The 71,844-nt window shown below is 45.7% G+C and overlaps 1 protein-coding gene across 7 annotated transcripts; it reads right to left on the reverse strand.

The window, feature by feature from the left end:
- Positions 1 to 2,609: 2,609 nt before the first annotated feature.
- On the reverse strand, positions 2,610 to 50,728 carry MAB21L3 (mab-21 like 3). 7 transcript variants are annotated; one of them, XR_007135560.1, is made up of 9 exons: positions 49,813 to 50,724; positions 48,722 to 48,969; positions 38,870 to 39,010; positions 35,997 to 36,288; positions 31,495 to 31,676; positions 30,800 to 30,994; positions 5,935 to 6,010; positions 5,379 to 5,504; positions 2,610 to 3,242 (listed from the first exon to the last, which is right to left on the reverse strand). XR_007135560.1 is itself a non-coding variant. In XM_047784922.1 (7 exons), exons 2-7 carry the CDS (start codon positions 48,896 to 48,898, stop codon positions 25,456 to 25,458), a joined length of 1,221 nt encoding a protein of 406 aa, XP_047640878.1. In that variant the 5' UTR covers positions 48,899 to 48,969; positions 50,148 to 50,728; the 3' UTR covers positions 23,702 to 25,455. The 7 variants fall into 7 exon arrangements, 2 of the variants coding, with proteins under 2 accessions (XP_047640878.1, XP_047640877.1); XR_007135558.1 differs by having other exon boundaries at positions 3,923 to 5,504; XR_007135557.1 differs by having other exon boundaries at positions 3,793 to 5,504.
- Between the last annotated feature and the right edge of the window lie 21,116 nt (positions 50,729 to 71,844).

A 71,844-nucleotide genomic window follows, 5' to 3' on the forward strand; every position in this document is an offset into this window, starting at 1 on the left:
CCCGATCACGCCCTCCCCGCCGGGCGTCCATAAAACCCTCCCGGGCCCCGGCGCTGTGCCCTGGTCCCTTGGTTTTTCTTCCGGGCGCCTGTCTTCTTCTCTCACCCACACCCCGCCTGCGGCTCCTGCAGCCCCTTTCCAGGTGCCCTAGAGGGGACCGCGGGTCGGCTGCAGAGCGGGCGCATCAAAGCGCAGGAGCGCCAGCCGCAGCCCGGCCTTTGTCGCCCTCTCCCCGCCCCTTCCCTGGCTCCGCCTTCCCTTCCTTTCTCTTTCCCTCCTTTCTCTCCTCCCTCCCACTAATTCTCCCTTTCCTCCCCGCCTTCTTCCTTCCTTTCTTTCCACCCGGTGCAGCACCACCGCCCCCGCGCCACCACCCTACCCCCCGCCACGCCCGGCGTCTAGAATGCCCCAAGAGAGCTGAAGCCAGGACAACGATCCCGGGCGGGCCTCGTTGACTTTTTCTCGCTTTGCAATGAGAGGGAGTTGGAAAGCCATCCTCATGGCAGCGGGCCCCGGCCGGCTTGTCCCAGTCGGCTTGCGGTGCTGCTGAGAGATCCAGAGCCGGATCCTTTCCTCGGGCATTTCACAGCCCCCGCATTGTCCTGTGTGCCCTGTCTAGGTGGCCCCAGCCCCAGTAAACTAGTCAGCCTCTGTGGTCCCCAGACACCACCTCTGAGAGCCCCATTCTGGGGGCGGGGGGGAGAGTGAAATGTAACAAAGCAAAGACACCTGCCCCTCGCCCTGCTGGCTTCTGGGTACAGAAGCGCTGCCACAGAGCTCAAGGGGTTCGCTGGGCTCAGATGAGGAAGAGGCGGCAGGTGGGAGCACCAGGCCCACCGCTACGGTGGGACAGGAAGGGAGCCTCTCAACACTAAGTCCTTCTAGCAAGGCTGGGCCCCAGAGCAGAGTGGCGCTCTATCCGAATGCGGTCCCACGTGCAAAGCCTCTGACACTTCCTCCTCTGCCGGAATGGTTTCTACTCTAGGTCACATTCTCCAGGAAAGAAAAAAGAATCGTGATCTGAATTGTTGTGGAAAATGTACTTAACATCTTAAAGTTTATTTTTAGAGCTCAGGTCTGCTGCCCTTCTCACCAGAGATGAATTCTGGAGGGGCTCTCAGCTTTACTGACCTTGAAGAAAAGATTTCAGAGATGAGAGAAAAGCAGGGAGAAGCAAGTCCTGTCCTGTGAGAATAAGTTTTTGGCTACGCTTGCGGCCCTTACCTGCCTTGACAGGGAGGCAGCCCTGGGCTGGGTCCACCAGGCATCCTGCATGCATCCAATAATGCCAGGACTGACCATGGGAATCCTTTCCAGGGGTGCAGGGCATCACCCCTCCCTTCTTCCAAGCCTAGACACCTCAAAAGAGAGGTCTTCCCTACCCACTCCCATCCCACCCCCCTCATGCCCCCGCTTTCCATAGTCCCTCACTTAATTCTCACCATAACACTGTTGCCACCCCCATTTTACAGATTAGAAGACAGCCATAGAGGGCTTAAGCAATTTGTCTGATGTCATGGAGCTTTCTGATTATTTCCCTCATCCTAAGAGAGCCCCCACCCGTGGGCACCCTGTCTAAGCCAAAGAGCACGTGGACAGAGGTCACACCCTGGGCACAGGCTGCTGAGGAGGGGGAGGGAAGCCAGGGGCTGAGGAGGAGAGAGCTCGAGGTAGCGCAGAACTGCTGCAGTGGGAGTGACTTTGCATCAGCCCTCTGGCAGCCGGTGCCAAGAGCTGCCTCTCCCTGCCAGGCTGCAGAATCCATCTCCTACATCCACCTCTTGAACTGGTACTTCTCTCCTAGCAGCCCGTCAACAGCCTAGGATCTGACTCTCTCTCCATCAGAATCCAAATAGTCACAGGTTGTAACAGCTCCCCCCCTGCCCCCCGGTCCCCAGGTCTCCCAGCTTTGAGGGCAGTGTGGAGGCTAGGAGTGCAGTCTCCAGACACCTAGAGAGGAGCCTGGAGGCATCTCAGAGGGTGATGCTGCTCCCCACTGGGACCAGTCAGAGGCAGAATGACTACAGAGGGGAGAGCCCCTCCTGGGTAGGGGGAGGGGCTCTGATCAGAAGGGGATGGAGAGTGGGACATGGTCCTGCGACAGCTCAGGGGACTCTTGGGTCCTGAGCTTTCTTTGACTCAAAAGCTACCTGTGAACCAAATGTCTGCCAGCTCCCTTCTGATAAGAACAGGAGATGCACTGCCATGGATGGACAGAGCGGGACAGGGGAGCAGAAAGCAGGGGGTGTAGGGGGAAGGTTGGAGGGGCTGTTCCTATGGGAACAGCATCAAGCCAACAAAGAACCAAGCCGCCTCCCTCCTCCAAGCAGGGTCTGTATCACCCTGGAGCCTTGCAGGGGCCCCTGGAGCAGCACAGGAAGGATGCCAAGGCTGCTATAAGCCACTAGGGGCATGTTGAGACCTCATCACACTCACATGGAAGCACAGCTGTCTTCTTCCACACACAGACCTTGACACACTTTATGCTCATGTTGGTGCATACCCACATTTGCATAAGACACACACCCACACCCACCCACACCCATCCACACACACACACACACACACACACACACACGGGCAAAATAAAGACATAAAGGGACAACCAGTAAAGCGCACCCTTGTGAGATATAATTTTGTCCGTTTCTACAGACAGACCCAGGCCCACAGGTACCCCGTGACAGGCTCCAAGATGTGTCCACTAGGTGTTCCTGGGGAGAGGTCCGGTGGCCCACCACAGGCCCCAGAGGCCAGGTGTCCAGTAACTGGATGTCTGAAAGCTCGGCTGCTCAAACCAAGGCTGGTTCTAGGACGCTCTGAGAATCCCAGGTATTGCTCTGGAGGTGCTGGGCTTCCCACAGGGATTTCAGACACTCAAACTGGGGTTACCTGAGAAGCTCTGGCAACAACCAGGAAACATCCCGGGGAGAAAGGAGAGCTTTGTCCACCTGGATGGGCTCAAGCCTCCCCGGGGGCTCCTCTTCTCACATGGATGGTGGTCAGCACTGATCCACATGCTTCTCGGCTTCAGAGTGTCCACTGGCCTGGATGCCACGTATCACGTGGTGGCTTATTCTCTATGAAGATCCGCACAGAAAGAGCACCAGAACCGGAGGCTAAATAGCGCAGGGCTAAAAGTGCCAACAATGGAGTCAGACAGCCTGGGCTCGAATCTGTCCTCTATCACAGACTGTGTGTCCCCAGGCAAGTTCCTTAACCTCTCTGGGCCTCAGTTTTCTCACCTGTGAAATGAGAACAATACCTATTTCTTAGGGCTATTGTAAGAAGTACATGGATACTTTTTGGGGTGTTTTTGTCTTTTTAGGGCTGCACCCACAGCTAATGGAAGTTCCCAGGCTAAGGGCTGAATGGGAGCTGTAGCTGCTGGCCTACCCTCTAGTGGGGTTCATTACCACTGAGCCACAGTGGGAACTCCTAAATGGATATATCTGAGCAAAGTTCGTAGCGCTATATATTTCCAGGGCTCTAAAGAGGTGGGTAGATGGGTGGGAGGGCCAGAAGCCCAGGGGCAGGTGACAGGGTGGCTGATGAGGAGAGGAGGGTGGGGAGGGGAGAGGTTAATGGTCTGAAAATGACCACAGCCCCACGTCTCCGTGCTGTCAGCTTCGATGTTTCGGAGGGAAAATAAAGAGCATGTTTCTTCCCAGAGTGCAGCGTGCTCGGCCAGAAAGCCACAGAGGACAGGGACATTGTCTTGTTATTGTATGATAATATCAAAGATAATGCCGCCTTCTCAAAGGAACTAGAAGGATTGCACAGTCAGAGCCCAACCTGCTCGGAGGGGAGCTGTGCTAGGGTGGCCCTGAGGCTCCCAGCTGCCGGCCTTGGTGGCTCCTGCAGTGGGGAAAGGAGAACGTGGGCCAAGGGCATCCTGGGGACCCTCCACCCACAGCACCACCACCTTCAGCCTCAGCGCCGCATCCTCAGAACTCCCGCAGCAGATCCCATGCCACGTAGCTGAGCCGCACCAGGAAGCCGCTGACCCTGGAGGTCACCAAGCAGCTTAGAAGCCTTGGAAAGGCAGCCCAGGAGAGGCGCCCTCTCTGCTCACTCCGTTGTCAGCAGGAGGTGGGGTTGTGAGCCTGCGAGCAGACTGGCACTTCCTCCCTGCCTCTTCTGCAGCCTATGTTTAGGTCCGAGAAGGTCTCCTGCGCAGAGCAGCTAGAGGGACGCTCCACAAGGCAGGGCAGACGTGAGTCCCCTCTGTCCAGCACAAGCCCGGGTGGCATTGTGGACTCCACTTCTGGATGCAGAAAGCCAGGTGGGCACAACTCAGGGGTGAGGGCCTCCCCTCTCTTGTCCAAGCTCTGGGTTCAGTGACACGCAGGGAGAGAGGTTTTCTGCTTTGTGTGAAGAAGCAGAGACCCACAGAAAAAGTCCATGAGGCCAAAGAAACTTTGGAGAGTTGCTGACGTATGGGGCAAAGAAAAGCTGCCCAGGATGGCATGCGGGTCTGGGAGGACAAAGAGCCGTGACTCCCCCCCATCAAGCATACTTGGTATTTTCCTTTTAGGGGGACTTCCCTGCCTTCCTGGGCTCTTGGATGTACACCCTCGTGCCTGTAGCCCATCTGTGTATCTCGGATGTATCTCATGCCTGTAGCCCATCCTATAGGCACCTTCAGCAAAGGATGGATAGACCGTTACCATTCCCTGAACACTGCAACTGGCACCAGGGAACGCCACAGTCACAACCCTTTTTGCTTGGATTTCTGCAAGGTTGAGGTCTCATACAGGCATCACAAGACATGTAAGAGCACTGTATTCCTGGTGCTGCATGTGGAGGCAGGCGCATAGGAGGTGCTCACAGCTTTTCCACGCCTTCCTGTCCCTGATGGCATAAGAGCAATAACCCCAGCAGCAACAATGATTGGCGCCATTTGCAAGGGCTTGTCATGGGCTGGCACCCTGCTGCCTGCTTTGTATGTACTGTCTCGCCTAATGCTCTCAGCAACCCTCTGGGACAGGGACTCTTCCTAACCACATGTTGCAGGTGAGGGAGTTGAGGCACAGAAAAGTTAAGTACTTTACTTAAAGCTGCACAGCTCCTAAGTGACAGAGCCAGCATCTGAACCCGGGTAAAGCCCAAGCATCTACTTGCCCCTCCCGCTTCAGCTTTTGACATTCACTACCTTGCAGGCACTCGCAGCTTTGCACCCCTCTGACTCTCTCTAGGCTCTTTTCCTGCCTCACCACCCTCCACCCAATTTCTCCTGGCTTCTTCTCTTTCCAGATTCGCTTTAACTGCACCCCCCCTTCCCCAAAAGCTCTCCTATCTGCATGCTCTAAGTCCCCAAGGCTGACCGGAGCGACCCTCGTTTGTGCTTCCCTGGCAACATGTGTATGACCCCACTGCACCTGCGAGGAAGGCGCATGGATTGTCTCCCACACAGATCGACAACGATGCCTTATCCATCACGGTATCACCGGTGCCTGGCAGCATGCTTGGTACCTGGTCATTGCTTGTTGAGTTGTGAACATTCCCTGCAAAGGGCCGGAGAGTAAATACCGACTTTGTGAATCAAATGCAGACTCTACAGCTGCCCTCCTCCTCCTAGCTCTTTAAAAATACGAAAGCCATTCCTAGCTTGAGGGTCACACGAGAACAGGCCATGGGACAAATTGTTCCTGCGGTTTATAGTCTGCCAGATGCCCTGTCATTGGGTAAGATGTTTCTAAATGTCTGCTGCCAAAATATCTATTACCAAGGAAATTACTGGTCAAACGAATTCAGTGATTTTCATGTGAGGGCAATATGGGCATTTCAAAATGGCAGGTGGGGGTGGGGCAGATGTGTTTGGTTGTCACAGTGAGGTGGGGGGAGGGAGGGAGCAACACTGGGTGCCCAGGCACCTGGGATACTAAGCATCTGGCAATGCTCAGGGCAGTCCCCCACAACGTGACAGCGACTCACCGAGGAGCACGGCTGGCTGTTTGATGCTTCTTTCTCACTGCTTCCAGGGGCAGCGTGAAACCATGCTGGGAGCTCACTGCAAAAAAAGGCATTAGAGAACCAGTTCCTTCTCAGATCCAGTTGTTTAGGTAGCACAAATAGGAGAAATAAGTACGCCTTGGAGTTCCTGCTGTGGCGCAACGGGATTGGCAGCATCTCTGCAGCACCAGGATGCAGGTTCAATATCACAGGTTCAATATCACAGGTTCAATCCTCAGCCCGGTACAGTGGGTTAAAGGATCCCGGATTGTGGCAGCTTCGGTGTAGGTCAGATCTGATCCCTGGCTCAGGAACTCCATATGCCCCAGAGCAGCCAAAAAAGGAAAAGGGGAAAAAAAGAATGTATGCCTTGGGGCAAGGAGCCTCATAGGTTCTTTCTTCATGGGATCCCCAGCACAGGCTTTAGACTGGCTAGAGGCTTTAGACTGTGTTTCCTGAGGTCTGCCCAGAGCCCAGTTGGCCCGGAAGAGCTGGAAGATTTCCTGGGGAGTCTGAACAGAAGCAGGGATTCCTCAAAGTGGGTCACAATCTGTCACAAACAGGCCAGATCCATCCGCTCCCCTGTTGAATTTTGGGAGGCACAAAGCTGCGAGTTGGCAGGCTTCATTGAAATGTACAACTGAGCCAGAGAACCATGCAGTGGAGAGGCTTGTTAGCGGTCCATCCAGAAAGAAAGCCCGAGGCAGCCTGCAGAATAGCCCACTTGACTCCCTCTCCCCCCTCCACTTCATCCCTTTGTGTGTCTGGAGTTTAAGCGCATGTTGCGTCTTAAGTACCGATGGTAAAATCTCATATACTGTCATCATGAAAGGGAAACAAACATTAGTTTAACTATTACTCAGATGCTTGCAGGCACTTTAGAAAAATGCACCAATAAGCACCAAAGGGTTCGATCTTCTTTTGAACAGCTTTAACTGTAGTCCCCTATGCCACAGAGACAAAACTGGGTACAAGAGGCTGGGTCTGAGACTACTTCAAGCCTCTATTGGCCATCGAGGAGTTCCTTCCTCTCCATTTGTAAAGCCAGAGTGACTGATCCCTTCCCAGCCTTTTCTCTGGCAGTGATTTTGGAAACGCTAAAGAGATGAGGCACGTTGAAGTCGTTTATGAACTATAAAGCACCGTAAAAATATAAAATCCCCCAGGATATCTTGTTTTTGTATAAATTAAAATCTGGTTCTTTGTATGGCGTTCCCACTGTTCCCACTGAGGATGCGAGTTCCACCCCTGGCCTTTCTCAGTGGGTCAAGGAAGCATAGGTCGTGGATGTGGATTGGATCTGGTATTGTGGTGGCTGGGGCATTGGCTAGCAGCTGCAGCTCTGATTCGACCCCTAGCCTGGAAATTTCCATATGCTGTGGCTGCAGCCCTAAACAGAAAAAAAAAAAAAAAATCTGTTTTTTTGTAACCATTCCTTCTGCCTTAGAATTACATCTTTTTTAGAACAAACTAGCTATTTTTACATGAAAACAGGTCATATCGACCTTTCATCTTGGGGGCCAGATACCAAAGTACCAAGATTACTTCCAATTTTATAGCATTATATATAAGTTCCATGATAGGATCTCATAAAGCATTCAGTGATTTACTCTGTCATTGATTAATTCTCTCAGTTCACGTCCATCCCAAGTCCTACACGTGCCCACCTGTGCGATTGCTATCTCATCTTCCCCACGTCATGGCAACCCCGCAAGGTAGGTTTTCTTATCTCTGTTTTACAGATAAGGAAACTGAGACTTACAGAGTTCCAATAACTTGCCCATGGAAATTCAATGAGAAATTAACCATTTTCTTTAAAAACACTTTTTTCTATAAAGTGAAATCTAGTTATTTTAATCTTTGCTAGAAGGCGTAAAACAATATTTCCTTCTTGTTAAATCACCAACACATGCACAACCAGTCTTCAGTAAAAACAAAATGCGCAAGTGCAAAATAAATTGATGGAGAAAACGCAAATTCTAAAATTTCAAAACATGGGTTGGTCTTTCTTTCCTGTCTTTTTAGGGCCACACAAGCGGCATCTGTGACCTACACCACAGCTCACGGCAACCCTGGATCCTTAACCCACTGAGCGAGGCCAGGGATCAAACCCACGTGCTTGGATGCTAGTCGGGTTCGTTAACCACTGAGCCACCATGGGAACGCCACTTTCTTTTTTTAATGTGCTGAAAGCAGACCCTGGAAATCCATTTTTGAAGAAAAATGAGAAAGGAAGTGACATACGACTAGAAACGTGAGAAAGAATGAAAAAAGATGTGGTTATGAGGACTCTGAGCTGTTCACCCTCCCCTTCTCCAGAAGTCTTTCTTGTTGGTGGATCTCTCATGTGTCTTGAAGGTATGGGAGCTATTTCCACCTCACATTTTCCCCTCCATTCCTTTAGGCAATGAGCCAGACCCCTCAGGCCTGAAGCACCAATTTTCGGTCCCACCCCGTGTCAATGAACTTTCCTCTGGCTTCAGCGCCTCCAGTATTTCCCTGGCTTCTGTGGGCCAGAGAGACCCACGTCCCAAAGCTAATTTGACTCGTGAACAATACGGCAGCACGTCCCAGAGTCTGCTGGGGAGTCACTTTCTTGTCTCCAAGTCCTTGACTTTCTCGTTCTTAGCTCAGTTTCTGACAAAGCACAAGGACCAATGCTACCTGTGAGTTGCAGAATGTGAGGGAGGCAGAATACTCTTCTGATCTTCATTTCATTTTTGTCACCCCACCTTCACCTCTGCTGGCCGGGAAAACACGGAATATTATCATTTCCCTAAAGGCCTTAGGAGCTGCCCCTAACTTTTCAAAGCGCCTCAGTCTAGTGAGGCTGATGCATTGACTCCCCGGACATGTATGAATTGAACAGGCCAAATGTGCAACGTGGAAGCAGGCTCAGCTGGGCACGGGACGTGCCCACAGAGCAGGAGCTATTGCCACTGCCAAGCAAAGATTCCGTCCAACTAGAAACGCCTTTCCCAAGACCTTTGCTATAGAAACCCTACCCAGTTTCAAGATCCACCTCACACTCTTGACCTTGACCGCCTCAGCTGAAGAGCCCCCCTCCCCATTGCAGTGCTGCTCTGTACCACCCAGAAGCATGCGCCACCCACCACCACTCATCCCACTTATTGGTCAGAGCCTCTTGGCTTCCCTCCTGGACAGTCAGTTCCTTGAAGGCTGGAACTAAATATCATGCAGGCTTGGGCACAACACAGTGCCTAGCCTAGTGCCTTTCACACCGGAGGTGTTCAATACATGATTGAGTTTTGAAAATAATGCCTTTTTTTAAAACATTTCTGCAGTCTTCCTAGGTCAAAAAAGCATATGTGGGAAAATCTCTAAACTCTTGGAAATGAAACAAAACACTTGAAAATAATCCTTTAGTCAGAGAGGACATCTCAAAGAAAATGGGAAGATATTTGGAACCAAACGAAAATGAAAATATATCAAAATTCTTGGGGTGTGCTTACAGGATTAGATGCTTATATTAGAAAAGAAGAGTGGTATCAAATCAAATCGATCATCTAGTCTTTTACCTTAAGAAACTGGAACAAGAGGAGCAAAATCAACCCAAAGCAAAAGCAGAAGGAAGGAAATAACAAAGCAAGAGCAACTACCAATCAAGTCGAAGACAGAAAAAAAATAGAGAAAAATCATTGAAACCAAAATTGAAAAGATCAATAAAGCTGATAAACATCTAATTTTAAAAGGAGAGAAAACACAAACTGCTAACATCAGGAATGAAAGTGAGCTATCACTATGGCCCCTGTAGACATTAAAAAGATAATGAGGGGAGTTCCCATCATGGCGCAGCGGAAATGAATCTGACTAGGAACCATGAGGTTGTGGGTTCAATCCCTGGCCTCGCTCAGTGGGTTAAGGATCCGGCGTTGCCCTGAGCTGTGGTGTAGGTCGCAGATGTGGCTCAGATCCCACTTTGCTGTTGCTGTGGCTGTGGTATAGGTCGGCAGCTATAGCTCTGATTAGATTCCCCAGCCTGGGAACCTCCATGTGCCGCAGGTGTGGCCCTAAAAAGAAAAACAAACAAACAAACAAAACATGAGGGAATCACCACAAACAACTTTACATTCACAAATCTGATTATTTATTTGTCTCTTTTAGGGCCGCACCACCAGCATCTGGAAGTTCCCAGGTTAGGGGTCGAATCCGAGCTGTAGCTGCCAGCCTACACCACAGCCACAGCAACTTGGGATGCAAGCTGTGTCTGCAACCTACATCACAGCTGGCAGCAATGCCAAATCCTTAACCCACTGAGCAAGGCCAGGGATCAAACACGCAACCTCATGGGACCAACCAAGAGTTCAATTCACCTGTAAAAGAGAAGACTTCCAAGCTTTAAATGCTTGCTCTCCGTGTCTTTTCATCTCATTATTTTCTTTTCTACTGTGAGAGTAAGGTCTTTCACCACGATCCGAGGAAACCCGCGGGGGTGCGAGTAGAAGAGCAAGAAGGAAGACGACCACAGTATTCCAAGCTGTTTTCTCTAATTCTCTGCAACTTCACTAAACCCCTTGTCTGAGAGACCCTCGACTCCCCATCCCTGCCCTTCCCATGGAAGCATGTCTGCTCATGGAGGGGGAGGGTGCACCGGGAGGGGGCCCGCTGGGGTGCTGCCGATTGACGTGTTTGGGAGGGGTGGTGATATGCCAGGAACACACCAACAAAAAGTGTGCTACTGAAAGACTGTATCTTTTGGTGTATCTCTCCCCTTCTTTCAATTCAGTTAAGATTTATCAAATATCCAGAGGCATATTTGATAGCCAGCAATTGCTTATATCCCTTCTTCATCAGAGAAGTAGATCTTAACGGCCAGAAGGCATTTTTAGAGAACGTGCTTTAAAATGGAATCACAGCTCAAGATGCTGTGGGAATTTCTGCCAGAATGCTAGAAACCACCAGGAAACCCTAGTTTATTTCCCCTTGGTCACCCTACTGAAACCACATCTCGCTGGGGTGATGGTGGGCTCAGGCTTGACTCTGGCTGCTGTCTCCGAGGCTGAGTCATCCCACACCAGCCTCACAGGGATAATAAGCTGGCAAGAGGGCTGCAGGGGCGAGAGAATTCTGGAAGGCACAGAAGATGGCAAACTGAGTCCGAGACTGTGATGGAAGGGGCAGGCGGCTAAGGAGGAAGATTACAGGGTCTTCACAACTTGTGCTGAGTGAGCAGGCGAACAGACAGGCCACGTTTCACACATTTCATGCACCGGCACCAGCAAATCACAGCAAAGGGCAAGGCAAGAGATGACTCCATCTGGATTTTTCTGGGAGCATGAGGAGGCACAGGGCATGCTTTTGAGGGATGTCACTTTTTTTTTTTTTTGCTTTTTAGGGCCATGCCCTCAGCATATGTGGCTCCAATTTTACCCCAGGCCAGGGGTCAAATTGGAGCCACAGCCACAGCAATGTGGGATCTGAGCCACCTCTGCAACCTACACCACAGCTCATGGCAATGCCAGATCCTTAACCCACTGAGCGAGGCCAGGGATCGAACCCGTATCCTCATGGATACTACTCAGGCTCATTACCACTGAGCCACAATGGAAACTTCCTAGCAAAGTCAATTGTGTGGCTCCTGGGCTTGAAGCAACAAATCCTAATGGTTGGAAGAGGCATGACCCTGGGGGACAAATTTTAAGAAAGAGTAAGAAAGAACCCAATTGCTTCTCAGGCAGCCTAAGGTTACCCTGAGAGCTCAAGACTCTCTTCCTCAAGAATCATGAATGATAGATTCAGAAATAATATTTTAAAATATCCCTCTATGCAGAAGCTTTCTTCTTTGCCGGCGGGGGGGGGGGGGGGGGGGGAACCTTAGCCTGCCTTAGTGTTCCCCAAACAAATCCAGTATGAGGGTCTAGAATAGTCCTGAACTGATTTCAAGATTATGGGGGACTTTAGGGAGTTCCTTGGCGGCCTAACAGGTTAAGGATCACTTAGCTTGCTAGTCGCTGCTGTGCTGAGGGTTTGATCCCTAGCCTGGAGGTCATCTTTATAGGCAGGTATGGGAGTTGTCATGTTCCAGACACAACAGGAGTGTGGGGACCAAGAGGGGCCGGCTGGGTGAGGGACCATGGGTTCGGCTGAAGTGCAGGGGGAGTGTGCAGGGGCTGGGTTAGATTAGGTGAGATTAGGTTAGGTTAGGTTAGATTAGGTTAGGCCTGCCTCAGGGAGGCCCTGGATGGCTGTGTTTGTTCACTCGGTCACAGGAACCCATTCAAGTGTCTGTAGTGCAAGAGGCTGGCCAGAGATGGGGGTTAGTGCTGTGACCCAGTCGTGACACTTTATCTGGGGAGAGTGGAGAGTGAAAGCAGGGTGTTAGTAAAGGCAGCAGCAGGTGCTCCTGTGAGAGGTGACAAGGGCCTGAGCTGGGGAGAAGTGCTGGGACTATGCAGGGAGGGCACTTCCTGTAAGACCAGCCTGCTCAAGTAGCAGCAGGCGAAGGACTATGGCAGCTGAAGGACAGCAAGGCCACAGAGGCCCTGGCTCCTGGGCCAGAAAGAGAAAAGGGCAACGAGTTAGGCTGAGAAGAGGGCACCAAGTGTGTGCTTGGGGCATCTGAAGGTTGAAGGCCCAGGGGGATGTGTAGTGACAATGGCCAGCCAGCTGTCAGAATGTAGAGATACGGGTGTGGCTGACAAGCCCTCTAATCACTGAGCCAAAAATAGTCCATGGAGCAGAGCTGGGGAGCCTTTTAAGGCAGCCTGCAGGATTATGGTCCCTCTGACGGGACCCTAGAGCTCACTCCTCTCTACAGAAGGGGAATCTGAGGCCTAGACGGTTTGGGTGACTGCCCAAGGTCACACAGCCAGTTTGTCCTCCCTAATTCTTAGAGGAGGTCAATGAACTTTTAGGTGATTGAAAGATTAAAATACAACAGTTCAGAGCTCCCTGGTGGCTCAGTGGGTTAGGGATCTGGCACTGTCACTGCTGTGGCCTGAGTCACTGCTGTGGTACAGGTTCGATCCCTAGCCTTGAAACTTTTGCATGCTGTAGGTGTGGCACCCTCCCCAGTAAACTAGCCCCTGGCCTGCTTTTAAGTACAAAGCTGATGAGGGTACTGTTGTAAGGAAATAAAATGGTCTCTGTTGCCACCCAGATAAGAGCAAGCTTCTAAGGAAATTGGGTGCAGGACGGGTGGTGGCTTGGATTTTATTTGCGTTTTGGTTTCTGCGTGTTTTGTCTCTTACAGCAACCCTCTCCACCTCCACCCCAAGGGCCACAAATAATGATCAACTTGTTCTGAGTCCTGAATTCATAACCTCTCACTGAGAAAATGTTTCCAGACTCCTGGGAAAGGGAGGGCAGGGAAAAAAAACAAGCTTCGTCCTGGACCCCACATTCCTTTCTTTCTCATCGAAAGGCCATCGGTCCAATTACAAACTCCAGGACTTTTAAGAAAAGCAAACAAAAGCTGAACCACATGGCAAAGGTCACCTGGCCTGTGAGGGAGTGAATGATTAACTCCCTGGAAAGTGAGTTTTGAGGATTTTTTTAACAGCGTTCAAAGGTGCCACTTAGAAAAATTTAGCTCCGGGCAAATTCTAAGCGTGGCTTTCACTCCCATCAGTGTCCCATGTGCCCCCCCTTCCCCCCCCTCCCCTGGAGACCTTGACCCCTGTCCACGTGAGGAGTGTCCTATGCCCAGAGCCCTTCCTTCCAGGCCCTGCTCCCTTCGTTACTGTGGGCTCTTCAGGCAGCAGAGCCAGCAGGAAGGGCCCAGGCTTCTGCTAGGAGCCCAGGTCCCCGTCTGCGTTGCCTCCGCCTGTCTCTGCTGCCATCGGCACGGGCACCGTGAGAACTTAATTAGGGTAAATGCACAAAACAGCGGCTTGGTTTGCTTCCAGAGGGGTGGCCTTGGGGGAGTTTCGCTTTCTCCTTCAGCCTCCACGGGGTCATCAGCAAAATGGGTTGATAAAGGTTATCTACCCCAAAGGGATGCTGAGGGGGATTAAATGAGATAAAGCACAAAGCCCTCCCCACATGTGCCCGGCACAGTGGAAGTTCACATCTTGGCATCCTGTCCTTTCCCGTCCTGGTACATTCCCCAACCCTCTCCTCAAGCCTCCTACCAGGACGCCTCCGGGTTTCTACTTTGCCCTCTCCTTTTCCTGCAGGCATCCTCTAAGGAAAAGGGGTCCGTGGGAGCACGGCAGCTTTCCTCCCTCTCCCACCGCCTCGCCAATCTTGCAGGGAAGGCAGCTGAACGGGCCCCGGGCCCCGGGAGCACGGCCCGCCCCGTGTCTCAGAACAGCCTTTCTGGGCACTGGGTGAGCTGTGGATGCAGTGCCCGGGCGGGGCTGCGGGGACCGGGTGCTGCGTCAGCCGGCGAGGGCGGAGCGGCGCCAAGGTCCGCAGTGTCCCGACCTGGCCCCCGCGGCTGCTGGCTCCCGGCAGGCGGAATTTCCCCAGGGTCCGAGCTGCGGCGGCCCGGGTCCGCGTGAGGGAGCCGCGGGCGCCCCCTGCTGCCCAGAAGCGCAGCGCCACGGCCGCCGCGCCGCAGATCCGGTCCTTTCCACCGCCCCTCACCCCAGCCCAGCAGGTGGAGGACTTTACCGTGCCTGCCCAGCCCAGAGTACCTCACCCTCTCTTGCTCCTTCTCACTCCTTCAAGAGTCCAAGTCCTGATCACAGGGCCACCAGTCCCTAATGGTAGCCCGTGGACAGAGAGAGTCAAGGGCAGAGAGGGTCTTGATTCCTCCTGGGCATCTCAGCATGTGGGCAAAGAACAGCCTGGAAGGAGGCAGGAGAGGAGAAGAAAGAACAAGAGGAGAGGAGGGTCCCCGCCTGAGCGACTGTGATGATGGGGAGAAGCCTGGAGGCCAGAGCTCGGCGCCCTTTGACCCCCCTCCCCCCGCCCCCACCCTTCAAATGTCCCCAGCTCAGCCTGGCTTGCTGGCTGGTCTCCCAGGTCTGAAACAACACCCTGGGGGCATTTCCCAGCAAGCACACCTTGTGTTGGATGCTGGACCTAATATCCTAATATTCCTCTGCGCCCTGAAAGTGGAGGTGACATTTCGCAGGGTCATCAAGAGTCCTGCATTAGGCTATCCAGACGCTTTGTTCACTGACAACGATGTTCTCTCTCACAGGAGCCCTCTCCTTGGTCTTCTGTCCAGGGGACAGGTCCCCGACAAGAGATCTCTGAGCACAGATGATAAGCTCACAAAAGAAAGTCACACAGACAAAAATAAAGCTGGTTGAATGAGCGGAAATGAATGGTCTAGACTCAAGGACTCTCTGCCAAGCCCACTACTGTTCTTCTCCCTCCTTGGCAGGAAGGGCGGGTGAGGGCCTGTTTAAATGCAAAGTATGTGAGTGTTGCTCACATTCCACAAAACGCTTGTGTTGCATCCCGGTTGAGTAGCTGTCTCAGGGGCAAACACCCATACAAGGAATATGCGTCTGCAGTGGCGGTGGCAGGAGGCTGAGATGCGCCTGGCTTCTCTGAGCAGTGAGCGAGCATCCTGACTCTGCTGCCTCAAGCTGTGCTCCGTCCACACTGAAAGAGGAGCCAGGCCCTTCCTGGAAAAAAAAAGGGCTTCCAGAGCCAGAGGTAATTTCTCTTTCTCTAATGCAAAAGATGGGCTCCCTCAACCCCTCGACATGTTACCTTGTGAGAGAAGGAGCCTGGCCTGAGTGTCAGAAGACCAGGGTTCAGGTCTGGGCCCTGCCATGAAGCGGTTGCCTGTCATGGAGCAAAACCATTCGTTCCTTCATCCATTTCACAATATGCACTGAGCACTTGCAATGCACTGGCCTTGTTCTAGGTGCTGAGATTACAGCCGAGAGCAAGACAACTAACTCTGTGGGCACAGAGCTTACATTCGAACAGGGAACCAGGCAGCCCACTCCGGGGAAAGTAAAGCAGGGCGAGGGCAGAGAGATGGGGCACTCACTGTTAGACGGGTCAGGGAGGAGTGGGCCGTGCCAGCAGATGGGGCAAGGGATTTCTGAGCAGAGGGGCAAACAGGTGCAAAGGCCCTGGGGCAGGAGGGAACTTGGTGTGTTTGAAACAAAACAAGGGAGCCAGTGTCCCGTCCCCTCCCCCCGCACCCTCCCTGCTACATGGAGTGAAGAAGAGGGGTACAGGGTAGTGGGTGAGGGCAGGGAGGGGCGGGTGGGGGGCAGATCACATGGTCTCGTGAGCCACGGTAGGGAGTTTGATCACTAAGAGCGATGGGAAGCTGTTGGAAGGATTAGATCAAGGGAAACATCTAATTAGATGTGCCTGTGGAAAAGGCCACTCTGGTGTGGAGAAAGGCTCTGGTGGGATGCGGTGGCGCGGTGAGAGTGGGTATAAAGAGACCGCGTAGGACGTCCCTGCGGAGTCTAGAAAGGGGAGGAGGCGGATGACTTGACCTAGAGGCGGTGGCAGCTTGGAGGGTGTGGGGACTCTTCCTTGGACTACACTTAGAAAGCAGAGCCCAGAGGATCTGCTGGTGGGTTGAAGGTACTGGGTGATGGAAAGAGGACTCTAGGATGACTCAGGTTTCCGGCTCATGTGAATGTTGAATGATTCCAGTCACTGAGCTGAGGGCAGGTTGGAGAAGGGGAATTAAGAGTTGAGCTTGGTCTAGTCACTTGTGATGGAACATGATGGAGGATGATGTGACAAAAAGAATGAACATATATGTATGTATATATACAGCTGGGGCACTTTGCTATACAGCAGAAATTGACATAGCACTAGAAATCAACTATAGTAGAAAAAATTAAAAAGTCTTAAAAAAAAAAAAAAAGCTTTGAGCTTGGGACATAACAAATTTGAGCAAAGCATTTTCTCTCCTCTCCTTTGGCCTCTGCCTTCTTATTTGTAAAATGAAGGGGCCGTTCACTCAACCCCAAGGATCTCTCTGGGTTCGGGTTATTTTTTCTGAATTCTTCCACATTCCCCACCAACACATTTGGGGTTCTTTTAGACCCACCAACACATTTTCAATTCAGAGAAAATAAGTGACGGCATTCTTCTATTTCTTTTTGAGGAAGAGAAAGAGAAACGGAGATAAAGATAAAGATAGAGAAAGAGAAAAAACAAAACCAAGTCCCCACGTCCCACAAGGGGTCCCACACATACTGACACCCTGACAACTAGGAAAGAGGAAACAGGGTGGAGGGTGAAGGGAATGAGTCAGAGCAGAGGGCACAGATGAGGAAGAATCACCGAAGATGTATGCCTGGCCTCAGTCTGACTTAGACTTCATTTCCTACATTTCTTAAGTTTGTACTTGAGACGTTTCAAGGGCTTCTGAAAGGAAAAGCATTTTAGACCTTCAATTACAAACTACCTGAAAGTTTGTGATTTGAGCCAAAATTGTCATTCAATCTCGCTGAACCTAAATGAAAGGACCTCTACTATCTCCTCAAGCTAGAATCGCCTGATTCTATTGCCTTTAAGGAAAGAAACAAATCCAAATGCCTGTCAAAGTCCAAGAAACTTGAGACCCGCATGGTTAATTTTTGAAAAGTTGTGCAAACGTTTTCATTTGACACATTATTTATCGGGCACTCACTCTGTGCCTAGGGTTATAAAGATATAACCTTGACAATACAGAAAAAGTCACTTCCTTATGGGACTTTCACTCTGGTGGGAGATAGATAGATAGATGGATAGATAGGTGGATGGATAGAGTATCCAAGCAGTACCAGGTGCTATGGAGAGAAAGCAGAGGAAGAGGGTAGAGCATGTCAGGACAGCAGTGGAGAGGGGATGGGGACCAGGGACACTATTTTATATAAGGAAGTTAGGAAAGGTCTCCAGACAGAGGGAAGAGCAAGTACAAAAGTCCTGAGGTGGAGTCATGTTCAGAGTGTTCTAGGAAGAACAGGGAAGGAAGCATGACTAAAGACGAGTGTAAGAAAGGGGAAAAGGAGGAGGAGATAGATTTAGAGAGGCAGGGGCTCCAGATCATCCAGGGCCTTTGGGTGTTAGTGCGAGTAAAATAGGAAGTGACTGGAGGATTATGAGCTGAGGACTGACAGAGAAGAGTAGGGTTTGGGGTTGAGGAATTGTCTGTAAGAATTATGTGATTCTGGAGTTCCCTCGGTGGCTCAGTGGTTAACGAATCCGACTGGGAACCATGAGGGTGCGGGTTCCATCCCTGGCCTTGCTCAATGGGTTAAGGATCTGGCGTTGCCGTGAGCTGTGGTGTAGGTTGTAGACACGGCTTGGATCCCACGTAACCGTGGCTCTGACGTAGGCTGGTGGCTACAGCTCTGATTCGACCCCTAGCCTGGGAACCTCCCATATGCCGCAGGAGCGGCCCAAGAAATGGGAAAAAGACCAAAAAAAAAAAAAAAAGAATTATGTCATTCTGCCAGAACAAATCAGGGTACTTGCCTTTGGGGGTAGGGGCAAAATTGTTAGATTGGAAGGGCCTGTGAAACACCAGATGGAGATGGGCCATAGGAGCTCCCTGGAGTACTCAAGGAGAGCTTGGCTGGAGCTGTGCACGTGGTCATCCTGGGTGATAGATGGTATTTGGAACCACAGGATTGGGTAAAGTTGTCTAGGCTGAGTGTGTTGAGTCTGAAGAGAAGAGGCCCAGGACTGAGCCCTTGAGGGAGGGGTGACAATGTTTAGGGGTGGGCAGAGGAGTCAGAAAGGAGACTATGAAGGAGCAGAGGGATAAGAGAGGGATAAGGAGCAGAGGGATAAGAGAGAGATAAGCAGAGAAGAGCAGCTAAGGAGGAGAGGTCACCTGTACCGAATGCTTCCCAGAGGTTGTGTGAGATGGGAACTGAGAAGCGGCATTCACTTTGGCATGTACGGTTGGGCAGAAGCCACATTTGAGTTGATGTTTGGAGTCTGCAGCTGGTTTGGGTCAGGCTGTGCAGCCAGTAGTGTAGCAGATTAGAGTCTGGATGACCCTCCCAACTGAAAGATCTAAAATCCTGTTAAACACATATTTTAAAACCTTTATAATGTTTCCCTGAGATAGAATGAAAGCACTAAATCCACAGACTCCAAAAATGAAGTATAACTAGGAACCCTGGCAGGTAATTCACCAAAGTTCACTTTTACCTTGAGGGTCTGCTGACCCCTAGGGATCTTGACCTTTCATTGGCAGCTGTGCAAATCTAGGGGACAGATGGGATCATCTAGGGTGGCCCAAGGTGGGAATTCTAATAGTATTCTCCTGCATCAATTGGGAGCTCAAAAGAGTATATCCTAAGCAAAAAGTTGAATAAGGAATAAATCTGCCGTGAAAAAGGCAACTAGCTTGGTTTGATCTTGACACTGGATGGAAGGAAAAGAACCTTCCCAGAATTTGCAACCATAAGCTAGCCTCAAATATTTTCTGTCTGAGTTCATCTGTCTGTTGTCCTAAAAAATCTCAAGCATTTAAATTTAATTTAAATGGTTTTGAGTTGGTAGTGCTCTCAGATAGCTGGCAGAATTTAAAAAAAAAATCCTTTTTAGGTACCTCAAATAACTTTAGTCCAGACCTTAAATAATTCTCACAGGTAAAGTTTTAAGAAGAAAAAATACAGTTCACCTTTAAAATCTACAAAACGCATAAGGAAACAAGCTCTATGACTGATGATCATTACAAAAATCAAACAAAAAATAGACAGCATAAACAGGAAGTCAAAGTTTTCAGGTATTTGAATTTCAGATGTGGAATATAAAACAATTCTGTTTCATATGCTTAAACAAAGAAGAGAGAAGCCTGAAAACATGAGCAGGAATAAGAGACTTCAGAGAATGAATAGGCAGGCTTGAGAAATAACTAAAAAGTCCTAAATGAGAACTGAAAATAAGAACAATAATACTAAAACTTTAAGACTCTGTGATTGAATTAAACATTAGATTAGATGCAGCTGAAGAAAGAATTAATCAACTAGAAGACAGATCCAAAGAAATCATTGAGAATGCAATTTGAGTGATAAAAGATGCAACTTATAAGAGAGAAGTTAAAGGTACAGAGGGTAGAACAGTAGAGTCTATGATATATCTAAACTGGATTTCCTTCTAGAATGGAATAGAGAGAGAATGGGAAAGAAGCAGTATACAGTGATAAATGCTGATAATTTTTCAGAAATACTGGAAATAACACTTCAGACTCATGAAGCCTAACAGATTTAAAGAAGAAGAGAGATGGGAGGTGGAAGAGGGGAGAGAGAGAAAGAAGCAAAAGGGAAAGGAGCAGGAAGAGGATAAGGTAGGAGAAAGGACGGGGAGGGGGAGGGGAAGAAATTAAAAGCAGTTGGAGAGAAAAGCCAGATGCCACACAAAAAACTACCAAATAGAGAAAAAAATCTTTACTGTGCTGAGAAAAATTGTATGAACACAAAACTAAACAGTCACAGAAACTGTCTTTCAAGAATGAAGGTGAATAAAGACAAGTTCAGACAAATAAAACAGAGAGCTTACCCTTGTGTATTCTTACTATTGGACCTGCTAGTCCTATAGTCCAGGCAGAAGGAAAATGATCCCTGATAGGAAGTTTGAGATTCAGGAGGAAGTGGTGAGTACAGATAGTGGCAAATATGTGAGGAAGATAAGAAAATAATATTATTTAGAAAATAATGCCATAATATTCATAAAATATTGTATTATAAAATTATAATAAATATACAATAATATAGGTATAAAATATTATTTATAAAATGGTAATAAAAATGCCCAATTCATATGTGTGTGTATGTGTGGGGAGGGTGGCAAACAGGCCAGAACCAAACCCCTGGTACCAGCAGCAGGTACTGTGGGAGGAGGGCTGGCAGGAGCCAGGCCTTCTAGGTTTCTTCTAGTGTTGGCTAACTTTCAACTATAGAGTTTAGTCTATACGTATAAATAACCTTGGTAACCACTAAAAGGACAGAGATAGGAGCCTTCCAAACTAGTAAGGGGGGAAAGGAATGAAAACGAAAAAAAAAAGAAGAAAAGAGACATTAATTTTTTAAAAGGCAAGAAAAGTAGGGTGGGAAGCAAGAACAAATAGGTCAAATAGAAAGTAAATCACAAGAGATGAATAAATCCAAATGCATTATTCATCAGAATAGATACAAATGGACTAAACATGAAAGCCCTCAACTGTCAGATGGGATTTTTTTAAGACAATCAACCATTTACAAGACCGTCATCAACCACGTAGAAACATAAAGAGATGAAAAGTTCAAAGATGGGAAAAGATATCCTAGGCAACAGGGAACCAAAATAAAATGGTGTCCCCATATTAATACCAGACAAAATTAATGTTTAGGCAAAATGTTTACAATGGTTTTTAAAAGGTCACCTTATAATGACAGCATCTTTGATTAACTGAGAAGACAGAGAAATTCTAAATTTCATATCTCAAAGAATATTAAGTAAAAGTTCGACAGAATTACGAGCTTTCTCAGGAAATGTTAGAAAATGCAGCCAAAAGGCAATCTGTGTGGAATCCCTCTCGTGGCGCTGTGGGAAACAAATCCGACTAGGAACCATGAGGTTGCGGGTTCGATCCCTGGCCTCACTCAGTGGGTTAAGGATCCAGCATTGCCACGAGCTGTGGTGTAGATCACAAATACGGCTCAGATCTGGCGTTGCTGTGGCTGTGGTGTAGGATGGCAGCTGTAGCTCCGATTAGACCCCCAGCCTGGGAACTTCCATATGCCGCTAGTGTGGCCCTAAAAAGCAAAAAAAAAAAAAAAAAAAGCAATCTGTGATATATATAGGGGAAATTTGAGCAGTGCTGACCTAATGGATATTTCTTGAATGTGGAATCTAAATTTGAATCTCTTCTTTGTGTGCACATAAGACAATGAAGAAATGCTGGGCTGAAAAGCTGACCTCAAGGGGTATCGGAGGATTGAGGCCTTTCAGACTTTCTCTGACTATAATGCAGTTTAGCTAGAAATCAGTAATAAAAAGCACAACTAAGGAACCCAATATATTTGAAAAGAATACTTTCAAAAGACTTCTAAGCGCTCATGAGTCAAAGAGGAAATCATGGTAGAAATTGGAAAATAAACAGAACGGAAAGAGATGAAAACACTGTATACCAAAACTTGTGCAGTTGCTCAAAAAGTGGTATGAACCAGAAACTTGTATGGTTAAAAATGAGAAAAAACAAAACAAAACAAAACAAACGAAAAAACCTGAGGATTGCTAAGATTAATTTCAGAAATTACACAAAGAACATCAGGATAAACCCAAGGAAGGGAGAGGGAAATAAAAATATGAATAGAATGGCATCTGTGGTGGAATCTGGGGAGTGTTTTTCTCGCCATGCTTTCCAACTTCTTTACGAAGAATTTCTCTATGGGGCGGCGCTAGTTACCAGCAATGGCAGAAGTGGACAATCGCACAGGAGGAGTCGGCGTCTAAAATGCTAAACGTTTATTCAACAGCTATTGCATTTCAGGTGTAAAGGAAGAGCTTTTACATCCATTGTTCTGTTTATTCCCCCATCAAAGTGCTGAGGTATATATTCTCTTATGGACAGTGTCCAGGGTCTTCGTTATGAGACACCACAAAACGCATGATTCCGGAGGCTGCGAGCCCAAGGTCAAGGAGCCAGCAGTGCTGGTCTTTCCCTGGTTTGCAGACGGCCTTTTTTCTTTGCTCGCCTGCCCACGCTGTCTGTCGCTCTTCTTCTAAGAACGTCAGTCCTACTGCTGCATGATCCTAATGATCCTAATCCTAAGGCCTCATTTTAACTTAATCACCTCTTTAAAGGCCCTAGATCTAAATACCGTCACATCCTGAGGTACTGCTTCAACATTAGAATGTGGGGGGACACAATTCAGCCCGTAACAATGCCCATAAAGAAGTGGAGACTTAGGTTGAACAACTTCCCCCAAGGCGTGCAGGTGGTGTCAGGGCTGGGGCGCGAATGCAAGCACAGCAATTGCAGTGTCTGAATGCCAACCATTCGACTAAAAAACAGTCCCCAGCCTCGAAAAGTGGAGATGAATGGAAAAGGCTTTTGGAGAATTTTTTTAAAAAGGAAGAAAAAAGCCAACCTGAATAAAGGGGTAATATTATCAGACTTTCATTGTGCAGTCTGTCCCAGGAAACAGAATAGATGAACTATCTGCTCTAGACTCCCTTTTTAAATCTGAGCTTTAGTCATAAAGATCGTAATCTTTTGCCAAAATGGCAGGAAGCGCCAACAGTTTAGCCTTAGCTGAAGTCCTCTGTCCCTGGTTTTCTTTTTGGAGAAGCCCAGTGTAAATTCTAGGCTAAGGCGAGCGACATCTGCTGGGCTCTGTGGAGTATGGGTGAGAACCTGGCTCTTTTCATAGGCAGTCATCTACTGCCCTCTGCTGGCCAGCAGTAGGAACACGCAGCAATCTGCAGACAGCCCAGCATCCTCCAAGAAATACAAATCCAGAGGGAAAGGTAGGAAGACTCTGCTGGAATCAGATTGGAATCTACTGGCATTATGTCAGTCCCACTCCTTTCCATACACACACACACACACATTTTAAATCAACTTTAGGAGTTCCCATCGTGGCTCAGTGGTTAACGAATCCGAGTAGGAACCATGAGGTTGCAGGTTCAATCCCTGGCCTTGCTCAGTGGGTTAAGGATCTGGCATTGCTGTGAGCTGTGGTGTAGGTCGCAGATGCTGCTGGGATCCTGAGTTGCTGTGGCTCTGGCATAGGCCGGGCGGCTACAGCTCCGATTAGACCCCTAGCTTGGGAAGCTCCATATGCTGTGGGAGCAGCCCTAGACAAGGCAAACAAAAAAAGACAAAAAATAAATAAAAAATAAAATCAACTTTAAATTTTCACTTTTTGGCATTCTGTGACTAGCTGTTTTCATCATTTAAAAAATATATCTGCCACCTTCTCAAAAATGTTTCCCAAGACCCAAGAATATTTGAATGCAGGTTTTGATGATCTAACAAAATATTTGTTTGCTCATTTCATATTTTCAGAAATTATAAACTAATTGCATGTTTGTTCAACCTTTTAAAACCATGAGTTTCTCAGTAATAGTCACTTGGTTACAGTATTTTTGTAAAAATAATTGTTTCCATTTTCAGTTGTGAATTTTCTTTAAAAATAATCATCAGTTCATGCTTTTAAAAATGATATATCTCAGGAAAGTGTTTAAGTAATAAAGGATTCCCTTGGGTTGAGAGGCATAAATAAGTGCCAGAAGAAACTGCGGTTCTTCAGAAAATTCCTAGAATTCCTGGTCACTGTGCTTCATGGGATGTGTGGCCTTGTAGACCGCAGGGAAATTCAAAACAGGTAGGCTCAAGGACCTGCGGTGTCTCCAGGCTTGTGGGGGTCTCCAGACCCCCCTTCCACAGTTGCCAGGATGGGCATTTAAAACGCAAATCAAATCATAATGCCCTTCTGTTTCTGGAGAGGTCAAATGTCACACCTCTGACCATAGAGTAAAACTAAGCTCCTTATCACCTTTACAAGGCCAAGGGATCTGACTCACCCTGGCCTCTCTGAGTCTGCCCTTGGCCCCTTTCCTTTCTTTCAGCTGTTTGCATTTTCATCCTTCAAGAATCTCTCTGTGGCTCTGCTTCAATATTCTGTTTATCTCCTTCAGGGCACTTGCTACCGTTTGTAATAGTCTGTGTGTTTATCTCTTGTTCATTCATGTCTGCATCAGCCAAGTCCATGTCCATCCTGTTCTTTGCTGCATCCCCAACCCCTAAAGGGAGTATATTTATCAATGAACAAACTGAGCAAAGGAAGGGACTGAGAAGTGAGTGACATCAGAGTCATTCCATGCAGCTCAAATCAAGTTCATTGCATAAAGAGAAGGAAGTCCCATCCTTGGCCAATGGCCTGGGAAGCAAGGAAGGGCAGTCATAGGGGTCACTGCACTTTTATCCTTGACTGACGCTCCTCATCAAAACCACTCCTAGAGAACACCAGGGCAGCGGGCAGATCCACAGCCTGAACTGGAGGGAATCGTTTAGGAGAACTGGAGGGCACCCAGGCAACACGGGCATGCCGACTCCCTCAGACATAATCATTCCATCAGTCTCAAGGTACAATCTCAGATGCAGGCACTTTGTGTTGATCTAGCACCTGACCCCTGGAAAGGACAGCAGCACAGCCCTGCAGGCTCACAGCCCTGCTCTGAGGAAGGCATATTATTAGTCCCATTTTACAAATGGAAAACTAATGAGCCCACGGTTGGTGGGCTGGAGAACCACTCTGGGTAGCAGGCTAATGCCTGGCCTTCTGGGGATTCTCGTCCACATCCTCCCCTCCAGACAAGGGAAAATAAACACAGAACTGACATCAGTTCAGAACCAATGGCTTGGGGAAGCTCGCTGACAGCCATCCCCAAGAGAGGTAGCTAGTTGGGGCAGAAATGCTTGCTTGGCTCCAGGGAGGCCTGGACCAGTCATCTTGGGGCACAGTTTCCCCCCTGAAGTGCTGCTGGGTTGATGTAGTTTCCTCTGCCATGCATTGCTTCTTTCCTGGGCGGGATCCTGGCCTCTGACTGAGGAGTGATCCGTGGAGAGTAAGGTCAAGTGTGAACACAATGTCCATGAATGTTACAGGCAGGGAAGCCTCAGGGCAGGGTGATCTCAGGATTCTTCAGGAAGAAGGCCAGCTTCTGGGCCATGGCATCCAGCTCGCCTGAATTGGCGTACCGCAGGAGGTTGCTCTTGCGCACAAAGTAATGCTTCAGAAAGTGTTGGCTCACGCACTTGTGCAGCTTCCTCACCAGGCGCAGGAAGGCTTTGCTGAAGATGCGCCAGTCCTTTGGGTGGGGGTACTTCTCGCAAGTCCAGAAGAGCACCATCTGTGGAAGGAAGGGGTGGTGTCAGACATGGTTCCGGCTCTAAGGAGGAGAGCACCTTCAGGAACATTCCTGAGCTCCCGCAGCCTTGGAAAGAGGAGATAGGAGCCCCCAGGGTGAGCTGGTTCTGCTGCAGATTCATGATCCCTCAGGTGGAAATCTCAGCCCCATCCTGCTGGTCTCCTATGCCTCTTTGGTACTTTATTCTCTCCACTGGCATTTCCAATGATCACCACTCTCCTTAAATCTGCGATTCCCCAAACCCGGCAAATGCCTTTGCCTCCTTTCCAGGGAAAGTGCCTCACGCAGGCAAAGTAGCCATTCTGCCTTCATCAGCATCTTCCTCTCTGCATCCCAGCCTGGGCGAAGCCCTCTGCAAGGGCTGGGATCACCTCTTCCAGGAAGTGTATTTTGATTTCCCTCTTCCTCGCTGGCTTCTAAATCTGTGCAAGCTCTCCTGCTCCCCAATCCCACATCTCCCTCCTGCCCCAATTTGGACCTCTGCAGATCCAGGTTTCTGCAAAGAATCATCTTAATAACTTGCCACTTCCTTTCCTCTGATTTCCTGCCTTCATCCACTCCAGTATGGATTCTTCTGCCCTCCGTCCTCAAAGGCTGCTCTCCTTAAGGTCCGATGATCCCCATGTTTTCAAATCATCAGGCACTTTCCAGCCCTCACCCGACGTGACCTTTCAGCAGAATCTGGTTTTCTCATCCGCATACCCTCTCTCTTGAGCCACTCTCCCCTTAGCTTCCAAGCCATCACACTCTCTGGAGTTTCTCCATCAGTGCAGCTGCTCCTTGACGTGTTCACCCTCCTTCACCTGCCCTAAGGCTGGAGTTTTGGGGGCTTAGTCGCAGGCTTTCATTTCTTTTCTTTTTTCATTTTTTTATTAAAGTATAGTTGATTCACAATTTTCTTTCAATTTCAGCTGTACAGCAAAGGGAGTCATATATATATATATATTCTTTTTTTTTCATACTAGCTTCCATTATGTTCCAACCCAAGAGACTGGACATAGTTCCGTGTGCTATATAGCAGGAGCTCATTGCTTATCCACTCTGAATGCAACAGTTTGCATTTACCAACCCCAAACTCCGTCCATCCCACTCCCTCCTGCTCCCCCTTGCAGGCCCTCTCTTCCTCTGACTTATCTTTCTTCCACTACAGTCACTTTAATCCCCACTAAATACAGATGCCTTGCCATTTTTTCCCCTCTAGTTCACACTTCTCCTCTGACCTCTTGACCTGAAAATTGCTTCGGTTCACATGAACTCATGAGCCTCCCCCACATCCCTGCTGTGCTTCCGGGATTGCTCATTGCCTGTTATGCAAGACACAAACCTAGGAGCCACCCTCTCCCTCACCGCCTCTTACCAAGTCCTGCCAATCCTCCAGCCTACGAGCTTCTCCAACTCCCCCACTTATCATGACTGCCCTTATCATCCTCTCCAGCCCTCTCTGCCATCGCTGTCCCCCTCAAACTGCACCCCTTCCTATCTGGTCCTATCTGTCACCATCCACACCACTGCCCACGTGATCTTTTTCTTTTTTTTTGGGGGGGGGGGTTAGGGCCACACCCACAACGTATGGAAGTTCCCAGGCTAGGGGTCTAATCAGAGCTACAGCTGCAGGCCTACGCCACAGACACAGCAACACCAGATCCTTAATCTACTGAGCGGGGGCCGGGGGTCGAACCCACAACCTCATGGGTCCTGGTCAGATTCGTATCCGCTGTGCCAGGAATGGAACACCCCCAGGTGATCTTTTTGAAATGTACATCTGGCTCTGTTGCTGCTTGTCTAAAAGACTTCAGTCTTCCCATTGTTTGCTAATTAAAAAGACCACACTTAGCTTGGTTTGGTTTACAAAGTTTGCTCCCTCCCTTCCTTTCCAGCCTCAGTTCGCCCTCAGCTCTCTGAGCATCTCTCCTTCTGGCCACGCCAGCGCCTCATTTCATGCTCTCTTCCGTCTCGGGGTCTTTCACATCCCAGTTGTGCCATCGGGGGCGTACTTCTTTCCCCAAGGAAGTTTCCTTGTCCAGAAAACTCCACTGGATCCAACTTCCCCATGACACCCATGAAGCAATTTCTTCATCATGAACTTCTCACGAGCTGCAGTGATGACAGTAGCGGGTGATTTCCTATGTATTCACGTGATCCCCTCCTAGATGGGAACTCCGTGTGAGCAGAGTATGGTACCTGTATGCAAGCACTGCGATGTCATCCAGCAGAGGCACTGGCCCATGGGAGGCAGTCAATAAACATGTACCGACAGAGTGAAATCACTAATGTTTGGGTTTAGGTGTTGAGTATTTTAAAATAGAGTCTTTTACTAAAAAGTAAAAAGAGCAGTTTTAGGTTCACAGCAAGAGGCTGGATTTAGACTCTATTGCTCGGAGTAAATGAGCTGAGATAATTTGAGGCTAGTCGAGATAACCTAGGTACAGAAACAGGTTTTAATTCCTCTTGTAGTTAAGCTTTTATCTCCCTAAGCAAACAGAAGCAGTTAAGCCTATTATAAGCAAGCCTCTGTGGCTTTGAGCAGCAAGGGGGTCAGGAACAAATAAGCCAAAGAAAGATAAGCTCCAGCGTCACAGGAAATCGCTTTGGGGAGGAGCCTCTGGGGGAGGAGGTGAAGACTTCAAGTGAGGTGACCGTGACTGGCACAGCCTTCTGGGTGCTGTTTTGCAACCCAGACTCTTCCACTTTCCCCAGAGTGAAGCCTTGGCAAGGATCCCGCACAGACAAGCCACCATTCAGGATGGTGTCTGGTAGGACAGTGCCATCAAGCCACGTCACCCCAGTGCCTCCATGTGGGAGAATTCCGCCCTTGGACCAAGGGTGGAAGACGAGAGGAAAAGGCAATCAGTACGGTTTCATTTTCGCCACAAACAACCCCCTTTTAACTGTCCATTCTTGAGAATGCACAATTTTATCGCGCCATGTAGGTGGGGTAGGGGAGGATTCCAACAGAGGGCCTTTAAGGAGCTGCCCTGAAATGATGATTTAGAAACCCCTGGAATACAAGTAACTCCCAGGTGGAATACAGTTCTGAGAACAGTGAAGGGCTGGGGGGCCCGTGGTGGTCCTACTCCATCTTGCCTAAAACACCCATGGCTCCTTACCACCCATCCTGGTGTTGGAGCGCTGAAATCAGTGGTTAGTTAAGGGTGTGGATGTGGCTATAAGACAGACTGGACGTTCCTTCCAGCTCTGACTCTTCCCAGGGTGGCGCATGGAAAGGCAAGTAAGAAAGAAGCGAAACCCCCTAACGAATTAGACTGTCTTCAGAGAGTGCGTGTCCTGGATCCAGGAGAATAGATGCGCATTTTTAAAGGGGACAAGCCTGAGGACACATCGGGAATGTTGAAACTGAAGAGAAAGGCCCGAGTTTGTGCAAATGAGATGTTCACAGATGCTCGGGCAAATCAGGGCGAACCAGTCATCAGAACAGATAAGAAAGCAAAGCAAAGACTAGCAATGTGGGGGAGGGAGAAATTAAATAAAATGTGAAGTCATTCATTCATATGATTAGCATATGTTTACTGAACAACCACTATGTACCAAGCATTGGGAGAGATACGAAGGGTTCGGTACTAGTTGGCCTTAAATAGCTTGGGTTAGAGCTGGAAGAGTAACACAGGGCTGGATAATGGTTGTCCACTGCCTGAGACATGGCACAGGGTGGCGCATGCAAGGAAGGCACCACACACTCCAAGGTCCTGTGCTTACCTGTGTAGGTCAGGCGGAGGGCTGAAGCCCCAGGATGGATACTAGCTAAGCTAGGACTGAGCTGTCAGAGTCTGATACCTTCCAACCCGAGCGTGCTGCACGCAGTTTTACCATGATCATCCAGTTCACCAGGTGCGGCCCGAAATTTGAGAAGGAGGAGCTGAGTGTGTGATCAAAGAGGGAACTCCCGACCCCCCAGTCCAGGTCCTGTTCTGCTGCCCTGCGCCCTCCTAGAGCAATGTTCCTTTCCTCCCCAAGCATTCCCCACGTGGCACAATTCCATGTATGCCCGCAGGAGTGTTTGCTAGACTGTATTCCCCACGAGAGCAGGAATCACATCTGCATTTGCTCAGCCGGTACCTCCAGGTGTAGAGTACACAGCAGGTGTGGGGGCAAGTGACTGACGCACAGGGATCTCAGCCTTTGCTGAGCAAGTGAGTGAATGAATGCATTCGTGGCTGTATGATACAAAATCCTCCCCTGGGAAGTTCCCGTTGTGGCTCAGTGTGTTAGGAGCCTGACTAGTATCCATGAGGATGCAGGTTCGATCCCTGGCTTCACTCAGTGGGTAAAGGATTTGGCATTGCCTTGAGCCGTGGTGTAGGTCGCAGACACGTTTCAGATCCCGCATTGCTGTGGCTGTGGCATAGGCTGGTGGCTACAGCTCTGATTCAACCCCTAGCCTGGGAACCTCCATATGCCGTGGGTGCAGCCCTTAAAAAAAAGGAAAAAAAAAGAAAAAAGAAAAAAGAAAAAAAAAACCTATGCTTGATGATTTGCAGCCCAGAAGTTCAGGTGTGCTGCCAGGTTCATGGGGTAACCCCAACATGTCCTGGTTTCCCCCTTCCCACAGAGGGTGTGTGTGTGTGTGTGTACACAGCTGCGCATGAGTGGCTGCGCTTGGACTAGAGTAGGGGCTGAGTCCTGAGTCCTGTTAACATGAGGGAAAACATGAATCCATCTGGGGTTTGAGCACAAAATTTCACCAGACTGTGGATTTCTCGGGGCAGAGACCACAAGCGGTAATTCCTTTCTGAACCTCAGCGGGTTTCGGGCACACAGTGGGCACTTGTGTTGGTTTGCTGAGTGACATAAAAGGAGGGCAGAGAGAGAGAGAGAGAGAAGGCAGAAAGAGAAAAAGAAGCAGGACTGGAAGAGGACGGGAGGCGGCGGAGGACAGGACCGCACGGCGGGGCTGCACAGCTCCCATAACGCCTAGTACTTGGGGGGATGGCACGTGCGGACACCAGCACCCCTCCTACTCATCCCACACATGCAGGCACATTCCGAGTGGCTCTAGGGCGTGGCCCTACAGAGGCGGCAGAGGGACCCACCAGCTGCAGCCACCCTGGGCCTCAATGCCAGGTTGTGCACTCACCTGCAGGTGGTGGGAGGTGATCACAGGCCTCTTCCCGGGGCACCAGACATCCTCCTTCATCTGCCTCAGGGCTTGAAAGCACTTCCTGCGGCAGCCCCCGTCCTCATCCAGCTGCTCCAGCAGCACCTGCTCGGCCCGCAAGAAGCTCAGCTGCCAGTGATAGTTTGAACAGGCCAACAGGCTAAACCCAAAGGACTGGGGGGAAGAGAAAAACAGCAGGAAATGAGAAGGATGCTGCTGGTCAAGGAGAACGCCACCTCCCAAGCAGTCTACGGGGGTGGGGGTGGGGAAGGGGGGACTACAGGGGGACCTGCCACTGGGCAGACGGCAGGCATATCCCACGTGGGGACATGGAGGGAGCCTCAGAGCCATTCCTCCACACGTGGGTGACTAACTGGGGAGGCGGTGTCCGCTTTCTCTCTGGCAGTGGTTCTCCAGTTCGAGCCTGGGCCCAGAATCACCTGGAGGGCTTGTGAGAACATGGCCTGCTGGGCCCTGCCCGCTGAGTCTCATGTGATAGGTCCAGAGTGGGGCCCGGGAATCTGCATGTATAACAGGATCTCAGGTGCCCCTGCAGGTTCTGGGGGAATCTATGAAATCTCGATTTTCCTTCTGAAACTGGTTGGGGGTCAGTGGTGCTGTGGTTGGTTAAGCCAAGAGCATCTCTGGGGAGCCGGGGCCCCGCACGCAGATACCTTGATGCACTGTACTCTCTCTGCCGAAGGCCAGCGCCTCAGACAAGGAGGCCACCGTGCTTTCTTGGACCAGGAGGTGGGGATCTCCACGGAGGGAATCAGCTCTAGCTCCACCGAACCCGCGAAGGTTTCCACGGCAACCCAAACGCCAGGTTGGTCCGTCAGCATGCTGACCTTATTACCTGGAGGTAAATGACAGACAGACAATGAGCAGACAAAACTTGGATCAAGACCAGCGTTCAAAGTAGGCGTCTGCGAGCCGTGGCTCCGACCCAGCCTCTTGTAACTGGTGGGGCAACTTTCAGAGTTTCAGTGGCATGCCAAGCTGGTGTGTTTATGCCAACACTAGACAATTAACCAAATAAATATTGATGAAAGTGTTGCTCGGAAATCTCATTGCTGGTAGGGTTTTCTTTTTTCTCTCTTCCTCCTCCCCTAAGGTTTTGTGGTACCTTTTCTAAAGAAGTAATAGAAAGCTCAACTGGAAGAGACACAGAATATAAGAGAAAGGTATAGTTTTTGCTGCTGTCAAAAGAAATCCAAGCATTTTCCTATAATCCCTCCATCCCACCAGATGTCCAACCCCATTCAGGACAGCCTCGGGCCCTTACTTATTCCTCTGCCTGGGGTGGCGTGCAGCTTAGCTGTCTCTTAGCTGAGTCTTAGAGATGGCATTTGTTTCCACCACCCATTCACCAGCCCAGCCTCAGCCGCTTTTGTCATCATTAACCTGGTAGTCATAAACTACTTCCACGTATGTCATAGCCACTGGCTTAAGGGATCCAGTGGGCAAAAAGAAGCCCTCCTGTCTTTTCCAACTGGGCAAAGAGAGGGAGAGAACATGAACGGATCTGGGGACATTTTCCAACTCATATACTAGAGTTCATTTCTACTTTGTACCTTCTTTCAAAAGCTACACCAAAGTTTTGTTTCTGTTTGCCTTCCTTACAGGTAAGGATGGGCTCTCTTGCATGGGGATCTATTATTCTGCTTTTCCTTGCTCAGAGAAGGAAGTGGAAACTCATTCCTTCATTGTGTCAGGCTCTTCCAAAGGAAAACACTCCCTCTCCTCGGCTGGGGTGTGATAAAGAGCTTATTGTCTGGATCTCATCAGAGCCACAAGGGCGGGGCGGGCGGGGACAGGACTTCAGCTTGTTTACTGAAAGCACCTCTCCACCCGGCCCAGTTTGAATCTCTTATTTGCACTTTCACTATTAACAGTGTTGCAGAGGGAGGAGGTGAGCGAGGGTTGGCACCAGCCTGCCTGGTCCACACCCTGCTTCTGCTGCTCTGCTTGCACAGGGTGTGACTTTCGGCCTCTAACTCAATCTCTCTAAATCTGAGCTTTCTTATCTGTAGAACAGTTAAAAAAATGATTCTAACTCTAAGAGGGTTGCTGCGACTATTAAATAATCCACAAAAGTATTCTAGACATAGCAAAAAATCCATTAAACACGAGCTATTTCCATTATGGAGTCTTTCAGAACTATTCTGTCTGGATAAACAAGAGGACACGCAAATCCTTTTCTGTCTATACATATGGAATTGCATATTGTTCAGCAACTGGGTTTTTCACTTAATTATGTAGCATGGGCATTTTTTATAACGTTGTGTGGGCACATATACACACCTCCCCATTTTTTTTTTTTTTTATGGCCATACCTGCTGCACATAGAGGTTTTCCAGGCTAGGTGTTGAATCAGAGCTGTAGCTGCCGGCCACAGCCACAGCCACAGCCACAGCAATGCCAGGTCTGAGCTGTGTCTGTGACCTACACCACAACTCACAGCAACGCTGGATCCTTGACCCACTGAGTGAGGGCAGGGATCGAACCTGCGTCCTCAGGGATGCTAGTCAGATTCGTTTCCACTGAGCCACCATGGGAACTCCTCCCTATTCTTTTTTTTAATCCTAATTTCTCTTTTACTTCAATTTACTCCATCAGTGAGAAATATATGCAAATGCAAAAGTCAACAAGGTATTTTAAAAGGGAAATTAAAAGGAGGATTTCTGTTTAGAGTCACATGTTGGATTGGAGATCCTCAAACCCACTGCCTAGAAGACACACAAATGTTTAAACACCTTATTTTTAAGTAATGAAGGAGATTGCCAGAAGGTAGGAGAATCATTTGAAACGAGCACTGAAGCAAGAATACCCATCCAGGGAAGTACTAAGTGGGAGAATTGCCAAAACATCCTGATGGCATTAAGCCTTGGTACTTAGGGCTTCTGTGCCTAGAAACTGCACGGAGAGGAAGGCAAGGGTGCTATGAGCCAGGCCTGGTGCTTATGCTAGGTGGTGAGCCAGAAGAGAAAATGCTCCTTACAAACTGGAATCAGGAAACGCTGTATCTTGAGGAAAAGTATGAACTAAGAGAAATAGTGTCTTGTGGGCTCCCGATAGTGGATGCAACACACACAACCAAGCTCTTCCCTCCTCCCTAGAATTTCAAAGGCATTAGTCACCGTGCTAGATTTAGCGCCTGTGTTTACGTCTCCAAATCACCTCGTTAAGATGGTATTTCTAAGGAAAAATCAAACACGAGTCTCCTTGGAGAAACACACCCCAATACACAGAGAGTGTGAATGATGTTTCCTAGGCAGAGGATGTGGGTCTCCACTCCAATATTGACACACCTCATTCTTTTTAAAGGCTGCATAATAGTCCATGAGGCAAAGGCAGCATAATTTATGAAGTCACTTTTCCTTTATTAGCCACTTAGATGATTTCTAGTGACTTTCTATTACAAAGCCTACTTCCGTGGATATCCTCGTGCATGTTTCTTTGTGTATCTGTCAGGATGTATTTCTGGAAAGAGGAATTGTTGAATTGCCAAGTAAGTACATCATAAAAATAAAAATGGACTAACTGCCCTTTAAAAAGGAGGCACTTAATTTACACTTATGAAAACGCCTGTTTTACCATGCTCACCCCTGCACTGAGCATAATTAAAGTTGTTCCTCTCTGTCAACCTACTAGGTGTTTTAGTGTACATTTCTTGACATACACGTTACATGGAACATTTTTTATTTTTATTAGGCATTTATCTTCTGTCATTTTTTTTGTCAAAATTTCTACTGATCTGCTCGTAGCTTTTCCTATGGGTTTAGAAATTAAGGAAATTAGCTATTTTCCTCTGTTTGAAATTTGCCTTTTTACTCTGTGTAAATAAATGTGTGTGTATGTACACGTGGGCACATATGCTAAACTGCACCATAGCTTAAGACTTGGGGGTTGTTCAATGTAATAGTTCTTTATGGCTAGCCTCTTACATGTCTTTATTCTTCTATTCTTCTATGATAAATTAATCTTAATCATGTAACATATAATTATATAAATATGCTTCACAAAGCAATATTAACTTTGGAAAAAAAGTAATTCAAGTATTTCAAATACAGAATTTTTAAAAAGGATAAAAAACATTGTGGAGTTCCCTGGTGGCCCAGTGGGCTAAGGATCCAGCATTGTCACTACAGCGGCTCGGGTTGCTGCAATGGTGCAGGTTTGATCCCTGGCCCAGGAACTTTCTCATGCTATGGGTTCAACCAAAAAAACGTGCTAATGTATTTTGATGTTTAAATTTTTTTCTAATAAGTGACATGTAAAAACATGTGAAAATATTGAGGTTAAATGTCCATTATTAGAGACATGTCTTAAAATGAATATTTTGTATACACATTTTTTTAAAGGATAAGTCAATGTGCTGTCTCAACACACTGGAATCCTGCAGACAGTTGGAGAGGATTGTAGTGGAAACACGCAAATAACAAAGATCTGAAGTTTATGAGTAATTTGTTTATTCATGAAAGTACTCAAGTTTTTAAAGTAATATCTTGGAAAGGGTACACAAGCCAAAGATTGTCTTATCTTTTCCAGGGCAGTAATCTACTTAAGTCCACAAAGGTGTGTTGTGAGTATGAATTCCATTGTGTGTCCCAGCAGAAAAATAAGCTATTTCATTTTACAGGGATCGGACAGACGTAAAAAGCATATGATTTTATCTTAACTTAGGTGCACAAGCTTCAGGTAACACCCAAGCAGAGTTGGGGTTTTTTGTTTTGTTTTGTTTTTTGGGTTTTTTGTTTGTTTGTTTTGTTTTGTTTTGTTTTTTGATGTTTTGCCATTTGCAGAAACTTGTTGTGGGATCTCCGTTGCCAGACCAGGGATTGAACCTGGGCCTCAGTGGTAAATCACTGAGTCCTAACCATTAGATCACACAGGACCTCCCGAGACTGTACAGATCTTTTGCTTGTGTTTTTATTGGGTTGCTTTCTGAGTATTATTATAATTATTACTATTACTATTGTTTTGGCTATGCCCACAACATGCAGAAGTTCCCAGACCAGGGACAAAGCGTGCACCACAGCAGTGACTTGAGCTGCAGCAGTGACAACTCCAGATCCTAATGGCTAGGCCATCAGGGGACTCCCAAGCAGAGGTTTTTTTTACAGTAAAAGGGAAATGCCAGGCATTTTCCTTGTACTTTTTCTGATCAGCTCACCTGGCAGGTGACAGGTTTCAATTGCGTTTTCCACCAGTTTCCGGAAGACCTGGAGGACTCTGGCGGGCACAATGTCCCCCTCGATGTTCACGTCGGCCTCGTGCCACTGCCACAGGTTCTTCAGGAACTGCTCCACCTCCAGCCACTGCTGCAGGCCCTCTGGGTCCCGCAGGGGGCAGGGCAGCCGGCTGCCCTGCAGGGTGTAGTAGCGCCAGCGCTGCTGCCGGGCCTCCCGGTACCCGGCCAGGCCTCTCAGTGGGACTGTGACGAGGAAGTGGGTGGGGGCCAACACCTGGGGTCGGGAAAGGAGAGAGAAGGAGGGTGAGTGCATAGACTTGGAAGGAAACAGAAACCCTTGGGGAGCTGCCCTGCTGAGCCAGCCACGCAGTTAACCCCTGACCCCATCAATGGGACCAGGAGGACCTGCTGGCAGGGGATTCCATCTGTGTCCTGCCAGTAACCCATGAAAACACTTCGGACAAAGAAATCAACTCACTGAGGCCCAGGTTTCATGGATCTCAAGGGAAAAGGGTGGACCAGGAACCCTAGAGGCATCTAAAGTTTAGGGGGAGAAGAAAAAGCAATAATGGGAGCCAGCGTTCACTGCTTCGGCACATACATACATCAGTACCACAGGTCTCATGCATTAACTTATTTCATCTTCACAGTCTCAAAAGGAGGTGAGCTTGGCTAACCTTTCCCAGATGAGAAGCCTGAGGCTCAGAGGGGCTCTAAGCCAACCCAGAGACACACAGCCAGTTGGTGGTAGAGCTGGAACCTGAGCTGAGGTCTTCTCATTGTTTATTCAACAGTTATTTTTCTCTTCCAAGCTGGTTCTCTCAAGAATGACGGACCCAGGATGGGTGAAAGATCTGGTATGAGTTAAGCCAGAGAAGGGGTGAGAAAGGAGGTGAAGGATCCTGGAAAAGGCTTCCTTTTCTTTCTGTTTGTACTGACGATCTACTGTGTCAATGACTCATCTGTACAGAGTCACAGGTGGCATGAAAGCCTGTTTGTTGAGACAATGTGAGCTACTGAGATGATTCTAAGTTTAATGGGAAAAGGTCAATAATCAGAATCAACTTACTCTGTTTCTACAGGAACCAGGTAAGTAGCGGTCAAGCAAAGAGTCCAAAGAATAGAACAACCTGGTCAACAGTGTGGTGCCACTAAAGCGAAACAACCTGTAAGTGCATCGCACAGCAGCCCACTGCCCCCTGCACATCACTCAGCTATACACTGGAGGAGCCGCCTCCTTTCCATGGATACTTATGACAAGGGAATCAGGATAATCTTTGCCCAGGGTCCAGTCAGTGACCAAGTCAGGGGTGAACCAAAAATAGCAACAAATGATTCTGCCTCATTCTCGGAGAATAGCAGTTTGATGCTTTCGTAGATGATAGGTCCATCTGACTTCAGATGTCCATTGAAATGTGGTGGATTTAAAAGGGGGGGGATATCTAAATGATGGAATTCAAAATCTATACATTACTTGAGCCCACTTGCATGTAAACTCAAGAATATTGCTATCATGTTGTTAGTGTTTAGTAAAGACATATTGAATTTGGTCCAAGATAAAATAAAAGCACTTTTCATATGCCCCACTGTAACTATTTTCAAAACTTATATAACATACAGGACATGATGTATATAAATGCAAGCTATATTTTAAGCTACGAATTCTAAGTGAGATAAGAAGAAGGAAATTTCCCCAGATACAGTTCTAGGAAAAGTGATGCTATGTTTCCATTTCTAGTCAACCTATATTTAGACTGGCGGGGTGGTAGAGGTGGGCAGGTGACGTTCTCCTATTCCAGGCGTCCATCTAATTGTGTACTTTTCATCCTGGGGTAAATTTCCTAAACTCTGAATCTGTCCTCAAATCTACAAGCCCCAGAATCTTGTCCGGTGATCCTTGTGCCCACCAAACTTGAAATGTACTAGACTAGCAATGGTCTTTTGTTCAGGTACTAACTCTTTTTCTTATTCATTCATTCAACAGAAGTTGCATGTCTACCATGGGCCATGAACCATGCCAGGTGCTAGGAATGAAGCAATCAAGAAACAAGATCCTTTCAAGCCAGGAACTTACGGTCTTGTGTGAGAGCTGGGGCATGAGTACATATATGTTTAATATTGATATGAAAGGGGTTCTTATGTGTCATAGAAAAATCAAGATAAAGGAGCACAGGGATTCAGAACAATTCAGAGCCTCACTTCTCTCCTCTCTAAAAGGGAGCAAAGCATAATGTCTGCTCTACTGGGTCAAGCACAGGTTTGAGTGAGACCATTTCTGTGAGACTGGCATTGCCCATGCTGCAACGTTGCATGGGTGCTGGTTGTGACACATGGGCCCCAGGGGCTTACAGCTCTGTGGGATTCTGCAGCAAGGACAAGGATGCCAAGCTGCTCCTGAAGTTCCTAAGGGGCACGTCTTCTACTTTCTACCTTCCCCTACCTGGAGCCCACAGACTATCACTTTCAATTATTTTCTCACCAGTGCCCTGAGTCTCTTCTGCCCAGTCCCCACGCTATTAAGGGGGTGCTTCATAAATGAAGATGTGCTTGCCTGAACTTTAATTAGTATGGTGGAATGTGCTTTGGAATCACAAGCCCCGGGTGGAGTTCTGACTTGATCAAGTCATTTGACTTCTCTAAGCTTCAATTTTTATCATCTGTAAAGGAGGACCATGGGGCCTCGGCGGCAATAACATCTATGCAATGAGTCTGTAAGTGGTAAATACGAAGAGAGCCTGCAGACGCATGAGGGCTTATTAGTACTCTCAGTGGTGTGAACGGCTGACGCATACTGACACCCACCCAAGTGGGTGCCCAATGCTGAGTGGGCACTTAGAGCCAAGAGACCTGCTTACCTTAATGTTCTCATTGTATGTGTCAGAGCAAGGGATGGCTTGGAACCGGATGTCTTGGTGGCTGATTTCTGTGGTCAGATGATGGACCACTTTCTGCACTTCTTCCACCATCTGGGAGATCCACTGGTGCCTCAAGTCCACCTGCATGCAAAGGGGTCAGCAAAGGCTGTTATTCCCAGTTCAGGTCCAGAGGAAGTGACAAGACAGGGCACAGACAAGGAATCAGCTCAGAAAATCCTGCCCTGGAGTTCCTGCTGTGGCACAGAGGACTAATGATCTAGCTCATCTCTGTGGAGGCACTGGTTTGATTCCAGGCCCAGGGCAGTGGGTTAAGGATCCAGCATTGCTAAAGCTGTGGTGTAGGTCACAGCTCTGGCCTGGGAACTTCCAGATGCCGTGGGTGCGGTTAAAAAAGATAAAAGCAAATCCTGCCCTCCGAAGAACTCCAGAGAGATGAACTTAGGCCTGATGACAGTTGCGGTGCCTCAGTGTTCTTTTGTGAAATAGAAGTATTGCTCAATATTTAACTAGTACCTACCGTGCAGTTCTAGGTGCCCGTCTAGGTACTCAGCACGACAGTGAGCAGGAAACAGTGAATAAGACAGAGATACTTGCCCTCTAGTTGAAAACACAGGATATATGCGTACACGGGTGTATATGTACATACACACACACATCTACACACAAATACATACATATATGTGTACACGCATGTGTGTAATGTAAGATCAGATATGAGAAGTCCCAAGAGGAACAATAAAATAGGATAAGGGACTAAAGAAGAAAGGGGCTGCTATGTTAGCCCAAAGGGACAGGAAGAGCTTCTCAAAAGAGGTGACATTTGAATGAGCCTTGGTGATAGCTTGGGAAAGTAAATTCTGGGGCCCTAGAGCAGGAGCAAGCCTGGCAAGGTTCAAGGGCCAGCAAGGAGGCCACTGTGGTTTCAGCCTGGAAAAGAAACAGGAGGGTGAAAGAGGAGATGAATTTGGAGAGGAGGGGAGGAGGCAGGGGCCAGGCTACCCGACAGGGTTTTGTGGACTGTGGTGAGATAGTAAAATGGGACAGTAACACCTGCTGTTCAGGTTGGTGACTATGAAACAGGTTAACGCCTGTGAACATCAGGCAGAAGTTCCCTCTATATTGTCAATCAGCGGCAGCGCCTTCTCCCCTGTGCACAGCCCCTCCCTTTGCTCCTAGACCCATGAGGAAAGGCGTGTATTGATGCTTCTTTGACTCTGCACAGCAAATCTCCGAGAACTGGAAAATTCCCCCCGAAAGTTGAATACTAAAAAATACATACCTTCAAAGATACTTAAGTTTCAGGAAAAAAAAAAAAAAAAAGGAGTTCCCCATTGTGGCTCAGCAGTAATGAACCCAACTAGCAGTATCCATGGGCATGTGGATTCAATCCCTGGCCTCACTCAGTGGGTTAAAGATCTGGCGTTGCTGTGAGCTGCAGTGTAGGTTGCAGAAGCAGCTCGAATCTTGCATTGCTGTGGTTGTGGTTTAGGCCAGCAGCTACAACTCTGATTTGACCCCTAGCCTGGAAATTTCCATGTGCCATGGGGGTGGGCCTAAAAAAAAAAAAAGACAAAAAACAAAACAAAACAAACAAACAAACAAAAAACCACATAAGGTTTAAAGAAATAGGTGTTCATGGGAAACACAGAGGAATTTTCGGTCATTTCCAGGAGAGTCAGAAAAATCCAAATGAAGAAGAGATGAGGAGAATCTGTATTTTTTTCGGAAATGTAGGGGCTTGTTCTGTTCCTCAGGAGGTACCTGCAGGCTGTTGCATGGTAAGGGGCTCCCTCTGGGATGCTGCAGAGCCCAGCCAGGACCTGGTGTGATGCATCTAAATGGAACGTCCATCCATGAATCTTATATTCCCTCTGAGTCTTGTATAGGGGCTCTTTCTATGTATTTGAATAATTTAAGACACCCATAAACTGGTCAAGGAGAAAAGTCCAGGTCAAAGAGATTTCTGTTTTCCCAACAAAATCATCAACTAGCCCAATCACCTAAGACCTCACACCTCCCACCAGCCAACAAGCCAACTGCATATGGACATAGACCACGGACATGCCTACACATGTGTTTGCACACATGTTGCAGGTCATACGCAAAGTCAGTTCATCAATAAACATTGACTTAATACCTGCTCTGAGCCAGGCACTCTGGGGCATGCTGGGGCACAGCAGTGAGTAACACAGACGTAACCATGCACTTATGATAGTGGTGAAGACAGAGATAGGCAAAGAATGTAAGTGTGGGGGCCCCAAAGGAGAACTATGGGGTGCTGCTGGGTACACTGGGACAACTGGCCAAGTCTGCAGCCTGAGACCTGTTTATGTCAATATCCCCACATAGAGCACAGTCTTTGAAACACTAATACACCCCAGACGCCTCGGAATAACAAGAAACATAAGATGAAGCCCTTGATCTTGAGGAGCTTATAATCTCATCAGACATCTATGATACAGGTAAAATTGTCTTTTCAAAATCCATGTCACTTGTCTGATCTTCGCTATGACAATTGTGTCTATACTAGCTTTTAATAGCATCTTCTTGCCACCAGCAGCCACCCACCTCTCTCTGTGTGTTCATCTCATGAAATCATCATGGGAAAAGCGACTGAGGGTAGCTTTCTTGAGCATCTATAAACTATCAAGATTCTGCATCTTCCGGAATGTGTAAGTGGAAGAGAGAAGGAAGCCACAGAGAAGGGCAGGTCATTTGCCATGTTGAAAATAAAGGCAAATGTTTGTAGAAGGATAATTAAGGGTCCTTTCCAGGGCAGGAGTACTGCCACGTGTTGGGATTCAATTCCATTCGACCAATTTTTGTTAAACATCCACTGCATGCCAGCTGCTGTGCATACATGTTGTCTAGAGACGGACAGATGAGATGACAAAGCAAGGCCAATAAACTGGAAACGAAAATTACAGCCATGGAGCGTAGGTGTGCCCAGGATGCTAGGCGGACACAGAAAAAGGAAACTTCATCTAATCTGAAGGACTCTTCATCCAGTTGGGGGACCCTTCCCGAAGGCCTGATGTGTCAGAGTGGTATCTGGAAAGGTTAGCAGGAGTTAGCTGCAAAGAGATGGGCATGAAGCTTGTTTGGGGAAGAGAAAATAGTAGATGCCTAACACGAGGAGCAGAAGGAAAAAATTGCCACGATTTCTATGTGGCTGGAGCAGACACAGCCTTGGAGGATGGTGAGGTGGGAGAATAGAGCATGAGAAGTCTTGAAAGAAAGGAGGGGGAATTTCAAGAACAAAGTCAGCATTAAGAGGGCCCCTCATGGCTTCGTGGAAATGAATCTGACGAGCATCCATGAGGATGCAAGTTTGATCCCTGGCCTTGCTCAGTGGGTTAAGGGTCCGGCGTTGCTGTGAGCTGTGGTGTGGGTCACAGACACGGCTCAGACCCTGCGTTGCTGTGGCTGTGGTGTAGGCCTGGGGCTACAGCTCTGATTAGACCCCTAGCCTGGGAACCTCCATATGCTGCGAGAGCGGCCCTAAAATGACATCAACACAAAAGTCAACATTAAGTGAGTGAAGGCTCCCAAAATGTCCATAGAGTTTGGTGACTAGAACCGGACTGATGTGTTTGGAGAAACCATGGGCACTAAGCCAGAAGGCAGCAGATTTAGAGAAAATGGGACACAAGCAAGTGCAATGAGAAGTAAGCTACTCCTCCAAGAAGTTTGGGAAGGACAAAATGAAAGGACACACAAGTCAAACACGTTTAAATGCTGAGGGGAAGAGAGCCAGTGGAGAAGGAAGAGGCAGCAGAGAGCAAAACCACGGAGCAAGGGTTTCCCAGCCAGGAAGAGTCACGGAAATCCAGAAACCTGGGGAGGAGCTCGCCTTGGTGTGTCAGAAGGAAAGGAAGGCAGGGGCCAATGCAGGGAAAAGGGTAGAGGTTTCCCGTCGGACGACTGTTTCTTTGTAAAGCAGGAGACAAGGCAGTGTGCTAAGAGTGAGGTGGAGGAAGCCAGGGGTCTTCAGCTGGAAATAAGGGGCCATTTGGGCACGTGTGTAAAGACCCGAGACCCAGCTCTGGGCCCACGAGGCTGTGGGATACCCGTGGGCTCAGTTATAAGATCTTCTCCCATACCTCTCGGCCCTCCAGGGATAACAGCGGAGGGGCTGAGGTTAGAGTTTGCTGGCAAGGTCTGGGGAAGGCTTTAAGAACAAGCCAAGGTGTCAGTGCTGAACCAGTTTGGATGAAGCCAGTTTGGTAGATGAGAGGCTGTTGGACAAGTTCAGGGACCAGAAGTCTGATCAGGAATAGTGGGGAAAAGTAAGACAAAGCTTAACTTGACGGAATACTACAGTCACAATGGTTGGGAAATAGTCATCTCAAATAGAAAACTTCCCAGCATGTGCTGAAGACTGAGGCTGACTTCCCGAATCGTCCATGTCAGTGGATGTGAGTCCACAGCATCTGAATGTTAGTAACACAGTGGTGAATCCATATATGCATATACATTTTTCCTGCATTAATAAACTAATGGGAGGTCCCTGGTGGCTCAGTGGGTTAAGGATCTGGCATTGCTACTGCTCTGGTTCAGGTTATTGCTAAGGCTTGGGTTCAGTCCCTGGCCTGGGGACTTCCACATGCCATGGGCGTAGCCAATAAAATAAAATAAAGACATTACCATATTGATACAATTGAATAGTTTTTAACTGATAAAAGCTTGAGAAAAAGTGTGTGTGTCTGTGTGTGTGTGTGTGCACATGTACACACGCATGTGCCTATCGAAAAATGATAAGCAGCCTTTGGAAAAAGTTCTCCGTTGTGAATCTCATCGACAAATCATGCCACCGTTTGATGGTAGAATTTTCTTACCAGGCAGAACAAGTTCAGACCCTTCTTAGAAGACGCCTATAATTTCTCACTTGTTATTCCTCTTTATGACTGGTTTTGACCTTTACAGATGAAAGTCAGAAGAAGGAAATACTTTTCCGGGCCTAGAGTTGCAATTTCTGGTTTGATTTTCTTTTTCCATCATTTTGGCTGCAATTTAGACTCAAGATCTTAGAATTGGAAGAGACCTCAGAAGTCACCTTGTCTGGTGTCCCTTTACAGAAGGCCAGAGTGACAAGGTAGCCTTCCTATGTCCCACTGGTAGTGAGCTGTATGATGAGACCTAACACCCAGGTTCCCCAAGTCCTCTTTCCTGTCACAGTACATTACACCCTCAAGTAGAAGTTCCAGAAATAATACCTACTTTCATCCTCTTTCTCTGCCTCACCATGCCCTTAATTTGGCGTTGCTGAAATAACAAGTCAGAGGCTGTTTTCTGGGCATCATAGGCTGTTCTGGCATCTCACAGGCATACAACGGCAACACACAGGGGCCTTGCAGTGATGCAGGGCTTACCCAGAGTTGTGGGGGGAGAGCCCTGCCTTGGACAGGCCTGTCCCAGCACCCAAGCCACTGGAGTGAAGCAGCAGCTGCCTTGCTGCTGGGTGACAGGCAGCCCCTTCCTCCCTCTGTCTCTGGATACACTTCCTGTGATTCATTCTTACCAAACAGGATCACGTGCTATTCCGCAGCCCTGAAGGGGGTCTGTGCTGGGGGTTTCCAGGCTCAATCCCACATATGTAGGTACCTCTTGGCACTCCTGTGGTCTAAACCACAGCCCAGAAACCCCAGGCTGTTTCCCTCGGCTTGTCCTGACCATGGCTTGGCCAGGTAGGCAAGAAAATTCCATTTCAGGGAGTGGAAAGGCAGGGAACGGGGCCTGAGGCAGCTCTGCAGGAAGTGGTCTTGCAGCAGGAAGGCGGCTGAACCACAGGTAGAGACTTGTCAGCAGCCCAGCCCTTTTGGCCTCTCAGACTTCAGGAAGCACGCTGAGATACCAGTGGCAAGCCTAAAGCAGCCTTACCACCAACTGTGTTTTGTGGCAAAGCTTTGAAACAAACTTCAGGGAGCATACGATGGTTCAAGAAGATGGATCAAAGCCCTCGCCATCCAAACTTAACCTCGGGTGTCTGTTTAAGTTTCACTCACCTCTTCTGCTAATTAGGTCAACGAACAAAGGTGTGTGTTTCTTTCTAAAAGACTGCATTTGTGGGGGTGACAAGGCAAAAGCAGAAATGAATTAAATTAACCGGGCCCAAGATGGTAGATGAGGTTAGATCAGTGCATGGAGCCTGGAAGAGTTAAGCCACACTTGTTAGCCTGCAGATTCAGTCACTCTAACCGAGCAGAACTGATGCAAAAACAGTCATCAGGGGCACCCTTTAGGAGTGCCATCCATTCTCTGTGCCCCCAGGGCATGTCTGCAGGCCCACACTTGTCCACCTCCCCAAGGGCCACGTCAGGCCCATTGTTGTTCCACATCATTTGCTACTATTAATAGCTCAACTCAGCGACCAATTTACTGTTTCAAGTATAAATTCCTAAGAATTCAAGGTTATTCCAGATAGTAACATTAATCTGAGTCACTTGTATTCCCACATGCTTTCCTGAAAGAGAGGTAGGGGGTGGACTCAACAGTGTGCCAGGAAGGCCTCACAGTCCCGGACACACCCATGAACCTGTGGCCTGCGTGAATGTCATCTGTGATGAGCGCCACCAGGGCAAAAAGCCTGGGAACTTCCTTCTAGACAACAGGAAGTCAGACTTCTAATTCTGGAACTACATCACATCCAATAATCAGTTTTAAAAAGGGGGAGGGATTCTATTCATAGCAGCACTATTCACAACAGTCAATCCATGGAAACAATCTAAGAGTCCATAGCCAGAGGAACAGAAAAAAGATGTGGTACATATATACCATGGAATATTACTCAGCCATAAAAAAGGATGAAATAAGGCCTTTTACAGCAATATGGATGGACCTAGAGATTATCATAAGTGAATCAGAGAAAGACAAATACCATATGCTATCACATATGTGGAATCTAAAATATGACAAAAATGAACTTAAATGAAACAGAAACAGACTCACAGACACAGAGGACAGACTTGTAGCTGTGTCGGGGGAGGGATGAAGAGGGAGGTTGGGGTTAGTAGATACAAACTATTATACAGAGAATGAATAAACGACAAGGTCCTACTGCAGGGCACAGGGAACTATATTCAATATCCTGTGATAAACCATAATGGAAAAGAATATGAAAATTTATATATACATATATATCTGAATCACTTTGCTGAACAGCAGAAATGAATACTACACTGTAAATCAACTACTTCAATTAAAATTTTTAAAAATTAAAAAAAATATATACGGAGGGAGCAGACACTGTCTTTGTCTTCCAGGGGCTAATAATTTAAAGGCATGGAGTCTTAAATTCAGTGATACACACAGAAAGACATCATATTGCCCATCTTTTCAAATGAATCCTTCCAGAAACCAAATGCTTGGGCCCCGCAGGATATGTGCAGCTCCATGTATAGCAGAAGCCATAGCAACGGCAACACCATGGAGTTAAAATGATGAGTCATGGCTTTGTGCAGGATACGGTAAGGGTGAGCTCCCTGTGAGCCTCTCTGTAATCCTCTGAGGTGGATGCTATGATTATCCGCTTTCACAGGGGAGGAAACCGGAGTTCAAAAAGAGAGAGTACTTTAAGAGAGTCCTGGAGCCCGTAAGTCATAGAACGGGGACCCACACCCGGGCAATGCCATCCCGAAGTCCTTGCTCATAACCACTGCACTGCTCTGTCTTCCCAAGGCCAAGGTGGCTGGGAATGAAACCCACGCTGACTGCTTGAACCCAGTTCCCATAACAAGAAGGTCTCTCCACGTGTTAAAACCCTACGCATGCGCTAAGGCTTTGTCTCCACCCCTCTTTCTAAGAACGGCCTCTCCCATCAGAACTAACACTGATCTGTCTCCTCCAGAGCCCTATTTGAATTTCTGTGTAGCCCTTGAGATGTTCCATTTTGCCTGTCTGCCTGGGGGACTTGCTCCTTTTACCTTCAGAGTTATGTGCAAAATCTGCAGGTGGAGTAGGGCCATGCTTAAAGATCTATCCCAAATGCGGAACGTCTCTCTCACTGAGCAGGTCGCATCCCAGGTTTTTGGGGCACGATGAGGGTTTAGCCGAGGAAATGTGGTTTGGTGTAAAGAAAGAGTAGCATGGTACCTCAGCACCTTTGCTAACAGTGTGACTTTCTTCCTCTGTGAAAATGATGGTAATATGCACGTGTCACACGGGTGTTGATTCCATCAGATGAGACACTGCAGAGCCTCAGCCTGCACTGCGTTGCCTTCAATGAGCCCTGAAGATTCTGCAGACCACACACGGGCAATGATACCACGTGAATGCCACCGGGTGTAAAGACACTGTTCTTCCCTTTGGAAATTTATAAAGAATAAAATGCTATCATACTTAAGTTGCTGCCAAGATAACAACAGGAAAGGCGTCAGGAGTCAAGACACAACTGATCATCAAATAAATATTATCTATAATCACTTGGATGGAAGTTCATAGGAAAGCACAAATGTCTGTACTTGGTACCAGATTAATCCTTCTTGAGAAAGTGGATTCTGAGCAGAGTTGGAAGGATGAAATGGAGAAGAGATAGGATATTTCCCCCCCCCCCCCCCATAGAGGGGGAGGGAAGCTTGGGCCTGAGACCTTCTCAGGGCACAGTTCTTGTGGGACAGGAGTGTTAGACTCAGCCACCTACCAGATGGAGAAGGGAATACATGGTGGGGTAGTTGTCACACCCAGAAGCGCTGCACCTCTGGTTGGACAGATGCTCAGCTCTAGCCTGTGGCTGCCAGGCAAGAAACTGGGACCTGTGGTTGCCAGATATCCTGATTTTTGTTTCCAGAGAAGCTGGAAATCTCAATTTCTATGCAAAATCTCACAATTTTGAAATGTTTGTAACAAACTTGAAAATTTTTAAAAATTCTCTGCAGGATAAAGAAAACACATGCACAGGCTGGATTCAACATTCCGAGCTTTTGTTTAGAATGTCTGTGATTGAAGATGTAGGGAAGCAGAGGGTAGAAAGAGAAAGTATTATTGAACGCCAGGCTGAAATATTTGGACTTTTTCCTTTCAGAAAACACAGGACCATGGAGAATGCCAACTAACACCCCTTCCACTTATAGCCCCCAAAGGAGAAATCACTTTGCTATAATTTTTATTTTTGTAAGTTTGCCCTATTCTCTTAATGGTTTTGCCTATGAGATCAATTTTACTTATCACTATAATAATGAGCTCTGCTTTGTGTACTTGCATAGGCATGAAAACCCCAGACTTGGTGCTAACTCTCAAATGTATTCATTTTAAGGGTAGCTCTGTGCCTTAGTAGCTTCACCTGTAAGTGGAAAGCCTTAAATTAGACAATATTTAAGGTCTCTTCAAGTTCTAACATCCTGAAAGCCCATGACTCTATATAGAAGGACTTAAATTAGTTCTTAATTGATGTGTACTAAAAATACAGTGATAATACATATATATTTTAATATGGCAGTTTTAAAGTTTTCAAAAAGCTTTCTTATTTACTCTTTCTCAGTGACCCCACTAAAACCCTATTATCACTCCCATTTCACAGAGAAGACCACTGAGGCTCAGTCAGGTTAGGTGTCTTGCTCGTGACCATCCAGACATCAGTGACAGAGCGGGAGTCTCAGCTCAAGTTCTAAGTCTTCCTTCCACGTTCCATACCCTGCATGCCTCTTGCACTAGAACCTCAAAGAGAAGAGACTGATACACGGCCAGCCCCCAACACTCTCATGGGTGATGGTCTTGCATTCCTGTGGAGCATTTGCTGTGTCTTGGGGAACAGCCTGAAATCCTTTCTGAATCAAGGTTGGTGGGGCGGGAGGAGTGGGGAGTGGTGCACGGGAGAGACCAGTTATCTGTCCTTACCTTATTCAGTAGGCAATCATCCAAGTTTCCTTCGGTCAGGGATTTCATGGCTTCTTGGTCAATCCTGAGCAGAACGGCAATGTTCTTGGCTTGTCTCTTGGTGCAGACAGCACTTGTGGGCAACGTCGCCAATGATGTTCGTCTCTGGGGCCTGAATTTCTCTGGGAATGTGTACATGCACCAGAGACTTGCCTTCTCAATGCCTTACTCAAGCTCGTATTTCCAAATTGTGAGCATCCGTCTCTTATCTTTTGGGAAATTAAAAAAAAAAAAAAAAGAAACAAACAAACTGAAGAGAGTTGATGAAATTGAATTTGAGTCTAATCGGCTTTGCTCTGTTTAGCTCTATTGACTGGTGCTTGACCAAAGGGCAATTTTCCAAGTTGTATTTCCCATTCGAATGCTCAGACGTTCCCTTCATGAAAGAAATGCCCTGTCGTTGGCGTCTTCTCACCTTTTTAGGCTCGCATCCTGACACTAGATGCACGTGTGAGCTCAGGATCTTACGTCTCCTTGTTCTGAGCCTGTTGACAGTAAATACCCTTTGTCCTCCAATCCAAAAAATCCCGCAGATTGATTTACTTTCTTTACAATAACTGGGAAACTGCCAAACAAGCAGCCTGGCACCCATCATTATGCCTACAAACAAGTGACCAGGCACGACATTTTGCATGTGGACACACACATACACACACTCCTATGCACACACACACAGGCACCCCCAGGAACTGCAGGACAGGGAGCCTTCTGCTCACCTGCTGACCTTTAACTGTAATCTCCCTCTTCCCACCTGAAAGCTGGCAGTAAAAATAAAGTCAGTGTAAACAGGCCCCTCAAGAGTCAAAGAAACACGTCTGGTTTTACCAGCACAACCATGTTGGAAAACAGCTCAGGCAGCAAATTCCCAGTCTGGCTGGCTGGGGCTAGTTTTATACAGGGGGGAAAAAAAAAAAATTCACAATGGCTTGATCTCCCTGAGCCTGATAAACATCAGAGTCTGCTATCAGATGATCCCAAGAAATTACCGCACTTCTAGGAGCCCAGCTCCGTTCAGAGCAGCATTCCAAGGGCAGGTGTCTTTCCAAACCCACCTTTGAGCACTGCCTGAGCGCTCAGCAACGGTGCAGGGCAGCCAGGCTGTTCCTTAACCACAGCATTTGCATATCTTCCCGAACTCCCCACCATCTGAAAGCCACATCAGAGCTCCCGGCAGCTCCAGGCTCCACCCAGCCAGCTAATCCCAGGGTTCCAGTCCAGCTTCTCCAGATTCCTGGTGACTCTGTAGTCTGCTATCAACATGGTCAAGCTGCCCCGCCTCAACACTGCCTCGATTTTTGGTTTTCTTCCATTTGCATTTCCAAATCTCTTTTTACCGTCAAAGGCTCCCGGAGTGATTTCAGAATTTTCTTCCTTTGCCGTCTCTTACCAGTGGTCAGCTGTTCCCAAATATCGTTTTTTCACAGGGGTGCAGGAGAGCTCTCTCCACTTCATTTTCAATTTCACCAAAGTCCTCCTGTTTTTCCCGCATGCTCTTGCTTTTGTCCTTCCTTCTGCTTCACTGTAATCATTAACTCGGGAGTCCCTTTCTTCTGGTGGGGCTTTTCCTACTGTTCTAAGCTCACCCCAGACGCCCGTCTTCAGAGGCACAACCTTTCATCCTTCTGCGCCCTGCAGCTGTCCTACCTTGACTGCTCCAGTACGGCAGCTGATCCTGATGCCAAAAGTGGAATTCTTCTCTTGTGCTAGAGCCCAGTGACGCTGTCCAGATGTGAGCAGGGCAAACAACGAAGAGGGACGATCGAGGAGCCTGGGAGGAGAAGGAGCAGGTGCTCGGCGTGGTTTACAACAGTCTTATTTTACCTGAATGCTGAACCTGGGAAAAAGAGTGTTGTATAAACACAGCGAGTCCCCTGTCCTTTGATAGGGTTCCTTACGGGCAGAGGTTCCGAAATACAGGGCAGTGCCGCAAACACAGGCACTCTGACGATTGGCAGAGGCAAACTTTCTTTGTAGATAGAGATCTCTGGCTGATTGGATATTGGACCAGCAAATATTTATTGAGCAACAGATTGCCTCAGGCAGGGTGGTGTTGGGTCACCAGGAGGGATTCAAAATTGACTCAGATTCTCCTCCTTCCTTGGGAAATAAATATCCTCGTTTCTCATGACTCACAGCAAACGCAAGTCTGAACATGGACACCAGCTTTGGCTCCATTTCTGTTGTGAGGACCAAGTTTTCTTTTTTCCTTTTAGTCAGTTTAACAAGATATTCAAACCCTAAACCATCCATATGAGACACCCTAGGATAATCCGGTCACCCAGTCCACCAGCAGAGGTGTTTGCTCCCGATTTACCTAGGGGCCTGGATTTTCATCCCGAGAAGGGGATTGGCTTGACCCAAATCAACCTTAAATACACAAATTTGTTTAAGTTCACCAAGGTTACAAACTCTGATTTATTCTTTCAAGGATTTCTCTTAATCCCAGGGTGACTCAAACCTGACAGTTCAGGGAGCCAGACAGAGATAAGAGTCTAAGCTGTGAGGAAGCCCCCTAGCAATGACCAGCAAGGCAGGGACCCTGTCTGTTCTGGCATCTTCTGCATAGCTGACCCTCAGTGAATAGTGGTGGAAAGAGGAAAATAACTGAGATGATGAAATCCACAAGAAGATTGGGCCATCAGCAAGTTTGAGTTCACATGCATTTACCGAATACCAAGAGCCTTTGATTCTATTATGATGTACATCTAAAGATCAGTGGAGTTAAAAATGAACAACTGGGAGTTCCCTTGCAGTGCAGCGCTCTAAGGATTCAGTGTTGTCACTGCAATGGCCCAGGTCGCTACTGTGGCGCAGGTTCGATCCCTGGCCCCAGAACTTGCACATGCCATGGGCCCAGCCAAAAAACCCCCGCAAAACACAACTGCAAAAACTACAACCTTCCTTTGTTTTTCTCCTCTTAATAGCTAACAACCTCATTACAGCTTCCACTTCGTCTTTCTTTGCTCATCAAGGACTTTTGGTTCACTTTTACTTTTTACAAATGTAATTGACAATCATGCTGTTATAAATATCAAATTCCTCTTCAAGACACTGTCTCCTTTATACGGACTAAATGTCATCATTAAATTCTAAATCCACTTCACTTATAAAAGTGAAAAAAAAATAGTGGTGAGTATTTGGTGGCATTAAACGTTAAGGAATAAATAAAATACTTTTTGATGTATAAAACAGCCAAGGTGATCTGTTACAGAATATTATACACTCAGTGATCCCAGAATATATCCCAAAGATCTCAGGGCTAGAGGAGAGGAAAGGAGACTATTTGGCTATGTTTCCTTCTGTCTGTGTGTCTGTCCATCTATATTTTCTGGCACTGGAATGTCATTCTAGATTCTCCTCATTCAAATGACCCAATGCTGAAGGGCAACTCAGAAACTTATCTTAAACAGAGACCAGTTGACGCTATAATAAAACACCCACTGTGGCCTGGATGACACTTTATTTTCAAATTAAATAGTAAGGTATTTCCATTTTCATCTCTCTCTACCTGGTAAACAGAGTTATATTTTCATCTGAAACTTTTCCTTAAGTCAGCGTGCAGCTCCCTTTTCTTTGCTCAGAGTCCTGTGACCCTGGCATATTTTTCAGCTGACATCACCAGAAAAGCACTGGGAATGAAGAAAGTCTTTCAGGAAGAAGACATTTAGTTTTATTAATTTTTTTCCTATTAATTGATTATACCATGAAACTAACTGGTTCACCTCATTTTCTGTGATACCTGAGTTAGGAAGTGGCAGGAAATAGGCGATGGAAGGAATTAATTGTTCCTGAGTCTTGGGCACACAGGGGACTTCTTTTCCCCTCACCCTCTATTGCTCACAACACAGACAGATGTGACTGTTTTTAGCCAAAAGAGACCCAGACAGAAGATAAAGATACAGAGATCAATGGAACAAAATAGAAAGCCCAGAAACAGACTCACACAAACACCGTCATTTGATCTTTGATAAACTATCAACACAATTCAGTGGAGGGAAGATATTTTTTTTTTTCCACTACTGTGTTTTGGAATAATTGGCCTTCCACAGGAAAAGAAATAAACCTTGATATTACAGCTCATACCTTACATAAAGATTAACCCTAAAGGGATCACAGATCTAAAGGAAAAAATAAGCTAAATCCTTGTGAACTGGGGTTAGGCCAAGAGTTTCTAGGAATGACACCAAATATTTATCTCTTTTTAAAACTGATAAATTAGACTTCACCAAATTTAAAATCTTTTGTTCTTACAAAGATACTGTCATGAGAATGAAGAGATGAGATATGGACCAGGAGGGGAGTTCCTGTTGTGCCGCAGTGGAAACGAATCCGACTAGGAACCATGAGATTGTGGGTTCAATCCCTGGCCCTGCTCAGCAGGTTAAGGATTCAGCATTATCGTGAGCTGGGGTGTAGGTCACAGACTTGGCTCGGATTCTGCGTTGCTGTGGTTGTGGCGCAGGCTGGCAGCCATCACTCTGATTTGAACCCTAGCCTGGGAACATCCATATGCCGCAGGTGCAGTCCTAAAAAGTAAAAAAAAAAAAAAAAAAGATATGGACACGGAGAATATATTTGAAAACTATGTGCCCAACAAAGGACTTATATCCAGAATATATAACGAATTCTCAAACTCAACAGTTAAAAAAACAAATAATATAACTTAAAAGTGGTAAAGGACTGGAACCGACATTTCACCAAAGAGGATGGAAGGATGATAAATAAGCACCTGAACAGATAGGGGAGAGCATTAGACATTAGGGAAATGCAAATTAAAAACACAAAAAGATACAATTCCATATTGTTTGAATGGCTAAAATGAAAAAATGCTGACAATACCTAGTGCTGACAAGCAGAGGGAGCAACTAAAACTCTTACACATTTCTGATGGGAATGAAAATGGGAATGAAAAATGGTTTGGCAATTTCCTATAAAGTTAAATATATATTTGATCCTCAGGATTCCACTCCTAGGAGGAATGAAACCCTGGTTTACGCAAAAACCTGTCCATAAACATTCACGGTGCTGTTATTTGCAATTGTCAAAAGCTGGCCACCACCCCAAAGCTCCTCAATGGGTGAATGGATAAACCAGTACATCCGCACCACAGAATAATATACAGCAATAAAAAGGAATAAACCAGGAGTTTCCATCGTGGCTCAGCAAAAAAGAATCTGACTAGGATCCATGAGGACACAGGTTCAATTCCTGGCCTCACTTAGTGGGCAAAGGATCCAGCGTTGTCATGAGCTGTGGTGTAGGTCGCAGATGCAGCTTGGATCTGGCATTGCTGTGGCTGTGGTGTAGGTCAGCAGCTACAGCTCTGTTTTGACCCCCAGCCTGGGAACCTCCATATGCCATAGGCGCAGCCCTAAAAAGCAAAAAATAAAAAAATAAAAGGAACAAACTATTGTTACAGTTTGAATGAATCTTAAACACCTTATGTTCCGTGAGAGGACTCAGTTTCAAAAACTTGCATATTGTTTGATTCTGTTAATTTGGCATTCTCAAAAATTCTTTAAAAAGACTGAGCTATAGCGGTGGAAAAAAAATCAGGGGTTATCAGGGGTTTGGGGGGCAGGTGAGGTGTGGCTACAAATGGATGGCATGAGGGAGATTTGGGGGATGGTGGAATTGTTCTGTGTTCTGATTTTGGTGAGATTTTAATGAATCTGTATATTATGTTAAAATTCACATAACTTTTCACCAGAAAAAAAAAGTGTCACTTTAGATCATTTTTAAAATAGAGAAACCCAAGAATATTGATTACAAAGAAAATACAGTCGAGTTACCAAGTTCTTCAAAGACATGTAGTCTGTTATTTTACTGGAAAGTATAACTATTATGTAATCAAATAGTGTCTTCTTTTTTTTGTTTGTTTTTTAAGACGCTTTCTTTTTTTGGAGCAATTTTAGGCTCCCAGAAAAATTGAAAGGAAGGTACAGAGATTTCCCATGTATGCTCTTCTTCAACACGTTCATTGCCTCCCCATTATCAGCATCTGCCAGAGTGGTACATTTGTCACAGCTAATGAACCTACATTGTCACATCATCACCTAAAGTCCTAGAGTATGAATGTTATGGTTTGCTCTTGTGTTGCACATTTATGGATTCAGACATATGTATCCATCATTATAATATCATGCAAAGTATTTTCACTGTCCTCAAAGTTATGCCTACTTACCCCTCCTCCAACACTAACCTCCCCCCCCAACCAACTCCTGGTAACTACTCATTTTTTTACTGTCTCCAAAGGTTTTTCCTTTCCAGAATGTCACGTAGTTGCAATCATACAATATGCAGCATCTTCAGATTGGTTTCTTTCACTTGATAATATGCATTTAAGGTTGCTCCATGTCTTTTCATGGCTTACTAACTCATTTCTTTTTAGTGCCAAATAATATTCCACTGTCTGGATAGACTGCAGTTTAGTTATCTTTCACCTACTTGAAGACATCTTGGTTACGTCCAAGTTTGGGAAATTATGAATAAACCTGCTACAAACATCCAGTTTCAGGTTTTTATGTAGATATAAGTTTTCAGCTCCTTTGGATAGACATCAGGGAAGGCAACTGCTGGATCATACAACAAGGATGTATTTAGTTTTATAAGAACCCACCAATCTGTCTCCCAAAGTGGTTGAACCATTTTGTATTTCCACCAGCAATTACTGAGCGTTCCTGTTGCTCCATATCCCCTCCAGCATTTTGTGCTTTCCATGTTTCAAATTTAAGGCATTCTTATGTGTATGTAGTGGTATCTCCTTATCGTTTTAATTTGCATTTCCCTGATAATGTATAAGGTAGAACATCTTCTCATATGCTTATTTGCCACCTGTATGGCAGTGGTGAGATGTCTTGTTTAAGGTCTTTGGAGTATTTTCCAATTGGATTTTTTTTAAGAGTTCTTTGTATATTTTGAATAATTGTCCTTTATCAGATGTGCCTTTTGGCAAACATTTTCCCCCAGTTTGTGGCTTGTCTTCTCATTCACTTGACATTGTCCTTTGCTGAGCAGAAGTTTTTACTTTTGATGAAGTCTAGCTTATCCATTAGTTCTCTCACGGATGGTGCCATGGGTGTTGCATGTGAAAAGTCATCATCAAACCGAAAGTCATCCAGATTTTCTCTTACGTTCTATTCTAAAATTTTTATAGTTTTATGTTTTACATTTAGGTCTGTTATCCACTTTGAATTCATTTTTGCAAATAGTGTAAAGTATATGTTTAGATTATTACTTTTTTTTTGGCACGTGGATGCCCAGTAGTTCCAGTACTATTTGTTGAAGAGACTGTGTTTCATTGTACTGCCTTTGCCCTTTTGGTAAATATTAATTGACTATATTTATAGGGATATGTTTCTGGGCTCTATCCATTTGTCTATTCTTTTGCCAGTCCTCCACTGTCATGATTATTATAGCTCCATTGTAAGTCTGGAAGTCAGTTATTGTCACTCCTCCAACTTTGTTTTTCTCCTTCAATATTATGTTAGCTACTCTGGGTCTTTTGCCTCTGCATATAAACTTTAGAATCAGTTTCTTAATATTCACAAAATGGCTTGCTGGGATTTTTATTGGGATTGCACTTAGTCAATTTGGGAAAAACGGACATCTTGACAATACCGAGTCTTCCCACTCATGAACATAGAATACCTCCCCATTTATTTAGTTCTTTGGTTTTGTTCCTCATAGTTTTATAATTTTCCTCATATAGATCTCATAGCTGAGTATTCTATTCTGGAGGGATGCTAATGTAAATGGCATTGTGTTTTTAACTTCAAATTCCACTTCCTCATTGAGGATATATAAGAAAGTTACTGGCTTTTGCATATTAACCTTCTATTCTGCAACCTTGCTATAACTGCTTATTACTTGCCAGAGGTTTTTTTTGTTGTTGTTTTTTCAGATTTTTTTCATAGAGGATCATGTCATCTGAGAACAAAGACAGTTTTATTTTCGCTTTTTAAAATCTGTATACTTTTTATTTCCTTTCCTTCCCTTATTGCATTAGCAAGTACTTTCAGTATCATGTTGATAAGGAGTGGATGAGAGGGGGCATTCTTGTTTTGTTCTTGATCTTAGTGGGAAAACGTCTAGTGTCTCACTGTTAAATATGATTTAGCTGTAGATTTTCTGTAGATATTCTTTGCCAAGTTGGAGAAGTTACCTTCCATTCCTATGCTATAAAATTCCTTCTAAACACTGCTTTCACTGCATCCCACATATTTTGATAGGTTGTGTTTTAATTTTCATTTAGCTCAAAACATTTTAAAATTTCTCCTGAGATTTCTTCTTTGATCCATATATTATTTCAAAGTGTGTTATTTAATCTTCATGCATTTGGGGATTTTCCAATTATCTGTTATTGATTTTACTTCCATGATGGCTTTACAGATTGCTTTCAAATTTGTTAAGATGTGCTTTATAGAGTTCCCGTTGTGGCACAGTGGAAACCAATCCGACTAGGAACCATAATGTTGCCGATTCGATCCCTGGCCTTGCTCAGTGGGTTAAGGATCCGGTGTTGCCTTGAGCTGTGGTGTAGGTTGCAGAGGTGGCTTGAATCTGAGGTGCTGTTGTTGTGGCTGTGGCCAGCAGCTGTAGCTCTGATTTGACCCCTAGCCTGGAAACCGCCATATGTCATGGGTATGGCCCTAAAAAGAAAAAAAAAAAAAAAAAGATGTGCTTTCTGGCCCAGAATGTGTTCTGCCTTGGTGAAAGTTACATCTGCGTTAGGAAGCATGCGTATTCTGCTGTTGTTGAATAAAATTTTCTACAGGTATCAATTACATTCAGTATTTTTGTTAGATAAATGTTTATTTTATTATTTTTTCATTGAAATACAGCTGATGGACAATATTACATTAGTTTAGGTTTTACTATATGATGACTGAACATTTGCAGACATTATGAAATGATCACCATGGCAAGTTTTGAAACCATCTGTCCCCAAAGTTATTACAATATCATTAACCATATTCATGTTTCTGTATATATACTACATCCTTGTGACATTTATTATATAACTGGAGTTTGTACCTCTTAATGCCCTTCACCCATTTTACTCCCTCCACCCCCTCCTTTCTGGCATTGATTATATCTGGTATTGATGGTGGCGTTGAGTTCAACTATGTCCTTACTAATTTTCTTTTCCACTTGCTGGGTCTATCCACTTCTGATAGAGGGGTATTAGTGTCTTCAATATGATAATGGGGTTTTCTGTTTTTCCCTGCAGTTCTATTGATCTTTGCCGCACATAGTTTTACACTGTTGTTAGGTGCATACATGAGAAGGATTGCCACGTCTTCTTAGAGAATTGACTCTTTGATCATTAGATGATGTCCTCTTTTATCCATGATAAGTTTCCTTGTTTTGAAGTCTGCTCTATCAAAAATTAATATAGTTACTCCTGCTTTCTTCTGATTAGTATTAGCATGGATAATTTTTCTCCATATATTTACCTTTTATCTTTATATTTAAAGTAGGTTTCTTGTAGACCACATAGGTCTTGTTCCTTGATCCACTCACACAGTCTGTGTCTTTTATTTGTGAATTAACATTTGGGGTAATTATTGTTAAATTCACACCTACCACATATGTTACAGTTTCCTATTTGTGGCTCTTATTCTTTGTGCCTGCTGTTGTCTTCCACTTTTCTCCTGTCTTTTGGGATTTTAATTGAGCATTCTATGTGATTGTATTTTCTGTCTTTTCTTAGCATACCAGTTAATCAGTAAGTTAACTTTAAAAAAAATTTAGGGAGTTCCCGTCGTGGCGCAGTGGTTAACGAATCCGACTAGGAACCATGAGGTTGCAGGTTCGATCCCTGCCCTTGCTCAGTGGGTTAACGATCCGGCGTTGCCGTGAGCTGTGGTGTAGGTTGCAGACACGGCTCGGATTCCGCGTTGCTATGGCTCTGGTGTAGGCCGGTGGCTACAGCTCCAATTGGACCCCTAGCCTGGGAACCTCCATATGCCACAGGAGCGGCCCAACAAATGGCAAAAGACAAAAAATAAATTAAAAAAAAAATTTAGGAGTTCCTCTGAGGAGGTTCAGTATTCTAGTGAGCCTGTGCTTGTGGGGCATGAACTTGACTAGTGCTTCTCGGGTACTGTTTTCTTTTTTTCCTGCCTCCTGAAGAGGAACAGGATGGCTAGAGTGGGCTGAGTTGGCTATTTCTCTCCTCCCCGTGGAAGGCTGGCGCTTACCAGAGCTGGATATTTCCCTTCTCCCAGCTCTGATAATACCCTAGCAGGTCAGGCTTTGGTGAAGCAGCTTCTGCGGAGGTGAGGCTTGGTGAAAAAGGATAGATTGCTCTGGTGTATTGAAAAATGGTTCCCTTCCCCCTGCAGGAACCACAAGGGCCTTTTTTTTTTTTTTTTTTATCCTCTTCTACTGATATTTACTGTGAGGATTCAGTAGAGAACCTAAAGCTAAATCTCACAAAATTCTGGAGGTCCCCCCATGCTGGGTCCCTGGAGTTTTCTGCACTAAAGTCCCATCAATTCACTGACTGCCATTCAGGTTTTCCCACCTTGGTCCCCCTGGTGGTTGCTCCGTCCAGGTCTCTGCTCTGCGATGCTCTATATTTGCTTGTCTGTCTCTGCCTTGTGTTATTTCCTCTCCTATGAATCCAAACAGAGGGGTCCATTTTTCAATCTGTGCAGCCTTTTTTGATGTTATGAGGATGGAGTGGCAACTTTCAAGCTCCTACGTGTGGAGCCAGAGACCAGAAATCCTATAGGGTCTCATGATTAGATCTCAAGTATTGATAGTTATTAAAAGTCTAACAGAAATTTTAAACTTTAAAATCAGACAGCTAACACAGCTAATTTAAATATTTAGGTCTAATAAAATCAGGTGGGCCATTCTGGATTTGTCAATGTGTTATTTCAGTCCTGGACTGCTTTTTAGGGCTGTACCTGAGGCATATAGAAGTTCCCAGACTAGGTGTCCAGTTGGAGCTACAGCTGCTGGCCACAGCACCACGGGATCCAAGCCTCATCTGCAAACTACACCACAGCTAAAGGCAATGCTGGATCCTTAGCCCACTGATCAGGGCCAGGGATCAAACCTACATCCTTATGGATACTAATCGGATTCTTTTCCATTGAGCTACAATGGGAACACCCCTGAATGGGAGTGATACATTTTAATAAAAAGATATTGTGGAAATTCTTAAGAATATGTAGAAGAAAGAGAAAGGAGGGGGAAAATATACAATGAAATTAACAGTTGTTATTTTTGGATGCTGGAATAATTATGGGCTTATTTCTTTTTGTGCATTGGTTTTTATACATTTTCTACAGTGAGCATATGCTACTTATAAGCAGGAAAAGGTATTAATGCCACTTAAAACAAAATGAACTTATTATTTGATGCTTCTTTCTATATTTGCTTTCCAGTTTTGTCAACATTATGCTCCATAATTAGAAAACAGACCCAATGTAATAAAATGTTTGAAGGTAGGAGCAAATTATTAGCTCAACTGTAAAGCATACACTTCTGTGTTGCTTTTCTTTATTAATATGTGTCATTCTGAGGCAGGAAAGCTATAATCAGAAAAAGAAACAAAAATATATGTAGGTCAGAGGCGATAAAAGAACATTCATAAATCATGTCGTGGTACATGGCTATCTTTTCAAGGTAACCACGCAATTTCAAGGGCAAGTGTTTAATATTTGAAAGTACAGGGGGAAATTTTACAAGACTCTTCAGACTATACGACCAAACTCACTGCCCTCCTACTTTGTACAAGTCCTGTGCTGGGCGCCCCAAATGCAAAGATCCACAGGTTCCTCCCTTAGGTAAAGGTAGAGCGTCAAGGCCATAGTATAAAGAGTTGGATCATCAATCCTGTACTGAAGGGACAGAAACTGCTGGAGGGAAGCATGGGAGGGAAGGCTGAGAGTACACTGAGGAGGTGAGCCATAGGAGAGGTAGGTGGGAGGGGACCTCCTAGGCCAGGGATAACAGCTGGGCACAGGCTTAGAGACATGGGCAGGGACTGCGGTCAGAGCAGTGCCCTCGAAGGATGCCAGGTTGGTCTGAAGAGATTACACAAGGCACTGAAATCAAGGGTCAGGGTTTCTGTTGTGGCAGTTTGCTTATTTCTGCTTATGCTTTTGGCCATGCCCACTTATGTGGAAATCCCAGATCAGGGCTCGAACCCACACCACAGCAGTGACCCAGGCCACAATAGTGACAATGTTCGATCCTTAACCCACTGAGCCACCAGGGGACTCCAAGGCTAAGGTATTGTAGATTTTTCTTTGTAAGCAACGGTCAGCCTCCGAAGGATTTTGAATGTACACTGACATGATAGAAATTGTTCTGAAGGTGATTTCTTGGCAGTAGTTGTCTATGGGATTATCTATCTCTACTACATGATCTACGTAGATCATGTCTGTTTCACTACTGTCATGGGACTCAGGGTTGATACTAGCAGCTTCAACACCATTGTACAAATCACAAAGGGCATCCCCTCCAGGTAGACTCAGTCCTACAAGGCCAATAGTTGGTGAGCTGACCATACCTGCATGATAAAAGATTTTCCAGGAGGAAGCAGCCCTCACCAAAGTCATGGCTAGAGCATGCTAGATTCTAGCCTCCCTTGCCCCTCACTCAGGCATCCTTGTGCAAAACACAACCTGTACAACATTAGGTGGAGACCCCAAGGAACCAAAGGTAGGGGACTAGTTCAGAGGTGACCAGATCAGGCACAGACTAGGATAATGAAGTGGGGTTAGAAAGAAGAGGAGAGGTCTAAGAAATACTGTCTTGCATTTTAACTGGAATAGCTCCTCTAAGGGATTCTGGGTATTATCAAGCACAGGCCTTTCTAACAAATTTTCTCCATTCAGTTTCTCACTGATGCCTATGCTAGCAAATTCTGCTTTCATAAGCATTGGCTATGGGGACACGGATTGACCCCAGTTTCCTCCACTCCCATGTGATGGTGTTTAAGAGTGAAAGCTTAAAAAAAAAAAAAAGAGGAGTTCCCATCGTGGCGCAGTGGTTAACGAATCCGACTAGGAACCATGAGGTTGCGGGTTCGGTCCCTGCCCTTGCTCAGTGGGTTAACGATCCGGCGTTGCCATGAGCTGTGGTGTAGGTTGCAGACGCGGCTCGGATCCCGCGTTGCTGTGGCTCTGGTGTAGGCCGGTGGCTACAGCTCCGATTCGACCCCTAGCCTGGGAACCTCCATATGCCCCGGGAGCGGCCCAAGAAATAGCAACAACAACAAAAAAGACAAAAAGACAAAAAAAATTAATAATAATGCTTATAAATACCTGTCCTCATATTAGAAAGAAGCTGTGAAGGATGTTGAAAGAATTTGTTGGCGGAGAAGGAAATGGTGGGGGGAGGGGAGTATTTCTCTTTTGTGTTTCTGAGATTTCCATGAAGACCACGTCTACCAATGTGAAGCTCATATTAACCCCATATCACTCAATGTCTGCTATCCCAGAAATACCTGTTTCCTTTGAGGCATTCCTGGATGCTCCATCTCTGTCTCTTTCACTGGTGCTTCCTCTTCCACTGAACATCTCTTTGCTGGAGCTCTTTCTGGCTTGGTCTTGGGTTTTATCTTTCATTCATTTCATATGCCCCATTTAGTAGTCCTATCCATTCCCATGACTTCAAATGTCCCACCTGCCATGACTACCATTGATGGCCCCCAGTCCATGCCTCTCTTCCAAACATCAGACCTTATGGCATCTTGACCAGCTGGCATCTCCTTTAGATATCTTGAAGATGTCTTAAAATCAGTTTTTTTTTTTGTTGTTTTTTTTTTTTTTTTTTGGTCTTTTTAGGTCCACACCTGCGGCATATGGAAGTTTCCAGGCTAGGGGTCAAAGAGGAGCTGTAGCTGCTGGCCTAGGCCATAGCAATGCCAGATCCAAGCCACATCTGCAACCTACACCACAGCTCATAGCTTCCACTGAGGGACGCCAGGGATCAAACCTGTGTCCTCATGGATACTAGTCAGATTTGTTCCTCTGAGCCACGGTGGGACTTCCAGTGTGGCTTACAACAAAATCAACATTTCTAAAACCTAATGGATTAGTTTTTATTTTTTTAATCATAAAAGAATTATATTCTCATAGTGACAAGGGAGACCATTTGAAATATAAAAAGTACAAACTATATGTCACCATGACATTCGCACACACATATCATTTAGGTTTTGTTTTTCTTGTTTCTTTTTCATACACTTTCTCTGCATCTCTCTCCTAACAACACAGTGTAGAAATTCCCAGCCCCTTAATGCTGCCATGTGTCCTTCTATAAACCGCATTTTTTTTTTGTCTTTTTGTCTTTTTAGGGCCTCACCTGTGGCATATGGAAGTTCCCAGGCTAGGGGTCTAATCAGAGCTGTAGCCACTGGCCTACGCCAGAGCCACAGCAACGCCAGATCCGAGCCATGTCTCCGACCTACACCACAGCTCATGGCAATGCCGGATCCTTAACCCACAGAGTGAGGCCAGGGATTGTACCTGTGTCCTTGTGGATGCTAGTCAGATTCATTTCCGCTGAGCCACAATGGGAACTCCTATATCTATATCTTTATACTATATTTATACCTAATGTGTAGATATACACACACAATACAGACATATATATATGTTATATATGAAAATGCCATGTATTACAATTAGTATTACAACATATAATAACACATGGAAAAAGTATAATTTGTATATGTTAGCATGAAAACAGTATGGAAATATACACATATTGTTATCAGTTAAGAGAAGGGGTACACATGGCTTATGAGTGAGAGACAGGGAGGAGGCAGAGAGAAGATGGAAAGAAACTAAAAACGGAAAAGAGGCTTAAAGTTGCTATTCACCAGTAATCTCAAGGAAGTGGCATTTCAAGTAATTTTTAAAAATATTTTTCTGTGTAAAAAACATTTTCCATAAGCGTACATCATTGCTACACAGAAAAAAACTTTCACTTTTTTTTTTTAAGCCTTCTTTTGCTTATGACTTTAGCACACACTGCTCTCTGCTGGAACGGTGCTCCTCTGATTAGGCTGGCTAACGCTTCCTGACTCCTCAGGCCTCAACTTACATGGCAGGTCCTCTGGATCCCTTTGAGATGGGTCAGAATGCACTCTCTCCACCACTGCCAAGCCTGTCCCATTGTCCTGTGCTTTCAGAGCATTTATCACAGTTTGGGATTAAACGTGTGGCATTTAGACCACATCTGTTCCTCACTCTAGAGTGGAAAACACAAAATGCAAGAGGTCAGGGACCAGGTCTGCCAGGCTTTCAACCAATTCCCAGCATCTTGCCCAGGGCTGTACACACAGAGGTCTCAATAAAACCTTGGTAAATGCTTGGATCATTCTGAATGTAGTAACTTTCCACGTGCTCCTTATACTTTTTTTTTTTCTTTTTTTAGGGCCACATCCATGGCATATGGAAGATGCCAGGCTGGGGTCGAATCAGAGCTGCAGCTGCCAGCCTATACCACAGCTCGCAGCAACGCTGCATCCTTAACCTACAGATTGAGGCCAGAAATGGAACCCGCATCCTCATGGATACTAGTCGGGCTTGTAATCTGCTGAGGCACAACGGGAACTCCCCCAACCTTGTGCTTTAATGAGGTTTTGGGCGTTCTGATGTCTGGGACTGTGTCTTGCACCTCTCAGCCCTCTCTGGAGGGCCCAGCAGATCCCTGGCTGATTTGATATGTTAACAACCCTTAGTTTCCCAGGAACATTAGCATTTTTCCTATCATGCCCACTGCTGCTGGCACCTTCTGCTGCTCCAGGAGAAGGACAAATGGGGATGAAGTTCCTGCATACCCCAGAGGTTTCAGCTCTTTTGACAATACTTAGATGGTCATTAGTTGCCAAGTCAATTACAGGTCCCTTTTTTGTGGGCTTTCCCCTTCTCCACCTGCCAGTGGTAGTGTTTACTGTCCCCTCTTACTGTGAACTTGATTATGTCCCCCCAGAATGCGTAGGTTGGATTCCCAACCCCTACTATCTCACAATGCGACTATATTTGGAATTAGGGGCTTTAAAGAGGCAATGAAGTTAAAATGAGGCTATTTGAGTGGAGCCCTAATGCAATCTGACTAGGGTCCCTACGAAAAGAGGGAGAGACATCAGGGATGCACGTGAAGAGAGGAGAGACCACATGGGGACACAGGGAGAAGGTGGCCATCTGCGAGCCAGCTGAACCCGTCGACTCCTTGATCTTGGACTTCTCAACTCCAGAACTGTGAGAAAACTCATCTCAATGTCAAGTCACCCAGTCTGCGGTATTTTGTTACAAGAGCCATAGGCCATAGCCATAGGCCAACACACCAACACATCTCTGCTGAAGAACTCACGTGGGCTCCCCAAGGCTGGACGGGCCTCTCGGATGTACCGCCCTTGGTTCACACCCTGACACCAGCCAAACAACTGCCCTGGGAAAGGCAACAACCTTTCACTGGTGTCTCCTGGCGGGAGAGTTTATTTTTCTGGGATGTGCGTCTGTTCTTTCCACCTCCACCAGAAGCTGGGGGCAGCTTTCCCTTCCCTCTTTACCTAGGACTTTCGATCCTAAGCCCATAGGAAGGTCACGCTCACAATTCTGTTATTTTTTTTCTTCAAATGAATCTCCCAATGAGTCCCGGGAACACAGGATTCTAGACTTAGCCTCCAAACTAGGAATCCACTAGAGTAAAATCTTTCTTTCATGTTTCCCGGCAAGACTTTGGGAAACTTTGAAAACCCACAAAGGCTACAAAGGGGACAAAGCCCTATTCTTCCTATGGGAAGGCAAAGCCTCTCGGGGTGCATGCTGGAGGCTTCACTCAGACCCCACTCCTCTGCTTCCCTACTCAGAAACCACAATATTTGTTCTTGAGACATAATTAAGGGAACCAAATGCCATAGCTTGATGGAAGTCTATAATCTTAGAATCAATGTTGAGAAATAGGAGTTCCAATCGTGGCTCAGTGGTTAACGAAGCTGACTAGAAACCATGAGGTTGTGGGTTCAATCCCTGGCCTCTCTCATTGGGTTAAGGATCGGCGTTGCCATGAGCTGTGGTGTAGGTCTCAGACACAGCTCAGATCCTGCGTTGCTATAGCTCTGGAGTAGGCCAGCAGCTACACCTCTGATTAGACCCCTAGTCTGCGAACCTCCACATGATGTGGGTGTGGCCCTAGAAAAGACAAAAGACAAAAAAAAAAGTTGAGAAATAAAACTCGGCTTTTTGAGCAGATGCTCCATCAATTCTCAAGCTCAATCCATCCAGAGAAAACAGTAACAACAAGAAAGAATAGTAACAAATGCATGAAGTCTGATACCTATACATCAAGGAGTCTTTATTATTGAATAAGTCATAAAAAAATATATAACCTTGGTGGAACAAAGTGCCAAATGACTGGTCCCAATTGAAATAACCCTTACCTTTTGCTTCAGTTACTAAACTTATCATATAAACACTAACATTTTTTTTACTACCAAGTCTCTGCCTCAGTATTTAAGCCTCCTTGGGCTCATGGGATAATGGAGCAAACACAGAGACAAGTCTGATTTGCAGAACCACAGGATACTTTTACTGTCTTCATTTTACACTCTAGCATCAAGAGAGGCAACCTGGCATTACAAGCCTATTCAGAGGAAGGCTATAACAAAGTCCTATTAACAAAGGATATGTAGGATAAATCCTCTTCCATGGCCACCTCCCAATGCATTCTCTCCTATCACCATGACAACCCCCATCGGTCATAACCAGCCCGAATACTATAACCAAGAAGTAAAGAGTAAGCCTTTATCCTCAGCTCATGTGGGTTTATTTCAAATAATGATTCTGTTTCTCAGTAAATTCTTGCCTTATTACCACATCAAGTAGCCAATCATTAGCACTAGAGAAATCCAAGGGTTTCTGGGCTTTTAGCCCCCCCCCAAAAAAATGATTAGATTCCAGTTTCGTCTCCAATACCCAATTAAGAGCAAGATTACACAAATCCTCAGCTTCCCAGCTCAATCTAACTCTACCTCAATCATTAAATGAGGCTAAAATCACCTAAGATAAAAGGCAATGCTCAATGACACTAAGTAACAATTGATTATATGAAAAACCCTGTCAACAAGGAAATGAAAGAAATGGCATAAAGCCAACCAACCACTTCTGCAGTTCTTTGTATGTCAGCTTGGGTGCCCAGTACAGATCAACATAACTCTTTTTTCTTTCTTTATTTTTAGGGCTGTGCCATGGCATATGGAATTTCCCAGGCTAGGGGTCCAATCCAGAACTGCAGCTGCCAGCCTATGCCACAGTCACAGCAACACTGTGGGATCCGAGTTGCATTTGTGACCTACACCACAGCTCATGGCAACACCGACACCTTAACCCACTGAGCAAGGCCAGGGATTGAACCCGCATCCTCATGGATACTAATTGGGTTCATTACCACAGAACCACGATGGGAACACCAACATAACTCTTGATTAACTAGGTCTAGAAGCTTCCTAAACCAAAATATCTTTTCAAAATATTTCAGGTTAATTGAGATGACCGAGGTAAAGACAGAACAATCTATAACTATAATTATGAGGGAATTTTAATAGCTTTTCTCCACCAGCTGGGGCATAGTAATTATCCTTCATATCATTTGAAACCCTGAGTCGGGTAAAAGCCAGTCATTCCCAGCAAGACTGCTATGTAAGGTAGAGAGAAGAACACATAACTGACAAATCTGTCTGCCATTTGGAGGCCTATCAATAAGTTGGTTTTAATCTCTTGATAAGTGGATTTTTGTATTTTTTACTTTAAAGTCTTAAGTAAAATCTCTCAGGGCAGCTGTGTGCATTTAAGTTAAGATGTAGAACACTGAGGATACTTTTTTTTTTTTACATTAAACATGGCACCACACTGAAAGTTCCAAACTCATGAAAGGGAAGCAAAAAGGGCCCATTTTTATGATGCAAGAATCACAGACACTTAATTGCAATAAGATCACTATTGCCTGGCATGTTGAAAACCTCACCAAAGAAGAAACATTTAGACTTGAGTTTTGAAAGATAAAAAGGACTCCATGAGGGAGTTCAGGAAGGGAAAGATATTTCAGGAAAAGCAAAGAGGCAAGTGATGGCAGTGAAAATGGCAATAGAGAGACCTTCAAGGAGTTCCCGTCGTGGCGCAGTGGTTAACGAATCCGACTAGGAACCATGAGGTGGTGGGTTCGGTCCCTGCCCTTGCTCAGTGGGTTAACGATCCGGCGTTGCCCTGAGCTGTGGTGTAGGTTGCAGACGCGGCTCGGATCCCGCGTTGCTGTGGCTCTGGCGTAGGCCGGTGGCTACAGCTCCGATTCAACCCCTAGCCTGGGAACCTCCATATGCCGCGGGAGCGGCCCAAGAAATAGCAACAACAACAACAACAACAAAAAAGACAAAAGACAAAAAAAAAAAAAAGAAAGACCTTCAAAAATTCTCTCCTCCATAAAAGTAATAAAGCTGGCAAAAATGGACAAAGTCAACTTTTTCAGAAATTGGGAAATTAACTAAAGGCTTGCTGCAATCTGCGGAGCATTTATTTAAGAAAAACAGCTGAAGAGAGAGCTTTGTGGTGTTTTAACATTTCCAATATTTCACTCTCCAGCTCCACAGCAGACTTGAAAATGAACAGTCCGTACACATTGTGAAAATCAGCAGTTTGGCAGCCAGCAAAGGAAGCAAAATAGGGGTGGAGTTCCTCCAAAACCTCCTTCCCAGAGAACTATGATTATTTGATCTGGCCAGTAGTTCCCTGGGAGACCTCATTTGCTGTCTATCTTTGACTAACTCAGGCCCATCCTAGTATAAACAGACTTTTCCCTAAGGGCATTCATCAAAACAATTATTGTCAATTGTTCAATTTCGTGAACTGCCAGAAGAGATGAATACGAGTTGAGGCAACAGACTAACCAAGGGCCTAAAAGGAAAAGCTGAGGAATGAAATATTCATAGGGGTTTTGGAAAGTTCCTAGATATTTCTGGGACTCTAGAAGGCTATGCCTATACATATGGTTGTTCACATTTCCGGAGCTAAAAACATGCTCAGGAAAGACCTGAGAAGGCCGTAAATTCTCATGAGACATACAAACGAAATAATGGTACATGCACAAGGAAAAAAAAAATCAGCAGAAACTGTCTTTGAGAAAGCCTAGATATTGGATTTATTAGACAAAGATTTTAAGTCATCTATCTTAAAAATGTACAAGGACCAAAGGAAACCATGACTAAAGATCTAAAGGAAAGTATGCAAACAATTCTCATCAAATAGAGAATACGAATAAAGAGATACAATTTATGAGAAGGCATTAAATAAAAGTTGTAGAGTGGTAATGTACAATAAATAAAATGAAAAATTTGCTAGGAGATCAATATTAGATCTCAGTAGGAAGACTCAGCAAATTTGAGGATCCAGTCTGATGAATGGAAAGAAAAAAAAAGAATTAATAAAAATTCACAGAGCCTCAGAGACCTGTGGGACACAATCAAATATATCAACAAATATCTTATAGGAATCCAGAAGGAGAAAGAAAAAAAGGAAGCAAAATAATATTTGGAGAATTCTTTAACTAGATGGAAAACATTATTCTATATATTCAAGAAGCCAAATAAACTCCAAGTAGGAAAAAACCCCAAGAGATTCATACTTAGATACATCATAATTAAACTGTGGAAAGACAAAGAAAGCCTCAAGAGAGAAGTAACTCATCATGTACAGGAGTTCTCAATATGATTAACTGCTGATTTCTCATCAGAAGCCACAGAGGCCAGGGAACAGGATGACATGTACAACAAGGTGCTAAAAAATGTCAACAAAGAATTCTATGTTAACACCAGCAAGAATGGCCATCATCAAAAAGTCTGCAAACAGTGCTGGAGAGGGTGTGGAGAAAAAAGGAACCCTATTACACTGTTGGTGGGATTGTAAATTGGTGCAACCACTGTGGAAAACAGTATGGAGATTCCTCAGAAAACTAAAAATAGAATTACCATTTGATCCAGCAATCCCACTCCTGGGCATCTATCCAGAGAAAACCATGACTCGAAAAGACACATGTACTCCAGTGTTCATAGCAGCACTATTTGCAATAGCCAAGACATGGAAACAACCCAAATGTCCATCAACAGAGGAGAGGATCAAGAAGATGTGGTACATATATGCAATGGAATATTACTCAGCCATTAAAAGGAATGAAATAATGGCATTTTTAGCAACATAGATGGACCTAGAAATTATCATGCTAAGTGAAATTAGTCAGATAATGCCAATGTCAAATGCTATCACTGACATGTGGAATCTGAAAAGAGGACAGACTGAACTTCCTTGCAGAACAGATACTGACTCACAGACTTTGAAAAACTTATGGTTTCCAAATGAGACAATTTGGGGGGTGGGGGGATACACTGGGGGTGTGGGATGGAAATCCTATAAAATTGGATTGTGATGATCATTGTACAACTATAAATGTAATAAATTCACTGAGTAATAAAAAAAGAATTCTGTATTAAGCAATGATATCCTTCAAAAACAAGGAAATTAAGATACAGATAATCAAAAACTTAAGGAATTTATCACTAGCAAACTGGCCTGACGAGAAATATTAAAAGGAATCCTTAAAGCTAAAATGAAAGGATAGTAGACAGTAGCTTGAATCTACATAAAAAATAAGGAGCATTAGTAACTACACAGGTAAATATAAAATAGATTATAAATAAATATATTTTTCTTAACTGTTTTTTTCTATCTGATTAGGAAGACAACTCCATAAAGCAATAATTATAAATCTGTGTTGATTGGCACACAAAGTATAAAGATGGAATTTGTATGTCAATAACAGCATAAAGAGGGGATAAGGAATAGAACCATACAGGAGCAAATGTTTTATATACAATTCAAGTTAAGTTGGCATCAGTCTGAATTAGATTAGCATGCATTGTTACAATTTCTTGGATATGACACCAAAAGCTTAGGCAACAAAAGTAAAAAGACATTGGGTTACTTCAAAATTAAAAACTTGTGCATCAAAAAACATGGTCAAAGAAATAAAAAGACAACATGTATAATGAGAAAAAATATTTGCAAATCACTTATCTGACAGGGGATTGATATACAGGATATACAAAGAACTTCTACAACTCAACAACAAAACAACTCAATTGAAAAGTGGGCAAAGGACTTGAATAGTCACCTCTCTAAAGGAGAGCTCCAAAGAGCCAACAATACATGAAAAGATGCTCAATATCACTAATGAGGGAAAGGCAAATCAAAACCACAGTGAAGTACCACTTCACATCCATTAAGATAACTATAATTTTTTTTCTGGGGCTGGCTATTTTATTTTTTATATTTCTTATTAAAGTAGAGTTGATTTACATGTTTCAATTTCTGCTATACAGCAAAGTGAACCAGCAGTATACACACACACATACACACACACACACACACACACACACACACACACTCCTTTTCTTATGTTATCATCCTTCGTGGTCTATGCCAAGCGACTGAATATAGTTCCCTGTGAAAATAGCTATAATTTAAAAAATTAGAAAGTAACAAATGTTGGTGAGGATGTGGAGAAATTGGAACCCTTGTACACTCCTGCTGGGAATGTAAAATACTATAGACGCTGTGAAAAATGGTAATGGCAAATCTTCAAAAAATTAAAAAGATAGTTACTATAGCAATTTTACTTCTGGGCATCATACTCAAAAGAAATCAAAGCAGGGACGTGGACAGATACACACACCCATGTACATGGCAGTATTATTCACAACAGTCAAAATATAGAAGCAATGTAAGTGTCTCTCACCAGATAAGTAAATAAACAACATATGATATATAGATGCAAGGGAATAGTACAGGACCTTTGAAAGGAAGGAAATACAATATGCAACACCATGGATGAATCTTGAAGATATTATACTGCATGAAATAAGCCAGTCACAAAAGAATATTGCACAATTCCACTTGTACAAGGTTCAAATTCATAGAGTCAGGAAGTAGAAAATTGGTCCCCAGGGGCTGGAGAAAGAAAAAATGGGAATTTAGTGTTTCCTGAACAGGGTTTCAGTTTGGGAA

Source organism: Phacochoerus africanus, chromosome 6 (assembly GCF_016906955.1).
Source record: "Phacochoerus africanus isolate WHEZ1 chromosome 6, ROS_Pafr_v1, whole genome shotgun sequence".
Lineage (NCBI taxonomy): Eukaryota > Metazoa > Chordata > Mammalia > Artiodactyla > Suidae > Phacochoerus > Phacochoerus africanus.

Coding starts and splice junctions, on each gene's coding strand:
- MAB21L3 (XM_047784922.1), bottom strand. CDS start 48,898: ATGTACACATTCCCAGAGAAATTCAGGCCCCAGAGACGAACATCATTG. Junction 31,677..35,996: donor TGAAACCTGTCACCTGCCAG/GTGAGCTGATCA, acceptor ATTTACCTCCAG/GTAATAAGGTCAGCATGCTG. Junction 30,995..31,494: donor AGAGAGTACAGTGCATCAAG/GTATCTGCGTGC, acceptor TCTTCCCCCCAG/TCCTTTGGGTTTAGCCTGTT.